We start from the raw sequence: 72,089 nt of genomic DNA on the forward strand, positions 1-72,089 counted from the left end.
AGTTCAATGACGTGACACATGAGTCTGGCGTGGAAGTGAGGCTTGGTACTCAGGTCATCCCAAAGAAAAGAAGTTTCAAATATCTCGGGTTTATTATACAAGAAAATGGGAATATTGATGACGATGTCTCACATCGTATTGGCGCAGGGTGGATGAAATGGAGGCTTGCTTCAGGAGTGTTGTGTGATAAGAAGGTTCCACTAAAACTTAAAGGCAGGTTCTACAAAGTGGTTGTGAGACCGACCTTGTTGTACGGGGCCGAGTGTTGGGCAATCAAGAGCTCTCATGTCCAAAAGATGAAAGTTGCGGAAATGAGAATGCTGCGATGGATGTGTGGGCACACCAGGCAAGATAGGATTAGGAATGAAGATATCTGGGATAAGGTTAGAGTAGCATCAGTGGAGGACAAGATGAGAGAAGCGAGGCTGAGATGGTTTGAGTATGTGAGGAGGAGAGGCAGAGACGCTCCAGTGCGGAGGTGTGAGAGGTTAGCTATGGATGGTTTCAGACTAGGTCGGGGTAGGCCGAAAAAGTATTGGGGAGAGGTGCTGAGACAGGACATGGCGCAGGTTCAGCTTACCGAGGACATGACCCTAGATAGGAGGTTTTGGAGGACTCAGCTTAGGGTAGAAGGCTAGTAGGTAGTCGTTGTTTCGATCTATAGTCTATTGCCTTTTGTTTCTTGCTACTATATGTGGTTTCTTGTACTTCGATTATCTTATTTATCTGTGGTAGCTACTGTTCCCTTTTTTTCCAGACTGCTTTATTCTGACTTATTCGCCTTCTTTAGTTTCATTTGCATTCTGCTTTGAACTGTTTGTGCTTATCTAACCTTTCTCGTTGTGATTTCTCTTGAGCCGAGGGTCTTTCGGAAACAGCCTCCCTGTCTTCCGAGATAGGGGTATGGTCTGCGTACACTTTACCCTCCCCAGACTTCACATTGTGGGATTTCACTGGGTATGTTGTTGTTGTTGTTGTTGTTGTACACTTGTTACATGATGAGGATTGAGGATCCTCAACTGATGTCCGATAAGCATGACTTCGATTCGTTTCTTTTGCGTGTGTATTCCAGTCAAAATTGTTAAGTTAATTTGTGGATGGACATTAACTTGCATACATAACAAATTTGTTAAGTTATTTAATGAAACTTTGATAGTAAGCATATGCATATATATATATGCATGGTTCTGTGGATATGTTCATCAATGTGAATCATCAAATTCGTGCATTTATTGATCGTTATATGCATAGCCCACATGTGGATGTTGCTGAAATAGCTTATATTCCCTCCATTTCAATTTTTTTTTACTTTCTATTTTGGTCTGTTTTTTAAAAAATTCTTAATTTGACAATTCTTTAATATCAACATTTACGTGGCATATTTAAGGCTACAAAATTAAATAGGATTTTGGTACATTTTATAAATCATTAATGTAAGACCATAAAATTTAAAAGTGTATTTTATTAAATTCCGTGTCTAGTCACGTTAACAAATAAATTGAAACTGAGTGAGTACTACTTACTACGTACCCAATTGTTAATTAAATGATAAAAGAATTTAACTCACAGTTCCACACTCTTTAATTAGCAATTCCAACTCGCAACTTATAATCCTATCCAATCGATCTTTTACTAATTTCTCATTCAAAGTTCTGCAGCCTACATTAAACTTCTTAGTTACACAACATATAGAAGATAAAGCCTACACCCTATGCACCATTCAACATCACATCTATATATTACTTCTTTGTTTTTGAGATATACCAATGGGAATCAACGAACAACAGCTAAAGGATAAAAGATCAATTAAACTAGGATTTAATTAGTCGGTTAGGAATATATTTGAAAGAATAATGTATCTTCCCCGCTAATTGCTTTAATGCACGTTAAAAGGAAGCTTTTAACAACTCCCTAAACCATGGCCAATGAGCCGACAGATTTTCACTAAAGTTGGTTGTAGCTTCCAACAAGTTTGTATAGTCTGAAAAGGACATTAGAGTTAGTTAAGCAATTCATAAACTGATATAATAAAATAATTTTACAGGTTAATTGAGTAATTCCATATAATTGTTCATAATTAATGAAATTAATAACCTAGAAAACAGGATAGATCAGATAATTGTTGATTCTCTCACATCAGTTATGGGATGGGTGTTTGACTTCTTATAAGGACTTCGGCAATTCCTCTACCCATGAGCTAGCTTTTGGGGTTGTTAGGCCCACGGTCCATTTTTTTTTATAATATGATATCAAAGTCAGGCTCATCTCAATTCATAGTTCACCCAATGTTGGGCCCCATCTTATATCATCCATGCTCCAGATATCCAGTCCCAGGTGCGCGCACATGTGTGTGTGTGTGTGTGTGTGGGGGGGGGGGGGGGGGGGGGGGTTTGATTCTCCCACATCGGTTGTGAGAAGGGTGTTTGAGACTTCTTATATGAACTTGGGCAATTCTCCCCTCATTAGCAACCCAGTTGCTCATGTTATATGTGTATTGAATACAACACGCGAACGATTTTTTTTTTTTTACAACGCGTAATTCTATTTGATAGTATGATCTTTTTTTACACTGTCAGTGTATTTAAGGAGTGTTAGTTGGTATATGACGTAAGCCATTTCCAAAAAATGTTTAAATGATCACAAAAAAAGGTCATTTTCTAATGTTGATTATCGAACACATTTTCCATCAAAAGTGGAAAATGATAAACTTCTCTCCCTTATGGGTGAAAGTCATTGTCCTTAAGAAAATATAAACTTTTAACCTTATATTATTTGTTATAATTAACATTTAGATACTATTATTATTCTTTAGAACTCAAAATTTTCATGAAAGCACTCTTTGATTTGAAATATTATTATTAACTTTTAATATATATTTTCCCCAAGAAAATATTTTGCCACTCATCAATAAATTAAAATACCGGAAAGATAATTTTTAGGGAAAATTATTATTATGATATTTATTAGACAAGATCCGAATCTCCCGCTCTTAATTCAACTTAGAGCGAAAGTTGAATCTATCAGTGCAAGTTACTTTATTCTTTCTTATCCATCAGGTTTAGACTGATATCACGGCAACTATTGGTGAATCAACAGTTATATATGTAACCATTATTGTGTATCCTTGATATTCTTTTTATTTTATTGTCTCTGAAGCGTATTTTATTTTCTGTACGTTGTTAGACTAGGTCATGGATAGAACTTTAATGTTCTAGATAAAGTATAGTAGTAAAAATCATTAACTTATGAAGCAGCTGCTGTTTAGTTATAACGGATTTGAAAAAGAATTTTGATATTATTCAAGATAATCTTAATTAAGAACAAATATATACACCTAATTAAGGAAAGAGTGAGGAACCTGTAGCCATATGACATGAGTGGTCGAACATCTGCAAGATTTTGTGGAAGTGGCCAATTAAGAGGTAAAAGTTGCTGTATTTCCTCTAGGCCGACAAACTCATCAAATTATTCATTAACAAAAATCAAAAGGTCAAAGCCAGAGTTTATATTTAAGAACATTTGAAAAATATTGAGTTATAATTCAATAAGGTTTAATTAATATATTGTTCTACCAGCTTCTCCGCTAAACCTTATCGTAATTTTAATATTGCTTTGTAAAATGTCAAAGATAGTGAATAAACATGGTTCAATCTGAAAAATTGACAGTCATGAAAATGGGGAATTGACCTCTAAGAAATCTCTTTTAGAAAGGGAAAAGCCCTTATCCCCTGAAATTAAATCAATAGTTAGGTAGTAAATTCCAACCAAAAACTTTGGATTCATGTATTTCGAATGCTATCCATGGCATAAATTTTCACACATTGATGTACTTTTTTTACGCTTTCCTTACACGGTTAGATTTGTATTTAAATTAAATGAAATAAAGAAAAAGAGAAGAATTCCCACCTTATTCCTAACACCCTCATTGACTAACAAACCAGATATGATGTCAACGTACTTTATAATTTCAAACCATTATTTAACTTGTTGTTACTTGTAATTCAAATTCTTTTTACTTGCCCCCTAAGAACTTATGTGTCAATATTATTTATCTCCATAAGAAACATATAGCATCGCCAGTGTTTGGTCAAACTTAGCAAAAGCCTAGCATTTCAATTACATATAGAACATTTTCAGGGACTCTGATAACAAATTAAAGTGCATATTTCAGCAAAATTAATTGTCAAGTATATATCACACAAGAGGATAAAGTTAGAGAATGTCACTTGACCTAGTTTGGTCATATCCTACATATTTGTAAACCTCCAGATGCACAAATCTGCAGGTGTGAAACCATAGTGATTGATTGAATATACGTGCTAAATTAATTAAAAGAGGTCGAGGAAAATCTAAATTACAATAAATAACGTGTCCCGGAGAGCTAGAATCTTTTGACACTCATGCAGAGCTTAGTGAAATATAGAGCAAATTAAAAAGAAAAAAGATCCATATCTATTGGCTATACCAACTAGTTAGAATGAATGCTTAGTCATGTGGTACGCTCTCTTACATTAGGTCAAATATGTCTACCATAAGAATGTCGAATACTAATTGTAGTGTTAGAAAGAATCCAAATTATGAAGAGAACTAATAGAATGGCATGAATAGCTAAGATTCATATAATCGATCCAAATCAAGAAGCTTGGAATTGAGATAATAGTATAATTGTTTAATTGGTGAATTGTTACATAAATAGATGGTACGGATCAACCATGAATCACGTTTCTCTCAACTTTTCTATGATATGTACGTGACTTCCATTTTTGTACATGTTCCTATTAAATATTGCATTAGGATTGACGAAGAAGACATAAAAGAATATATTCAAAGCTCTTAATAGTGGAGAGGGTGATGAACTATCCAAGAGCCACATTCAAAGTACAGGTTATAACCTTAGAGACACTTTCAACATTTGAAAGAAAATAGTGTCGAAGCTCGCTAGATATGATAAGGTATACAAAGTGACAAAAATAGTGACAATTTCGATGATGCTTTTGAGAGGATTAAAATATATATATAACTATCGCAATCAAAGAATTGAAAGTAGCCAATAGAGACCTAATCATTGACAATATTTGGTTCAAACAAATACTACAACTTTAGTCATTTGAGAATTAATTATCGCTGAAATATAAATAATTTTGATTAATTTTGAGTACATTTCAACAATTTCATTGATGCAGCAAAATGTTCAACCCGTACTTCACCTGCTTCCCATTCATTTTGAGTATATTGAACAGAAAAAAATGACTCATGACATTCAACTAGCTTCCCCAAAGCTTTCTTCATCACCAGATAGTCATTGACGCAATAAGGCCTGAAAACCTCTTCTACCTAATCAGTTGAACCATCAGATGAAATTTCGAATTTAACTTATATTCATTGGCTTTTTTTTTAACTCTATTAGTGGTATTTAACTTTTTATATTACCTTATTTCAGATAGCCAGTTTCGTGTATTGTGAATAATTATATTTAAATGACCTATAATTTTTATATATTAAGCTCTTAAATCTTTGTAGTTAACAATAGGGGAAGTGATTTGTTGCAATATGTATGTTTTGCAAGATAAATTCAAAAAGTTCAACATGTCTCCTGGATGAGTCTCATCAGTGTATCAGTTTAGAGGATCAAGGAGCATTTACTTGGATAAATTGATCAGAAAAGACAGGTAGGTAAATGATCCAGTGGCATGAAACTCAAGAGAAAGGAACATAAGTGTTTTGTTTGCATATGATTTATTAATGCTCAAAGAACTTTTATTTATTTCTGTCTTCTGGAATTAGTAATAATTGGTAATGTGGGGTAACCAAAAGCACAAATAGTACTGATTGACTTCTGCAACTAAGATCCAAAATCAGCCACCATTTCTTGGAGCAACATACTTAATTATGTTATGCAAATAATAATTAAACGAACCAAGTAATCAGTTAGATGAAGAAAAAAACCTGAAAAATACTGCTTCCTCTCCTAAAATATTTCACACTTTTTACTTCTCGTGATTCTAACTAAAACTCAACTGGAAATCGGTACAGATTGATCCTTGAAAAGGGAAAATTGTTGTCCAATAATGAATGACATATTCAGAATTTAAATTTGATAGGTTCAATATTTAGATTCTTACCACCAAGCCTGTTATGATTTTTAAATTATGGGTTCAAATTTAAAATATTTTTTGAGATTGTAGTAATTTTTCATTTATGCGAATTGCCCTTCTTTGGGGTGGTCTTTAAATTTTGCCCCTCATATTTGTGGTCTTTAAATTTTGCTCTTCGGCTAAAACCCATGGATTCCTGGTTCGAACCCCTGCTCAGTCAAAAAAAAAATTAAAAAAATTCGCAAGGCAGAGTTTGAATTACGCTATGCCCCCACTGGTAGACTTTTAATTATGTTTAACTAAAAGTCTGCCGGAGAGGGCAGACTTTGCCTTGAGGCATATATATATATATATATATATATATATATATATATATTATATATTTTTTTTGTTACTTTTCAAGGTAAATTTTTAGTTATGCCTTAACTAAAAGTGTGCCCCATAAGACATAACTAAAAGTATACCCCATAAGGCGGAACTTTTCCTTAAGGCATAACTAAAAGTTTGCCTTATAAGACAAAGTCTATGCCTTAAGGAAAAGTTCTTGCCTTATGGGGTATACTTTTGGTTATGCCTTAATAAAAGTCTTCCCCATAAGGCATAACTAAACAATGCTTTAAGGAAAAGTTCTGCCTTATGGGGCAAACTTTTAGTTATGCCGGATCCGGCATAACTTTAGTTTTTCTTTAAGGATTGTATGCCGGATTCGGCATACACGCCCCCAGCCCTGCCTTGCGAAGTTATTTTTTTATTTTACGCCTGAGCGGGAGTTCGAACTCAGAACCTCAAGTCTTCGCCCACCTTTCCAAGCGAAGGGCAAAATTTAAAGACCACAAATATGAGGGGCAAAATTTAAAGACCACAAATTTGAGGGGCAAAATTTAAAGACCACCCCAAAAGAAGGGCAATCCGCGCAAAAAAATGATATATATACACACTAGTGACATTTGGTCTGTGCTAAGCCGGGCCCAAACCAATATTAAGAGTTAAATTTGCAATCTTTTTCAGTCCGTTCTTTTTGGCATTAAGCTATTGAAAAAATAGTTCAACAGTTTCTGCAAATTCTTAAAAATAAAATCATAATTTGAGAGTTAAAGAAGAACAATTTTCTTATTCTAGAGTTTCTTTTTGTTTTTCAAATAAATGTGTGATATAAAAATACCTCTTCTTTTTATTTTAATGAAATTTTTTTAGAGTATACATTTCAATATCTCAAATTGAGTTTGACTATATGTAGGATTACCTTTCCTTAATCTTTGTGAATTAAATCAATAGATATTGACCAACCAACTTATCATAGAAAGATATTTTGATATTCAAGAAATGCTAACATAATTTTCAACATCCCATAAGTAAGGATACTATGATTTGTTAATAGCGGAGAAGTGATAGACATATACATGCAAAATGTGCAACAAAATGATACATCAGTTAGCAGGAGTCTACAGATGAAGCTTATCATTTATTTACAAATTCTCTTCTTTATTTTTCTTTAATGTTTTGGGTATTTCAACCTTTGTTGCAATTATATTTTAACTAACTTTGAAGCTCAAAACAAAGTATCTTGGTTCATTCTCTTGTTTAGACATTCCTAGAAGAAAAATAAACGCAAGCGTCAATTTTAAGCTGAAAGTAATAACTAACAGAAAACTACTATCCTCAAACCATTATTGATAGCAAGCTCATCATATAAGAATTCGATTGATTGGTCATGAGAATGCCTAAGTCCAAAACCTCTCGAGGAATGTCATAATCAATGGTAGTACTGGAATCTATACTTTTTTATTCAGCAAATAACATTCCAAATTTCTATTTTAATTAACCCATTCCATAAGACGGATTCATCAAACACTGAATATGTGCAATGTCAAATGTGTTTTAATCTCTTAATACATTTATATCATAGTGCAATATGTGGAAGTCCAAGAAAAATAAAAAGCTTATAAGTCTCATACTCTTTTGTTTAACTTGAAAAAGTAAACCTATACTGAATGCAATTCCATAACGTTTACTGTAACTTAATATTTACAAATAGTTATTCTCAATTATTATAAATATAATAACACGTTTTCACAATACAACGCGAAATCATGTATCCAGGAAAAGTGGAACTTATCTAATAACTATTAGTTTTTAATATTGATATTATTTTCTGTATAAAAAAATATTTGGCTTTTATTAGTGGGATCATCAGAAATAGAGTAAAAGTTGTGATGGCTCTTTTAATAATTTTTCAAAAGATATTAAGTAAGATTTTAGATTAATATACAGTTTCGGTTTGATTAAATTACCCAAAAAATCTCATATATGATGCAACGTACTTTTTTTGTCTCAATTTATATGGTACTTTTCGTTTTTCAAGATTTAAACTATGTGAACTTTGACCAACATTTTAAAACGTATTTATTGATGATATTGATATAATAAGAGTTGCAACTTGTTGTATTTAATTCAATTTAACTTAAAATAAAATCAAATTGACTCTCGATAAATAAAAAGTATCACATAAATTGAGGTAAAGTTATCACGTGACATTATTGAGAAAAACTTTAAAAAGAAATAAGTAGCATAAGAGGAGTTGGAGATTGTGATGAGCCTTACAAAATGTAATTTACTCAAGGGCAAAATAAAATGGGACAATAAATTTAAAAGTTGTACAACACATGTCAAGCTTTCGATGGGGGATGCAAGTTTGTGAGGATGACAAAACTTGGAGTGAAGTAAAACATAATCAACCAAAAAGAACTATAATCCAAAAGAAATTATCTTGGTGGCTTACCAACACGTTTTTTAAGATATGTTGACAGAAAAATCTCACTCTGCTTGTGAAATTGACAGTAGCAATATTACCTAATTCTTATTAGTTTAATACAATTTGATGACCTCGATCATCTTTTGCCGTGTTGCCTGAAGCTTTGTTGTGTAATATAAAATGAAGAAATTAGTTGACTTCTTGCTATAGTATACAAACTGACTTCCATGCAATTATATAAACCGTCACAATTCTCTCCATTTTTTCCCAAAATTGTACCTTTTCCGATCTTCTCATCAGTCCTTCAGAAAAATCTTTAACTTTGTAAGTACTTTTTCATTCTTTCATTTGAAAATGGGGAGATATCCGCCGTCTGGCAAATTAGACAATGATTTGAAGAAAGGCCCATGGACAACTGAAGAAGATGAAAAGCTAATGGAATATATTCAAGAACATGGCCATGGAAATTGGCAATTAGTCCCCAAGAGAGCAGGCTTAAACAGATGTGGCAAAAGTTGTAGATTAAGGTGGACAAATTATCTAAGGCCTGATATTAAAAGAGGGGGTTTTTCAGAAGAAGAAGAGGAAATGATCATCAACCTTCATTCTGTTCTTGGAAACAAGTAAGACCACTCAATATCTTCCTTTTTTCTTGATATTTTCATGTTCTTAATCCATTGTTAAAAAAGAAAATCCATTGTTCCATTTTAGAGGTTAATTTCCATTGGTTGACAATATAAAATAATTCTTATACCATCAGGTCACCTAAAAGATAACTTCGGGTAAATATATAAATAAGTGGGATTAGACAACATAATTTTTTTACCATATTTCACTTGGTTCTTGATATTTTCATGATTTTAACCCATTGATGGTACCCTTTTAAAGTTTAACTAACCTCCATATATAATGACGGTACAAAAATTAAAAAATTTTGCACTATTTAGTTACCTTTCGAATAATATCACCTACCTACTATGAGTCTACGACATGTTAGAATACACTTGATAGTGTAAAAATTCTTCACATGTCAATATATATAAGTTAAAACTCACATTTTATAGTGGATGTAAACTATAGTACAAGTTACGGGTTCTATGCAACATGTTAAATAGTATTGCTATAGCGTAATAATTTTTTAAATTGTCGGTTGATATAAGTTAAATCCCCTTTTATATTAGTAGATTTCCGGTTTTTATTTTTGCATTAACATTATTATATATCTTCTTGTAGATGGTCAAGAATTGCAGCTCATCTTCCAGGAAGGACTGATAATGAAATCAAGAATTTGTGGAACACCCATATCAAGAAAAAGCTTCTTAAGTCTGGGATTGATCCAGTAACACATCAACCAATAACTGATCCAAATTTGCTTCTTAGCCTTTCTAATTTGATGAATCCTTTTGAATCTGCTCTTATGTTACAAGCGGAATTGACTGAAATGGCCAAAATCCATCTTATTCAAAACATAATTCAAGTCCTAAATTCTCCTCCATTAATTCCATCTTTAGTACAAGAAAATTTTCCCATGCAACAATTGTACAATAATTCTGCCCCATATGATCAAATCCTTACTAACGTGACAAATACAAATGAACCCTCTCCAATTTCGAATAATTCATCGGACAGTATGGTCCTAAATCGGAATATTTTGGAGAATAACATGATTATTAATGGATTTACTAAAGTGTCTAATGTTGATAATTCAGAATATTCACTTCCAGCACTAGTTGAGCAGATTGAAATTCCAAGTTATGATATCTCAGAATGCAAGGGATTTGATGCATGGGAAAAAAGTCTGGATGATGAAGCAAATAACTCCTTCTGGCAAGATATTATTTAATTTGTGTAGGTATAGACACATCATGATTGAGCTTCTATGTTAATTTGTGTAGCTTCCTAATTTTCTCAACACTCTTATCTTGTATACGTTTTAATCGACATTTTAATTTTTCTTAATTGTTGAGGATTTTACTTTTTTGTTCCCCTTATTAATTTGGTAGGGAGCGTATAATAAGGGACAAAAAGGGACGCAGCCATGGTGGTAATAATTTTGTAGTTTTGTTTTCAATTTGTGTTCATAGTTAGTGTTGAAACTCAAAAGGCTTTACTTTTTGTATATTCCGACCAGTGTAAATTTGTAAAAGCATAATGTCTCAAAATATTATCTTGAAAAGAATGATTAAAAAGGTAGAACTGGGACTAAGAATTTTCAAGGGGCTAATGCTTCATTTGTTGGGGGTAAATTTATAAATAATCACTTTTCAGCTTATGCAATTGAAAAATAGTCATTGTCATAGAATTTTAAATTCCGCAGGTGAAATTATTTGAAACTCCAAGACGATGTCATTGAGTTTCATCTACGAAATTTGGGACTCCATAATAGTAGATATTTTTCAAATATATGGCCGAAAAAGTGACTAGTAATTGCTATTTCTACAGTTAGTTGGGGACTATCTAGCCTTCTACATGAATTATTCAAGGGTTTAAAGCAAAAGGATTACATATATGTTTGATATTTTAAAAAATTAAATACTAGTAATTTAGATGGTTAAGTCTATTTTATATTTTCTTGTTTTCTTATTTGACACGTAAATGACAAATCTCATGATGCCTCCAAAGCCATTGACAGAAGCAACAGTTGAACATCTACTAGTACTAATTAACAACTATTTGTTGACTACAAAGCCAAGAGTTTAATAAAACGCACAAGTAATACTCTCCTCATCCATCGTTAACTAGTCAAATAAATTAAGTTTAACAAGTTGTAATGACCGACTGTCAAATCTCAGAAAGGATGAATAGAGAAAAAGTATAACACCGAAAATTGAAGGGCATATGAGAAAAAGCAACAAGAAATAGAAAAGTGTTATAAAATGAAAACTATAAAATAAATACACGGAAAAAATATGTAGAGAGAATATGTAGAGAGATATCAGATTATATTCTCTTTCTTTCAATTCTACATATGGCCTCTATTTATAGAGGAAAATAAGTAGCTTAATGGCTAAGTAACTTAATGGCTAAGTAGCTTAATGGACAAACATACTCATAATACTCCCCCTTGGATGTCCATTAATTAGATGATGTGCCTCGTTAAAACCTTATTAGGAAAAACCCTGTGGGAAAAAGTCCTAATGAAGGAAAAAGAGTGCACATATCTAGTAATACGCTTTGAGAGCTGCCTCATTAAAAACCTTACCAAGAAAACCCAATGGGACAAAACTTGGTTAAGGAAAAAAGAGTACAACGCGTATTTCACTCCCCCTGACGAAGACCAAGATTCAGATGTCGGAGCCTTCGCATTCCAATCTTGAATATCATCTTCTCAAGAGTTGAAGTTGGTAAAGATTTGGTGAACAAATCTGCAGGATTGTCACATGAACGGATTTGTTGCACATCAATATCACCATTCTTCTGGAGATCATGTGTGAAAAATAACTTTGGTGAAATGTGCTTCGTTCTATCCCCTTTTATAAAACCTCCTTTTAATTGAGCTATGCATGCAGCATTATCTTCATATAATACTGTGGGTATTTTTGTATCACACTTCAAGCCACATCTTTCTCTGATGAAATGTATCACTTATCTCAACCACACACATTCTCTACTTGCTTCATGAATAGCGATTATCTCAGCATGATTTGAAGAAGTAGCAACAATGGACTGCTTTGTCGATCGCCATGATATAGCAGTACCTCCGCATGTAAACAGATAGCCTGTTTGAGATCGAGCATTATGTGGATCAGATAAATAACCTGCATCTGCATAACCAATAAGATCTGTACTACCTTTATTAGTATAAAACAGACCCATATCGCTAGTTCCCTTCAGATATCGCAATATATGCTTAACTCCGTTCCAATGTCTTCGTGTAGGAGAAGAGCTATATCTTGCTAGCAAATTAACAGAGAACGCTATGTCAGGTCTTGTAGCGTTAGCAAGATACATAAGTGCACCAATTGCACTAAGATATGGTACTTCAGGACCAAGAAGCTCTTCATTCTCTTCTTGAGGTCGGAACGGATCTTTACTCACTTCAAGTGAGCGAACAACCATTGGAGTACTTAAAGGATGCGCATCGTCCATGTAAAATCGTTTTAAAACTTTCTCAGTATAGGCAGATTGATGGATAAAGATCCCTTTTGCGAAATGTTCAATTTGCAGACCAAGACAGAGTTTTATCTTTCCGAGATCTTTCATCTCAAATCCTTCCTTCAAATATTCAATCACCTTTTGGAGCTCTTCTGGAGTTCCAATGAGATTTATGTCATCAACATAAACAGCTAGTATAATGAACCCTGATTTTGTTTTCTTAATAAAAACACATGGACAAATGGCATCATTTATATATCCTTCATTTATCAAGTACTCACTTAGGCGATTATACCACATGCGCCCTGATTGTTTTAAACCATATAATGATCTTTGTAATCTGATTGAATACATTTCTCGAGACTTTAAACCAAATGCTTCAGGCATTTTATATCCTTCAGGAATTTTCATATAAATTTCATTATCAAGTGAGCCATAAAGATAAGCTGTAACCACATCCATCAGATGTATTTCAAGGGTTTCATAGACAGCTAAACCCATGAGGTATCGAAATGTTATAGCATCCATAACTGGTGAATATGTTTCTTCATAGTCGACGTCGGGTCTTTGAGAGAATCCTTGTGCAACAAGGCGTGCTTTGTATCGCACAATTTCATTTCTCTCATTTCTTTTCCGTACAAAAACCCATTTGTGATCAACTGGTTTTACACCATTAGGCGTTTGGAATACAGGTCCAAAAACCTCACGTTTAGCAAGTGAATTCAATTCTGATTGAATTGCTTCTTGCCATTTTGGCCAATCATATCTTCGTCGACATTCTTCGACAGATTGAGGTTCCTGATCCTCACTGCCTTTCATAATATTTAGTGCAACATTATATGCAAAAACACTATTCACCACAATTTTCGAACGATTCAAGTTGCCCTCATCACCAGTAAAACTTAATGATAGTTCTTTACTCACTAGAGTCTCGGGTTTGCTGATTTCTTCAGGAATATCAGAATTAATCAGATCTTGTATCTCTTCATAAGATCCTTTGATAGTGTCATTCTGATCATTGTTTGTATTTCTTTTTCTAGGATTTTTATCCTTGGAGCCCAATGGCCTACCACGCTTCAGGCGTGGATGAGATTCAGAGGCTATGACACTAGTAGATTGTCCCTTTGGAACATCAATTCGAATAGGCACATTCTCTGCAGGGATATGCAACTTAGTTATTCTTTTCAAATCAGTAAATCCATCTGGCATTTGATTTGCTATTTTCTGTAAGTGGGTGATCTTCTGGATCTCCTGCTCACATATAGGGGTACGTGGATCAAAATAAGATAGTGATGGAACTCTCCACGCAATTTCTCTTTTGATTTCTTTTCTCTCTCCCCCTAATTGGGGAAAATTTGTTTCATCAAATCGACAATCTGCAAATCGGGCAGTGAATAAATCTCCCGTCAATGGCTCAAGATAGCGAATAATGGAGGGTGATTCAAACCCAACATATATTCCTAACCTTCTTTGGGGGCCCATCTTAGTGCGCTGTGGTGGTGCTACAGGCACATATACGGCACAACCAAAGATTCGGAGATGAGAAATATTTGGTTCATGACCAAATACTAATTGTGACGGGGAGTATTTATTATAATGAGTCGGTCTGAGACGAATAAGAGATGTTGCATGTAAGATAGCATGACCCCAGACGGTTGTAGGCAACCGTGTTTTCATAAGTAATGGTCTTGCTATCAATTGAACACGCTTAATAAATGACTCAGCAAGGCCATTTGGGTATGAACATGTGCTACAGGATGTTCAACCTTTATCCCAACTGATAAACAATAATCATCAAAAGCTTGGGATGTAAATTCTCCAGCATTATCAAGACGTATAGCCTTTATAGGATAATCTGGGAACTGTGCCGTTAAGCGTATTATTTGTGCCAATAATTTCGCAAACGCTAGGTTGCGAGACGATATGAGGCACACATGAGACCATCTCGAAGACGCATCTATTAGAACCATAAAATATCTGAATGACCCACAAGATGGGTGAATAGGTCCACATATATCCCCATGTATACGATCTAGAAAAGCAGGGGATTCAATGTCAACTTTCATTGATGATGGCTTGGTTATCAATTTTCCCTGATGACAAGCGACACATGAAAATTCACTACTTTCAAGAATCTTCAGGTTCTTAAGTGGATGCCCATTTGAATTTTCAATAATTCGTCTCATCATTATTGATCCAGGATGACCCATTCAGTCATGCCAAAGCACAAAAGTTCCTGAATCGTTAAACTTCTGGTTTACGATTGAGTGCGCTTCAATTGTACTAATTTCTGCATAGTACAGGCCAGAAGACAAAGTTGGTAATTTCTCCAAAACATATTTCTGGCCGGAGACATTCTTTGTCATAATGAGATATTCATCATTTGTTTCATTTAATGTCTCGACATGATACCCATTACGGCGGATATCTTTGAAACTCAACAAGTTTCTTGGGGATCTAGAAGAGAATAATGCATCTTCTATAACAAGTTTCGTCCCTTTAGGTAAAAATATAGTAGCTCTTCCGGAGCCTTCAATTAATTTCGAATTGCCAGAAATTGTATTAATATTTCCCCTTTTTCTACGCAAGTAAGAAAAGTATTTCTCATCTTTGAATATAGCATGCGTTGTTCCACTATCAATCACACAAATATCTTCATGATTGGTCATTGATCCAAATAATATTTGAGGATTTTCCATATATTCTTCAAAACGAAAGAATAGGCAAAGTAAACATCGAAGTAGATATTATGATTAGACAAAGTATTACACACACTTTATTTCATCTATTACTATGGAAACATAACCACATTAGCTAATACAAACGACATGTATGAAATATCTAAGTTAATACAGATCCATCACCGATCAGATGATCTATTTTCCCTTCAGGGAGTTCAAAGAAATCTGTCACATCTAGATGCATGGGCTCAACATTATCTTCAGAAATAAAATTTGCTTCGGCATCATTTTCTGCCTTTTTGAGGGAGGCTTGATATAGCTCAACTAGGTGCTTTGGCGTACGACAGGTACGTGACCAGTGCCCTTTTCCTCCACATCGGAAGCATTTATTTTCTGAATTTTTCTTTTGCACAACTTCATGCTTTTCATCCTTCCTTTTACACTGCTGGTGGTGAAGGGTATTATTTGGTGCAAGACGAGAATCATGATTAAAGTTCCTTCCTCGACCACGACCATGACCACGACTGGGGCCACGACCTCTTCCACGCCTAGAATGGCGAAAATTTGCCTCATTCACTTCAGGGAATGGGGCAGTACCAGTGGGTCGGCTTTCATGATTTTTTATTAATAATTCATTATGTTGTTCAGCCACCAGAAGATGTGAGATTAGATCATCATATTTCTTGAACTTCATCTCTCGATATTGCTGCTGCAGGAGCATACTCGAGGCAGGAAAAGTAGAGAATGTTTTCTCCAGCATATCATTATCAGTAATATTTTCACCACATAATTTCAATTGAGAAATAATTTTAAACATTGCAGAATTATATGCCTTAACAGATTTAAAATCTTGGAACCTTAAATGGAGCCAATCAAAACGTGCTTGTGGAAGTATGACCATCTTCAGGTGATCATATCTATCTTTCAGATCATTCCACAGCGTAAGAGGATCTTTAACCGTGAGATATTCCATTTTCAAATTCTCATCAACATGACGGCGGAGGAATATCATTGCCTTAGCACGATTTTGGTGTGATGCCTCATTTTTATCTTTGATGGTGTCTTCCAGACCCATCGCATTAAGGTGAATCTCGGCATCAAGAATCCAAGACATATAGCTATTGCCGGATATATCTAAGGCTACAAATTCACATTTAGTAAGATTTGCCATTAGTAAAGGGAAATAGAAAGTCAATACCTTTGAGACTTTTTGAAGTATTTGCTCGAGATGACAGAGTCTCGTGCTGATAACGTGTTATAAAATGAAAAATATAAAGTAAATACACGGAAGAAATATGTAGAGAGAATATGTAGAGAGATATCAGATTATATTCTCCTTCTTTCAATTCTACATATGGCCTCTATTTATAGAGGAAAATAAGTAGTTTAATGGCTAAGTAACTTAATGGCTAAGTAGCTTAATGGACAAACATACTCATAATAAAAAGCATTTTTAAGAGGGATTTTTTCACATTTGGCCGGTGGGTCCATCTTACTGCCTAATGGCCATAAAATTTTATTTCACCGTGTGGTCATTTACCTATTTCATCTGATAAGAACCCTTCTGGCAGAAAAATAAAAAAAGCTGCGCCACATTTTGCAGAAAACAAAAAAGAAATTATCATAAATAAATCAGAGAAGGGTGGCATAATATCATAAATTTCATGAAAGGCACAGATTACGAAGCCAAACCTGTAAGGAGGTCTCTAGATTATTCCTTTTATTTCTATAACTTTAAGTCAGTATGCAATGTGTAATCGATCTATAAGATGTGTCTAATCAATATGTGTACTTATTAGACACTGCGTACAGCGTACATAACGGCTACAAACTATTACGACTAGGTGTATGTTTGGTATGAAGAAAAACATTTTCTGAAAATTATTTTTCAGTTTTCTCATATTTGGTTAGTAAGATATTTTGAAAAACACTTTTTTTGGGAAAACATGTTCTTTAAGAGTAACAAAAATGACTTTTCTAGTGGGAGTAGGAAAAACAAGTTTCATAAGTGGCCTTACAAGCTCATTGTCTCCTCACCATCTCCCAACGGCCCCCAACCCCACCCTTGACTATCCCACCCCAAACTGCCACTCCCCACCACATCCTAGCCTCGTAGTGTTTGTCCAGATTGCATATAAATGCTCTTGGGATAATAACTTTTTGTATACATACCAAACACTAGAAAAAAGTAAGGAACTCACTTATTTTTCATGAAAAAAATTTCCATCATACCAAACACATTCTCGGTGTTTTTGAAACTTTGTAAAGCCAGCGAGCTAACAGTGTCAGATTTGTACGTAAATCCAGAAATGAGGCCCAACAATACAGGCCCAAAGTCAAGTACTACATGGACTACTTGGGCTAGTTTCAAATTTTTGGACCAGGAATGGTCCCTATTTTGTGCTGGTTTCATTTGTGTCCCTCAATAAAAATAACTTTTTCATGAGACATAAATTCATAATTTCGCATCATACTATCTTTCAAGTTATGACTTTGAAACCTTAAAGAACTTATGCCTAGCTTATACCTCGCTAGGCATAAGTTCAATTTTGAAGGGCAAAAACTAAAGACCAGTCCATTTGAAAGGTAGAATTTAAAGACCAAACCATTTGAACGTACAATTTCTTCGAATGGGTTTGGTTGTTTTTTTTGTTGGTGGGGGGGTGTATACGCGATGAACAAAGACCGAGGGCAAATTCATTCTTTTTAACTCAAAAGAAAAGAATGTATGTGACTGACTTTTATTCTCTAATATATGAAAAGCAGTAACCTAGTTCTTACTTACTGCCAAGTTGTTTTAGAATATTATATTTAGCATGTTTCTTAGTTCTCCTTTTAAATCTTGTCCTAAAGGGCAGTGGCGGCTAAGAGAATAAGTATAATTTCAACATACAACATGCTTTTGATCAATTTCCCTTTGATCATCCACGTTGTATGTTGTACAAGATAAAATTTATCACTCACCTCTCCAGTCAATTTTTTTGTTTAAACACAACCGTTATCAAATGATGTCCATTATGTACTCTAACCAATTGAGCTCGATATTTTGGCCTTAAGTAACTTCTTCTATTATTAGTTTAAATGTGATTCATCAAATATCATTGACGGTTTGGCCGAGTGGTCTAAGGCGCCAGATTTAGGCTCTGGTCCGAAAGGGCGTGGGTTCAAATCCCACAGCCGTCAATTTCCTTTTTTTTTGTTTTTTCTTATATTTATTTCTGAATAAAATCATGAATTGTTCAAATGATTTGGAGTCTCCATACATGTGTGTTGGTTTCAGTTCAATTCAAAACTACTAGGAATAGACAGTTCATCACAAAGTCTGGTCATGGGTTTAAATACATTAGTTAGATGGAGGATAGAAAATGTAAATAAATCCATTGACAAACAAACATTTTCCACTAATTGTGATAATCTGATTCAAGTATTCTTGTGAACTCTTAACGCAATCATACCAATCCAAGACATGTCAAGCTTCAAGAAAAGCAATCCCAAAAAGATCATCCAAATAATGTACTAAAACACAAAGCCTAAATCATGAACTCCACATTCAAATTAACAAATTACAATCTGTTGTAACGAATGGGCTTGCAGAGGGTTTAAGAGGGTAAAAACATGGCACGCATGTATTGGCTAAGTGTAAACACTCCGGTGCGGGTAAGTTTTTGCAGTTTAAGAGGTTAGCGTTCCTTAACAGTTCCAGCTTCTTTTAAACCCAAAGATGCAAGCACAGTGCCTAAAACCTCATTGCATGTTTTTTGAGTCGACAATTCATTGTTGCACAACCTTAAGCATACTGCTTTCCGCAAGTGGAAATGCACAAGGGCATAAAAATAACAAGATACTCATATTCAATGTCGTAACACAAGTATATCCTGTAACACGCAACAAATAAGTTGACTACGGCAGAGCACACAAAAATGTTCAATTTGGTTTGCTTTCACAGCAAGAAAAAGGTCCAGAGATAACATTCAAATCCTTACCAGCTCTGGTGGATGAACCATGGCGAAATGACCAGAAGAAAAAGGAAAAAAGAAGAAATCTTTACCAACACTGCCTCATCCCAAAGCTTTCTGGTAGGCAAAATAAGGTGCAGACACCAGGAATGATACTACATGTCAAAGCATGCAGATAAAGAAAGATATCAGGAAAGTCAGGACTCCGTAACAAGTTACTTCATAGTTTACTAGGCAGCTATTTTAGATGGTTGGTGAAAGTCCAGATCTGTTTGTTTTTCATCACGATTTGAAGGTGAGTAAAAACCTACCTATTATTATATATTTCCACTCATTACATCTATGGCTCAAGACAGCCTTTCAACCAATAATAGGATGTCAACACGTCAAATCCGCTCCTTTTCGGGCTTCATCTACTCGCCATAACAATAGTTGGAACTTCAACAATTCAAATCACAATGCAGAAAACGACAGAATCAAGAAACTGAACCGAACCTAACCTAACATGGTCTCCCATGCACTGTTAAGAGTATTTTCACTTTTACTCGTTCCTTTTTAGACAAGCATTCTTGTTATCTTTTCTTTACTCCGTGACATGACTTTATTCAGTATCCTACTAGCTATACTTTACAAAATTATTCCTAAAAGGAGAACCTGAACTTCCGAAACATATACTTTACAAGTTAGCCCAGGAAGAAAGCTGATTATCAACTAAAGGCACTTGTTGCTAAAACTGAAAGGACAAATGCATTACCAAACTTGGGTTCGAGACTTGAACTTCTTAAAAGGTTTTGCATCAGTGTTATTAATTAAAGCAATTTTTTAACCCTTCAACCTGAAACTTTTTGCAATAGCCAAAATGACAATACAAAAAAGTTGATGGACATTGACACCACACATAGGTCCTTAGTCCAGCACTTGCTACTTTAACTTTCCAGTAATATACATAGAGCAAGTCAAACGATCCTCACTCTTTGAGGCCAAGCTGCGGGACAAAATCAGCAACCTAATTCCAAGTTGTTATTTGGTTTAATGGGGTGTACCAACTTAACAAAATTTCCAATAACGAATCCTCCAAGCCACCACTACAACACAACCTGTTTAATTTTTACATGTTACGGATATTTCAGGAAAACTATTTGCACCGAAACAAATCACAAACATAGTGCAAGATTATGATACTACACAGATGCATGCAATGCATGAGGAGATGGGACGGTACACTGGAATGAGGAAAGGAGACGATTAAAGGTACTGGCGCAGCAAACATTCTCGTACTTACACCTGATTAGTTGTCAGCACTCGGGTTACTGCCAATATGATCCATGCAACTCATGTGAACTCGTATCATCCTTATGTATTTGAAGTCAAGCAACTAAGTTATACCATCCGAACCTGGCACAGGTGCAACTAAACATGAAAATGCAATGATAAATGAAAAAGATGCAACAATCTACATAACAATGCTAGCATTTATTTTACTATCCAAATAAGAACAAAACACATAAAAGTTAAATCAAAGAACTACCACAAGTTTCTCATGGCAAATCACACTAAATAATGCATGTCATATTGACTAACTTTCCATCAGTGTAAGATATTAAGCTCTAAAATATCTAATTAATAAATCATAACTCACATTTGCTTTTTTGGGGTCCTGATCCTGATATGTAGCGCAAAATATCATGTATCTGACTAAAACTTCAAATAAACAAGTCAGCAGGACAATTCATGCAACATTCTGATACAAGACTAAAGCTTTTAGTCTAAAATATTAACCAATACAAGCCTTTACATCAAAGTAAAAATATCAATGTAAGATGTAACATAGCTCAAAATCACAAGATACTGATGATCTGAAGACAAAAATTCCCTATTTGTAAGTGGCAACTCTCATCTAAACCACTAAGAACTTGATACATAATACAGCAACCACAATAACTATGACTCAACCCCTAGCTAGTTGGGTCGACTATATTAATCCGAATTGTTCACGTCACTCCATTTAGACCCGTCCAGTGGCGGATCCAGGATTTACAGGTCATGGGTGCTTAAATAATTTACAGGTCATGGGTGCTTAAATAATTTTAGTATAAATTTCACATTTATACTGGGTGCTCATGGCCACATTATAGACCTTTTAAGTATTATCTATGCATACACATAGTGATTTGGCCAAAGTCAATGGGTGCTGAAGCACCCATATCCCCAAGTGTAGGTCTGCCACTGCCCGTCTCAATGCAGTATTAAGAAGTTTAAGTTCTTAGCACCAGAAGTTATCTACATTTTTTTTTTTTTTTTTTGATGACATGGGAACCTGCAGCCGCTACCCTTCGGGTGCGCACAGGGGAACTTCTTAGCACCAGAAGTTATCTACATTCTCTACTGGCATACAAATATCTAGAAGATAAAGACTCATTTCAAACCTTTGGTCATGAACATTCTTCACCTCACATCAACTGACTGCTCCTAACCACAGTTGGAAGATGCTCCTACCCGAGAATAAAACCCCTATACTAGGCAAATGCATCATCATAAGTTTGCCAATCATTACTTCTAGAAATGTCTGTGCATATATAAAGTTGATTCCGTTTAGGATCTAATCTATGCCTCTGGCTGCAAGAAACTCGCAAAAGATCCGACATAATTGCTCACATGGGTCCAAAACTGTCACTCCGGAAAACTGGATCATAATTTTGTTTTTAGTTCTCTCTAGCAAAGTTGATTCCCTTCTCAATGGAGGAGAGTAGCCCCAGCTTAAGAGCTTCAAGTTCTTTCTCCTCCTAGTCTGAAAGTGGGCAAGCCCTAGTACTTCCTCACTCCATTTTCCCCAAGTCTCACCTTTGATGCAAAGAAGGGAAAGCTCAGTGACATTGGACTACACAAAAGACATTTCAAATAATGAACCTAAAGTAATGTACCAACATGGTTAAACCTTCATCCCAATTAATTGGTATCACCTTAAGGACCTTTTTCTTCCATTATTACCTATTTTTCGTTAACTCTATATGGATTTCAAGAGATTAAACATATTTTATGACAATTTCCTTCCATGTAATGTTAAGGTCTACCTTATCTCCTTTTTAACACCTACAATCACCATAGTCACCTACTGCCTAGGGAGGTCAACGTACATGACCAAACTGTCTCAAAAGACAGTCTCTCTCGACTTTATCTTCTATATGTGCTACTTGCACCTTTTGTTAGATGTAATCTGATCTTATATGCTGCACAACCATCTTAACATCCACATTTCTATGACACTCATCTTGTAGATATGTTGGATGTTAGATGCCCAATATTCACCACCATGTAACCTTGTCAGTCTTACAACCGTGCATCACAAGAATAAATTTCATGCAGAATTAATATCCTAATATTGTAAAACTCGCGCTCACTAAGCAATCTTCAAAAAGCCCGCCAACTAATGCAATCTATTGAATAATGGCTCCTTAACACAAACAACTCGGCGGCAAATTATTAGGATAAAAAAAAAAAAAAAAAAGTCAATGCTAATAGTTTTATGTTCTTCAGACGAGTCGTGATCATGGTGCCTAAATAGCAGAAGTGCAGAAATTAACCCTAGAGCAGCAAGAGAATTCAGCTTCTACTGTCAAGTGTCAAATGGATAAGATGTAGTAAAAACTAAACTAAAAATAAACATTTACATTAGTGCATGCCGAGCCTTACCTATTAGCGAATCTAGTTAAAAGATTTAGTGATTTACCCACATTATGTGAACATAAAACATGCAAAAAGGAACCCTCAGGGGTTGGCCTGGTGGTAATTGGCTTGAGCCTTGGGGTGCTCCCTTTCAAGGTCTCAAGTTCGAAACCCACTGGGTGCAAACAATTTCCGAGGGCCATCGGACTGGGGTAAAACCCTGAATTACCCGTGGTGCACTTGCGGGAAACTCCTTGCCGAGGGCCTGTGCACCCCCGGGATTAGTCGGGGCTCAAAGAGACCCGGACACCCGGTGCTTAATCAAAAAAAAAAACATGCAAAAAGGGGTTTCCTAGTGGGTCATGATGAACTAAATTTGCCGCTGACAAGAGTATATAGCGTAAGATACAATCAGCTGACTTTCCTGACATTAATAAAATTATTTACCTTATTAAGAAAAGATACTGATATTCAACACTAGCTAGTCATAAAGCTACCAAATTAAGATTTGAACTATGGTTCAGAAAAGGAATATTCCTGTAGAGACAATCTCATAGAAACTTCCACACGAGAGACAATCAAATAAAATATCCATCATGCTGATGCCAAAAAGATAAATCTCTCAGGAATCCGGTTCCTCTTATAAGAATAAATAACATAAACAGTAAGTGGCATCATCTCAAAATGCACACTTCATCTGCAATAAGACTACCCTATATAGCAGCATAATGGGGAAAATACTTAAAAGAATAACCATCGAGAAAACAGCAAAATTCATTTATCAAAGTTGTCAAAGGCGCACATTAAGATATTTTGAGCCAGGAATTACAATTGCCTTGAAGGAAAAACTTAGTTTTCCTGATAAAGAGTATCTGCAAAAGTACCTATCTTACTGCAAAGATAGAATATACAAGTTGAACAAAGATTACCATCTAATGCTTTCATAGAAGACATATCAAAGTAAAGAACCTACTTATTCACTGCTATACCAACTCCCTACCTAAAATAAGTCCCTGCACCTTGGTTTAAACCAAAATACCAGTTTGAGTTCCGCACTTCACATTTCACACCTGAATAGGTTTCTCGTTTTCTTCCATCTTCAGAGGTGAAACAGGCAATGCTCCTTCATCCTCACCACACCCGTTATTCCCGATCAAAACCCTAACTTCCTTTTCGCAATTAACCTTCTTTAAACTCTCCAACCCCTTATCATTCCGATTCAATACATCCCAAAAAAAGTCGGTTAACACCCTCTCATAATTCGGCATCTTTGCGTACCCAGGGAAATAGTTAATATCAATGACAAGATACCTATTTCCAACTCTATTATCCCTAATCACATCAAAGTTAAAAAGATGCAATTTTGTCGCACGCCCAATTCCTCTAGCTATATCAGCAAGAAAACTCAAAGGGGGCAATTCTACATCTTCCAAGTTCATCAACTTATAGTATTTATCATCTTTCTTTTCACAAGTATTCAAATTCGAAACTTGCGAAAACGACAAGTAACTATCCAATCCCCCTAAACTATCCTCATTCACATCGGGTAACGACTTCCTTTTAACACATTTCACATAATCACCAACAACATAAACCTTAAAAATCACAGCCCCGTGATTAACAAACTCTTGTAACACAATAGGTGGTTTCAATTTCCTCAAACCATCTTTATTAAACACAAGCAACATTTTATGCGATTTCGCACTACCATCAGCTACTAACGGTTTCGCAATCACAGGAAATCTCAAACCTTCATTTTCAAGACATAAATTCGACACCATTTTCGCGTCGTAAATTACCGTTTGCTTAGGTATTCCAAACGACGCCGTTTGAGCCTCGATTTCCAGCTCGGTTACAACCTGAAGCATTGAAATCCTGTTATGTAAACGTTCAATTGCTTCGATCGAATCGATAATAAGGGTTTCAGGGTTTTTGGTACCGTATTCATTTAATTGACGTTGCCAATCCTCACCGTAGAGTTTATGAAGCACACAATCGAACGGTCCTTGATCAATTAACGGCTTATCTGTATCGATTTTGATTAAATCGATTCCTTTTTCCTTTGCCAGATTCACTAGAGAAGCTTGTATGAAACTAGCTTGCTTTTTCGGTGCTAAAGCGTATCCAACACCGTATCTCCTCATTCGCACCTCCGACATTTTAACGGGTGACCCGACCCGACCCGGATATATAAACGAGGTACTTCTTTCTTCTTCTTCTTTTTTTTTTTTTTTTTTTCAAAACAGTTTAATTTAGGAGCAAGGGAAGGGCATTTACGTGAATAATTTAGCTAGGGTTTAGGTGAATTTAGAGGATTTGATTCTGGAAACATCGATTTTAGGATATGAACGTACATACTCTCTGTGTGTGTGAGAGAGAGAGAGAGAGTGTGTAAAAAAGTATATAGTACAGATTTGAGGGAAAGGGAAAGAAGGGAGAAGAGACATGTGGCAATGGCTGTTATATATATATAGAGGTCGGACTGAGGGATTCATAAATATAAATTTTCACTTTTACTTGTCTACGTTTAATATATCAAAAAAAGACAAACTTTATTTTTCTTCTTTTACCTTTAACATTAATTATTCATTTCAAAATCATTCTTCAAATTCAATAACACTATATATCAATTAATATGGATATTATAATAAAATACATACTTTATTTATTAATTCTTAAGGGGATATGTAAATTTAAAAATGAACAAATAAATATAAACGGAGGGAATAACTTAAAACTTCTTTTTTTATACTTAATGAAATGATTTACAGTCACACTAATATTTATGACTTGTTTTAGATCACAAACTCTAAAAAAAAAATCTTTCTTAAACTTTGTGTTTAGTCAAATTATATCACATAAATTGAAATAGAATAAGTATTAAATTTGAAATTAAATGTATATTGTATTAATTTAACGGTATAAATTTATCCTGATTTTAATCTTAAATTTAATTCTGGAATATCCCATCTGCGTATCAAACGACCTCAATGGTTCAATAAAGTTACGAGCGTTGAGGTTTGTGACCGACACGTGGCACAATTTGACGGGAAAATGTTGATTCTCACCGCATCGGACGTAGATGGTGAGCTGGCTAAGAGGATAGTCCTATCCGCGGTGACAGAGGTCAACTGTAATGGTGAAAAACTAATGAGGTCAACTTTAATGATCATTTTTAATTTTGACTAAGGTCTTGCAAGTGGAGCCGTTATTTTTCCACCAATATTTTTTTTGGTTGAAATATGGTCCTTGATCTATTTGTTTTACCCGGTGCCCGATATCTGTTTTAGGTTCGATTAACATGAATTTATGCTGAAATATTTAAATTATGAGATTAAAACATTTCCTATCGAAGGCGATTTCGTATTAAAAATGAGTGAGTAAATCCTTATTACTCTCTTTATTCCAAAGGAACTAGTAATAAATACAGTAGTTAATGTATAAAAATTTCAATATAGATTTTTAAAATTTTTAAATGAAGTTTATAAATATAAAAGAGTTACTAAATGGCCACACCAATTTGACCCAAATTTAGCCACACTTATGTAATAATTATCATAACTTCTATTGTACAATTTTAAATTAAGATAAACTTTGAGAAAAAAATATAAAAATGACATTAAATAAGCATAAATTATTAAATTTATCCTAAATAATCATATAAATTTACCTCATTTGGGTCATTATAGCCAAAATAGTATGGCCAAAAGACCTTTTCGTTTAAAACATTACATAAAATCTAAATAATTATAGTTGGAATTTTTAAAATGCTAAAATATTATTAAAATCATAACAAATTGATTTGACTTTTGAATTATAAGATGTGATTGTTTAGGACAGACATAGTTATAAATGAGTTTAACAAATGAAACTATTCTACAAAATTGAAGACTGCACCATTACAAACATATATGTTTTAAATCATTTTTACTATTTATTTGTCAATATGTTACTTTATTCCAACAGAACTGAATATGTCAGCTTGTAAATTAAAGGGACTGTGGATGACTCAACCCTTCAATCATTTGCCCTAGTTAGACAGATCGATATTCTAGTTGTCTATCTACTCAGAGTTGGATTCTTTTAAGATAGAGTAAAAATGGAATATGATAAAATACTGCTCAACTGGTTATCACTACTACAAAGAATACTCTATGGATTGTGACCTAATTGGACTGAATAGAAGTTGTGGGGTTGGGTTAGCAATTTGAGTGTACTTGCGTGGTTCAAAAGATTACAAAAAGGCTTATGTTTTAGTGGAAAAGAGAATAGGAATAAATTTAAATTGGCAAAGATTAATTAGGTCATGCAATTGGTGCATTGAGCTTTTCCTTTTATAAATGCTTTTCCCGAATAGAGAATTGTAAACCTAACTTTGGATGGCATAGTAATTCATGGTCCATGCATGATGATGTCTTAATTTGGATGGCATCACAATTACACTTTTTTAAAATATTATTCGTTAATAAATCTTATCCATGATCGCGACATGTACTGCTCTAACATTTTTTTATGATTGTAAATATCTGCTCAACATTATGATCTTCATATTGAGCAAATTTAAAACTATATATAAGAGCAGTACAGGGAGCTGAACAAGATGATGATCAACGTAACTAGCAAAATGTAGAATACTACCTCTGTTGTTTGTCTTAGATGTTTCGAAGGTAAACAAATTAGAAACTCCTTACAGTAGAAGCATTACTATATGTGTAACGATCATATAGAGTGATAAATAGGAAGAAATTAAATGGATTAGATTTGGTATACAATTGAGAAGCTTTTTCTGGATTCGGATACTTAGGAATAAACTTGAGGAATATTATCAAAGATGCTGAAAAAGAAAAATCTTTAAAAAGAACAACAACTTTTATTAAGAGATACGTGATTGGTGCTTGCCTGCTTGGTGACAAATTCCTTGATTTACCGAAATAGATGGCCACAAAAAGGATGTGTTACATCAACAAGTTGGGGTGTTTGACTATTTGAGCAACGATTAATTATGGATAGGGTCACGTAAACTAGTTAGGGATATATATTGGTAGAAACAATTTTGGACGATTAGGAATGACATTCTGCTAATAACTCTCTTTGTTGCTCTGTAGATGTATAATAGATACTATAAATTACAACGTGTTAGTTATTTCAGTTTCAAATAGCACTTAAAATTGACGCTAATCAGAATCTCGTTTTCTAAATTAATTCATTGTCAAAAATTCTCCCTATTCCAAATGTATTCAAGCTTGGAAACTTTATCAATTAAGCCAATGTGCAACCCCATTAATAAATTTCACACATTCAAAACCACCTATAGAAATTGTTTGCACTGAGCATGAGAATAATAACATAGATAAGGGGAAAGGGATGATAAATTTAAGTTGATCTCTCGTTACGATAATGTAAATATAGATTAATGAATTCTCGTGATAGGATTGGATGAGATGAGATGGGATGTATATTATATATTGAACTAGAAAATGTACTTGGGCTTCTAAAAATCATATGATAACCAAATGTTTGAGTTAACGTGAGACCATGCCAAGTTCCATAAAAATTCAACGGGGCTCCTATTATAAAACGAACTTTGCCTTGAAAAAATTCGATTACGAGAATTTCTAAACTTCAGACAGGTGTCGTAGGATAGTCTTGGCCACGAGCAAATCACTATATTCAACGAAAAATAACATGTTTTATTGAGAGTTCAAGCCATGTTTATTTACTGAAATTAATTAAAAATAAAGTCAGACCAAGCAGTACGTACTTATAAGTGGGAAAATGAAATGAAAAGAGAAGAGATCAATTGCAAAAGAGAATTTATCTTCCATCATATTCATTCACTAAAAAGAGGGAATACCACACTTTAATATAATGTTCTCGCAACTTGAGTGGAATCTGGTCCACTTCATAATTTTTTACAGGTGAAAATTTTGAAAAAGAGTAGCGAATTAATTATATTCTCGTGCAAGTGAAAATTGTTGAACAAGTGACCTACAAAATTGAAAAACTGGTCCAACGAGAGTTGTGTTTTGTTGCCCATGCCGAAAGTTGTTCCAAAATTATCCAAAAAGGGGGGGAAAGAGTGAGAATTTTGCTAAAATATCTATGAATACCCAATATATAAATATTTAAAGAATTAAGTTTTAGAATTATTCAAATGTTATATTCAAAAAAAAATAGTGAGATTTGTCACAAGAAAATAAGCAGGAAAATTACTTGATTTCCAAAAACTCGTTTTCTATAAAAACATTTCCCATCATACCAAACGCACCCATAGAATTTCCATTAAGGAATATACATAAAAAAATGATTGACCTTATATACATGTTTCACCAAAAAGGTTTAGATGAATATCTTTCCGTCCCTATTTGTAGTGTGTGTATATATATAACACTGTAGGTGATCGTACTTATACACATTATCACATCACTTGTTGTAGTACGTGATGAATTCAAAATTTAGATTCCGAGCATTTTAGGTCAAGAGTATGAATCCAAAATTCCTTGGGTATGTTGTTGCAGTATGTATCCAAAATTGTAAATTTTACTGAATCCTCTAGTCCTCTCTACTCTCTAATTAGAGGCAGAATAAGGATTTAAAATTTACGGGTTCGAAATTCTAGTATTTTTTTTAAATTATTGAGTTCTAAATTAACAATTTGTACATATTCAATGAATTTATACAAATATAAAATTTACACCATAATTATTGAGCTCGACCGACTTGTCGCACCCCATTTTAACCGGAGTCAAATTTAGGGAGTATGACGTATTGGTGATTCTTGTTTATTTTGTTTTAAGGAGTCGCCACCTAATTAATTTAACGGTGAATTAGGACACCTAAATATTAACTAAGGTAAAGTTAAAACTAAACCTCCGTTAATGGTCTGCTTAACCAGTGTGATTCTAGGTAAGGGCTCTATATTATCCTAAAGGGAAGGGGTTAGGCATCCTTTAGAATCCGTTAACTTACGGTTATCCGACCAAACTTAGGTTAATTAATTTAGATTAAATGCGAAAATAATATTTAAGGAAATAATTTGTAAATTATTACTAAGGTTTTTAAAAGGATACAAATATAATAATGCTATTTAAAATAATGCTTATAGATATTACTAATGTTTTAAATGAGAAATATTAGCTAGCATAAGACGAATAGAAAATATGATAATTTATATAGAAAGAAAATTTTAAATGCCGTTTAGCAAAGAAGGTTTGAAATGCTGAGTAATACTTGAAAATATGTTGATATAATTTTAAATACTAATACTATTTTAAAAATAAAACTTGTAAAAGATAATTTACATATGAGTAATAGTTTTAATAGAAGATTTCGCAAATTGGAACTTTGAATAAAATAGTGTGATATGAATATGACTATGTAGAAAATCTAGACTATTCTTTAAATATAAAAGCAAAAGGACAGTGAGTTTTCTTTTAAATATTTTTTTATTGACTATGTTTAATTAAATGCATGATTGATTCGAACTTGGAGGGTTATCTATAAATTATACTTATAATTGCGTATTAGTGGCGTTTTGAAACATTTTATGATAAAATGTGACTCCTTTTACTTAAAATATATAGTCATGTCATTTTTGCAAATTGATTATTTCAAATAAAAGCATGAAGAGAAGAGAATAATTTATGAAATTAATTGTTAGTTCTCTCTTAAGTTAACTACCCATAACTAAGACTAATCCACTAAACTTGCTAAGGTTCACCTAAATTAAGAAAATAAAACAAAATATAAAGTTAGTCACATAATACAAGTTAAAGGCATAAAAAAATATATAAAAAGGGCCAACTAATATCAAATGGGCCTGCCCGTTTTGGGCCACTGTGATCCACAACTGCAGTTGGGCTCAGCCCATTTGTACACTGTCGCGCACTGTTCCTGCTTGTTGGGCCTTTGGCCCAGCATTTGTGTTTTCTATTTATTTTTTTGCTGTAGATTGGGCTGGGCAGAGAGTTGACTCGAGAGCTGAGTTGTGTTGGGCTTTTAGCCCAACCAAATGTGGAGGAAAACGAGTCCCTCGGACTCGTATACGATGATCATGCATAAAACAAATAAAAGGAAAAGGATTAGCATCTAATCGATGTATAAAGTTAAAACATGTGAAAATATAAATTCAAAAAAAAAAACATATTGTATATATGCTGTGTGTAATTTATGTATATCTCACACATACACATTCACAACTGATCGGAACTCACACCAATATAAAATGATCGTAATGAGCATGACATTCTCAAGATTTCAAGGAAATTTACAATGACACTTTAACTAAAAGGAAAACCAACTTATCTGAATATCCCCTCTAAGCTATCATGCAGAAATTCATGATTTTAATTTCCCAGAAGAACATATAAGCAACGTTAAGTAAGCATCCATTACTAAGGAATCTAACTCCGTGGTTTTAAAACTAAGTTCTTCCAAATACTTGTCCAAACTAACTGGATACAGATTTGCTATGAAAAAGATATACTTCATATATATACTAAATATACAAGCTTGTGTATATGTGTGGCATATAGAGCTCTGAATATATTTGGTATATTTTGACAATATCCCCTGCACACTTACAATCAGACCGACTGCCATGTATACTTTACTGACGACTCAGCCTATCATGTCACATTAACAGAGAGTTCAAAGCTATTCATAGGGCATCCTTCCAGTGGTATACTTCTCATATATTTGAATATGGATAGACTTAGGCTAGGATAACACAAACATATTTTGACTATGCTAAGTTAAACAAACATTCAACCATACTTCACTGTAAAACTAACTCATCCCAAAAAAAACTTCATTGGACTAACTTTAAGTAGGCTAGGAAATTCAATCTCTTAGCAATCCGGGAGGGTCTTTCTGCTTCAACTATGATCACAATTTCAAATTGAGCAACAAACTGGGCCACTTTGCGTGTAATTTTTTTATGCTGATTCAACACTAAGCAGAACAGACTCAATAAATAAACATGACTTCATACCAGTTACCATACTAAGCAAACAAACTAAAAGGGCTAAGTATAGCTTTTACCAACTGACATACTAAACAAAAACAACCTAAATAACTGAATACAAGTTTCTTACCACCTGCAACGTTAAGCAACAAACTAAGTAGCTAATCCAGAACAAACTACTCACGATGGCATAAGAACCAAAATCAAAATAACAAGGGAATGGGCCAGATCTGCTCGATTTTAGCCACTTGAGGGATGAGGGGTACATGAGTATATGCTTGAAACATAAAAGGACAATCTTGGATTAAGAACACATTACCATAATAAACATCAACTTCTATACTTCATCACACCAATCACAGCATTACATCCACTATAATAATAGACTAACAGAACCATTACTCAAGCAAACAATAGCTTAAACTAAAACCACCACATACTGGTAATCAGATCCAAATTAATATATATCTGAATTCTACTTTAGATCATTCAATAACACAGGATATATGCTTAACAGGGACAAATTACACAATGCATTCGTATATATTTAAACCAACAGGATGGCTATAAGCATAAAGTAAACTACACATTAATCAAGAGCATCCAAACATGTCTTAAACTGAACTAACACATAATGCAGGCAAGTCGACAACAAACAACTAAGCAGGACAGTGAAAACTACATTTTACACGCATTTAAACACACCTTAGGGATATGTTGAGCTAAACAGCAAGTTAAGCATGGAAACAGACTACATATCAGGACTGGAAGATAAAGAATATGAAGTTTACTGACCTTGAACTAAAGCAAACATCATTCTAAACCAGCAAAGCTAACCATATATACTTATATTAACATAAAAAACATTTAACTATACCAACAGATGAATGTGCTTGCATTAATATTCAGCTAAACAGGCTCATGATTAACTGAACTAAGGGGGAAATCATACAAATACAGGGGATAGCTAAAAGTAAAGGAGTTTCACATAGGTGCCAATGACTCAAGCCACTACTAATCAAACTATTTTGCAGGTTAAAATGACCATTACACATGATTTAAATTTATGGAGTAAGGATACATGACTAAGATGAATTAAACATAAACACCATTCAAATAGGATACTACACAGCATCCAAACTTACATAAGAGTCAATAACATACTTAAGGACTAATCACAACGACAAAACTAACACCAAAACTGAAAACTGGACTATGTTAAAATAATAATGCAGTAAGCAGCTAAGCAAACGACATTACATTAAACTAAACGGAAACAGACTTATGATGCTAAGACTGCATAACAACACTGAACTAACCATTAATTTTAACCATCGATCCCAAATATTAACAAACACATAACAAACAGCAAATAAAATCAGTACCCAAACAAAACTAAAACGAGCTCCTCTAAAACACCAAACAGAGTAGGCATATATGGAGACCTGACTGTAAACAAAATGGCTTAAGGAGAAGAAGTTACCTTCTTCGGGTGCAGCGAAGTGGGGCTTCGAATCTTCGATCTACACTCGAACACTACCAAATTTGATGTTGCGAGACTCGAATTCGCGATATACTCAGATTCACAGCAACAACAAGGCAAACGAATATAAATTGAGATCTAGTATTTCGACCCGATTAAATAAAATTACGATTTGCTAAAGAAACTGGTTTTTATGGAGATTTTGAGGCGATTCAAGAGCTTGTTTTTGCAAGGCAATTTTGGGGGTTCTAAAACCTCTCTTTAGAACCTTAATTTTTCAGGGGATTCTGTGATTAAAAAAAAAAGGCTACAAAATAGGGGCGGTTCTTCGGGTCCTCAAAACCTGTCCTTAAATGATTCAACGCGCCACCATTTATAGGGTTTTGGCTCTTTTGAGTTGAAGAAAAAGGAGAGTGGAGCGGGGGAAAAGGAAGAGGAGCGGGGGAGCGTGTGTGGGGGTGAGGAGAAGATGATGAAGAAGAGAAGGGAGTGGGGGAAAGGGAACGGCGTGGTGGGGAAAAGGGAAGAGGAGCGGCGGTGGTGGGGTTGGATGAAAAGAGGGGGGGTGAGCGAGAAGAGGAGAGAGGCGGAGAGAAAAGAAAGGGAAAAGAAAAGTGAAGGGAAACCCTTTAGGGTTCCCTTATTCTGAAACGGTAATGGGCTGGACCCAGTCCATTTGTGGACTGGGTCAAATTTTGGACCGGGTATTAAAAGAATGGGCTAATGAATTAAAACCTGGACTGGTCTAAAAATTGGGATCAAAATATGGGCTAGTCAAAAACATTTATGAGTTGATTGGACTTTGATTCGGGGTCCGATAAATCAGAAATACGGACTGAGTGCACGAAATAACTTGTGTTAAAATATTGCTCAATATGAGATTATGCTCATTAATGCTCAGATAAAAATTGGCGTTGTAATAGCCGTGCAATAATATTTCGAAAATCCACAGTAAAATAAATACTATTATTTAATTATGCAAAGATAAATGCGATGTGTGTGCGTAAGCTGGTAAAATGTCGAAATGATAAAAAATTTGTGAATTATAGTACTAATAATAATTATAATAATAATAATAATAATAATAATAATGATAGTAATCGTAATAGAATAATGAAGTGCCGGTATTGATAAGAGGCTAATAATTTAGTAAAAAATAAATATATATATTTTTTAATTTTCTAAAAATATTAGAAGCGTAAATAGGTATTTTGAAGGAGAGGCGGGACAAAATTGGGTGTCAACATGACTCATAACCTAAACTCTAATTCCGCCACTGCTTCTAGTTTTTTCACTATATTTATTTGAGTAGGAAAACGGAGAAGGCGATATGCCGATATACGTCTCTTTTGTGTCTTGCATGAGGTAATTAATAATTTTTGCTTTATCTTTCTGAATAAAATAAGGTTGAGATATTTAAATTAACTCATTTTTAATGCATTTCATTTCTATCCCATGAACTCTGTAATTTCATCTTCTATCTAAGCATATTATATATTTTGAAAGGAATAATTAATAAATACAATTAAATTACAGGTTCAGAGATCCGATATCACAAAAAGCTTAAAACTTCTGTTTTAGCTAGATTCCCTTCCCTTTAGAATTTTTTATGATCATTATATTTTAGTTTAATAAGTTGATTAAAGAAATTCTCCATAATCACGTGGGAATTAGGTCCGCTTGATATTGACAATAGTACTAACCCACTTCAAATTTAAGGCTGTCATCCATTTAGGATAATGCTCCCAAATTATTTTGTATAAAGTTCTCTAAAAACAAACATGTTCTGTAAAGTCCTTCCTCTTTGTCCATAGACCATATGTAATATATTGTCAATTCTACCTTTATGCGGAAAAGTTTAATTACAATATCTGCTACTGGTCTAAAGAATTTTACATTAATAAGTTATATATTGATCTGTTAAGTAATTTATCTTATTTACAAAACTAATTATAGTTTCTTAAAAGAATTATTTTTAAATATACTTTGAATGATTATAACGTAAAAAAATTATTTACTACTTCGGTAATAACTTCAATTTGCACAAGCAACGCTAGAAATAAGGGTAGAAAATTCGGCGAGTAAGCAAGATATAATTAGTACACTGAACATGTGACAATTTATTTTTTAAGATTCGATTGGTGTTTCAACAATCTTAAAGTAGCGAACTTTTCGTTGATTTTTTTTGTTTTTCTCTATTTAATTTTATGGGTGCTCCAATTGAAAATTAATTTCTATTCAATTTTCTTAAGTTTCATCTTAGGGTCTGAGTGAGTACGGTTTTTTTTTAGTGTATGCTTCAGAAGGATATGATTTGAAAGGGTATATAAAGATATTGAATTGAGTTGTACATCCTTTTTAATTATGTATATTGCACTTTTTTATATCCAAATTTGTTATACACTAATTTTGCCTTTGTAAATACTAAATAGCACATAGATTTGTGTTATTTAGGTACATATCTTAGTAGCAAATTTTATTAGAATATTTATTTTCTTCTTTAACGCTTTTCATTATTTAAGTAGTAGTAGTACTTTAACCGTTGCAAAATGATGTTATATCTAGGAAAAGAAAATCATACAATTAGAGAAAAGTCATGCAACTTATTGCTATTTGCTACTTCCGAATTTTTTATTTTTTTTTTCAAAAACAATAAAGAGAAAAAACTGACATTAAAGTGAACAAACAAAATGAGGGAACTAAAGTGTCCAAAAGATTTTGACTTTTCAGTTCATACATCAAACTGTCAATTATAACAAACCAACCCTCAAAGATTTCACTCGTTAACGAATAACGGCAGACTTCGTGTAAAGGACCAAAATCATACATTATTGGGTTTGGATCAAAATCATGCATATTCTTTTACATGGAGCACTAATAGTACATTATGTTTGCATAAGTGGTGCACTTTTAGTCAAACTCCCAAATATTTTTTTAGAAATTTAACGGAAAAGAACAAAAATGCCCCTGAACTTTTAGAAAAGGTATAAAAATACCCTTTATTCATCTATTTTGCTAAAACTACCCCTCAATTCAACTTTTTGGCTCATTTATTCCCCATTGACTAACGGACAACACTAATTTTAAAAAAAAAAAAAAAAAAAATTGCACATGACATTTTATTACTAAAAAATTGATTTATTCTTTTAAAAAGAAATCTGAAAAATTGTTATTTGTAGAATAAGGAAAAATAATTTTTCAACACCCGTTTCTTTAAAAAACAAATGTAGTAAGCCTTTTATATATATATATATATAAAAAAATGGATTTTCATTAAAACATGTGGAATTTTTTTTAATTTGGAAAAAAGAAAATTAACGAGTAAAACCTTGACTAACGGACAACACTAATTTTTTTTTTATTTTCAAAATGTGAAAAATTGGATTTTTATAAAAATCTGAAAAAATTAAATTTTTTATGGAAAAACTGTGTTTAAAAAAAAAAAACCAGAAAACTATCTTTTTTTAAATCTAGAAGAAAATTATGGAGTATTAGTTTTGCACATTTTAATTAAAAAAACAATCAGTTTTTCAGATTTAAAAATTGAATTTTCTAAAAAAAAAAAAATGGGGTTTCCACCCGTTAAAAAAAGTTTTCCAAATTTAAAAAAACTCCACATGTTTTAATGAAAATCCAATTCTGTTTTTTTATATATATATATATATAAAAGGCTTACTACATTTGTATTTTAAAGAAACAGATGTTGAAAAATTATTTTTCCTTATTCTAGAATAACGATTTTTCAGATTTCTTTTTAAAAGAATAAATCAATTTTTCAATAATAAAATGTCATGTGCAATTTAATTTAATTTTTTTTTTTAAAATATATAGTGTTGTCCGTTAGTCAAGGGGAATAAATGAGCCAAAAAGTTGAATTGAGGGGTAGTTTTAGCAAAATAGATGAATAAAGGGTATTTTTATATCTTTTCTAAAAGTTCAGGGGCATTTTTGTTCTTTTCCGTTAAATTTCTAAAAAAATATTTGGGAGTTTGACTAAAAGTGCAACACTTATGCAAACATAATGTACTATTAATGCTCCATGTGAAGATTGAGTTGGGAAGATTCAAAGAGTTGGATATTGGAAAATGTTTTCAAAATCAACACTTTTTGAAGTTTATCAATCCAAATGCTAAGGTAAGTATAATGGTTGCTTCTACTACTATGTTATCAATCCTTTTCGGCATTTCTTGGTTTTGAATATAAACTATCGAGCAGAATGGTTAAAAATGATTCATATAACTGAATTGTGTTTTTATGTGCTAAGTGCCAATATAATCTCCAAAGCTAGCTGTGGTGATGTGGATTACACTTTCTGTTGCAATCGGTGTTGCTTTCCTAGGCTCAAGGATTTTATAGGCTTGAAAAGTAGTGTACTTCTTTTTGGTTTTGAAATAATAGAAATAAAAAATTAATTAAAAATCAAAAGAAATTAAAATAATAGAAATTAAAAATTAATTAAAAATAAACGGAAATTAAAATAAACAAAAAGGAAACAAACTAAAAAAGTAACCTTGTAATTACACAATTACACTCAATTCTCAACCCCCTTGAGAATTGAAGAGTGTAATTACACCCTCTCAATTACACCAAATTCTCACCTAACTGTGTAATTACTTGATCAAAACAAACATGCCAAAATGTATAATTACACCCGATTATACCCAATTCCAATTACATGGGTGGCTTTCCAAACAGGCCCTAAAGAGAAAAAGCTGACATTAAAGTGAACAACAAAATGAGGGAACTAAAGTGTCCAAAAGATTTTGACTTTTCAATTCATACATCAAACTTTCAATTATAACAAACCAACCCCCAAAGATAACGGTAGACTTCACCACAACAGTATTCCTTAAACCAAGTAGCCTCTTCTTTTCCTCCATAAAGAATCTCCAAAAGAATAGTCATTCAGATTATAAAAAAAAAAAAAAAAAAAAAAAGATAAAAGATAACTTTGAAATACTAACAACTCGACTAGGCACTGAAAACCCACAAAATTAAGGCCTAAAATCTTTAAGATTTAGATTTGGGTTTTCAATTTGGATTGAGTAAGGAAGATTCAAAGAGTAACTAATTCAGCCCAATTTTTCAACGTCAGATATTAGTAATATCCACCAGAAAAAGATATACACTCTGAATCTCCCCATAAAGCCTAATACACGGAATAACGCTTGAAAGCCTACAAACTACACACAACAGTCGAGCAATATCATGTCAATAAATGTGGTTCTTTCTCTGTCCCTCTTTACGCACAAGTTTAACTTTCTGAGGTCAAAATTACCAAAATCATTCATTTCATGGTGTATACACACCGTGCGGGAAAGTTTTTACCGGGAATGGAATAATCCAATGGTTCCACCCCACCACCACCCAAAAAAAGAATGAAAAAAAAAGACAATGTTGTAAAAAGCAAGATTGTGGAAAAAAAAACAATAATAAAAATGAAGGGATTTTACAGGACAGTCATCATCTTTACATCTCATAGAAGGGAATCAAATCATCAATTTTACAGCACTTCGGGAGCCGAAAGGAATAAGACATTTTTACACCTAGCCCAAACTCAATACTGGTAAATGACAAAAGGGCAGGGATCTTAAGTCCATACTTAGCCAAAAGATTACAACTCACATGTAGGATTCTACCAGAATGACACAAAAGCACTACATTGTTAAGGAGAGGAATGTCAAAATAATTTAAATCATTTTACCATCAAGACTGCATTATCAAGGAGTTTGGTTCACGGCCATGCAACCTCAATCTATAGATGCATGTGTTGTGGCTTTCCATGGTTGGATGTGAAATCAAACCTGATTGTGTCGATGAGACTAGAGCCTGCAGACTCTAAAACATCGAAAGTCTGAGCATTGCCCTTGTCCAGATCATGTATGAATTCCGTCAAAAGGAACATCTTCTCACTACTGGCTGCTTGATCAGTCTCATCATGAAGCCATCCTGATATCCTGCAGTTCTTCGGAGCACTGGACCTATCGTAAGCAACACTCTGTTCAAAAAATTTGGAGTTAGTAACTTGGTGCTTAAGAAGCATAACCACATAGAACCAGCAATCCTTTTTTGATAAGGGTGGCGTTCAAGCAATCTTATGCGCCAGAAATCATTCAACATAAAGCAGGTTAACAACATAAATTGTTCAGAAAGTACATTCTGTCATTAAGTGATGCAAATTCACTAGCAATGTAGTGCTAATCACAGGGGGACTGCTAAACCGTGGGTAGACAAATCTAAACGTTTGGTGTTCCATAAATAATCAAAGTAAAATGTGGGGAAGAGGAGAAGTATTGACAGAATAGACTAGCAAGAGCATCCATTCAAGCTTTATATACTTTCTTTTCTCAAGTAAAATGATTTATCCTGTTGATTTCTTCATTCTAAGTGTTTGGGAAATATGCTTCTCCAACGGACTCAAATTGTTCGATGTTTTCATACCATGTTTAGTGAAAATACACTTCCCAAATGCAATAGTTTGTTCGCATGCTTTCATCACACTAGCCATTAGGACCACTCACTAAAATATCTCCAAATATGTAACTTGAGGGCCCTCAGTTGTTCAGCAAGGTAAACATGCATGTTACAGCGTGCCACACTTCTGCTTATAAATATTTTTCTAATGTCCTTTGGTTAAAATCATTAACAGCTCAAACGCAGTACAGCAGTACATTGATCAGATCATATGAACTCCTAACCTTCTATAGAATCCAGCAGCATAAGAAATCCTGCTCAAGGTATGAATATAGTTCTAAGAGGACAAGCACTAAGAACACCGTAAATGCTAGAGCTCAAGTCTCAAAGTATGAAGCATCGAAAAAGTAGTTACTCAAAGAAACTCAAAAAGTTCACATACCAAATATAAAATTAGCACTTCAAATAAAAAATCAGTATCAAGGTGTTTATCCATAATTATGCCAAAAAAAAAAAAATCATCGCTCAAAAACTAATGTGTAAAGGTGCAGTTTAGACAAGATTCTAAGGCTAAGGAAGCACTGCCCTTCATCCTAGCCTCTGAACAACCCAGCTTAAATGAGAAATGGTGCAACTCGCACTATTGGAAACTCAAGTTTTGCTGGCAACAAGCAAGTTCATCTAAGTTATACTTCTTGTTTCATACAACTGGAAAATGTTTTTTTCTGACTGAGAAATTCATATGGGCCAACCCTGAGAACCAACCGCAGCCTTCCAAACTTGGGGATAATGGGCCCAACTCTCTACCCTTCTCCACTTAAATACCAAGCTTTCTGCATTGCAAGGCTAGAACATGTGACCTAAATCACAAGTCCCTCAACCTTTCCCACTTGAACTAAGATCTGGGGCACAATTGGAAAATGTTTTAATTGATGTATCACCAGCAAAAATAAACCCTAAAGTTCATTAAAATGAGCTGTACGCCCAAGTAACAGCATGTGATCACGTAATGCTCTCTAAGCATATTCTATCAACAACATTCAATTAAGCATGAGTGCTCACTTATCCAAAAAGTTCAGGTTATCCACCTATGTGAAGAGGATTGTAAAGATATGGCTTGAATACTTTTCTCAACAGAAAGGTGCACCCCCCAAAAAAAGTAGAAACTAAACTAGGCTGATTAGGCAATTCAACATGAGAAAGTAGAAAGATTCAAGAAGGCATCTTGGACAGTTACACCGCTAGAGTACTAGTTTAAAAAGGCAGTTTGTAATCAGTGGTTTCTATTGTGATGCTACTGATCATTAAACGAGGGAAGTCTAAATATACATTCAAACAAAATAAACTACCAAGTATCGTTTAAAAGGCAGAAGAGAATACATCTTGGTCTGAGTGGTTTTGTCCCTTGTCTGGAAAACAACCTAACCAGACAATTCTCAGCAATCGATATAAATAATGTTCCTTAGGTTAGGATACAAGCAGAATCAGTCATGTGTCCGGACCAAGATTAGAGCAGTTCTTTGCTTTTGTTAGTAGATTAAAGGTTACCATGGCTCTAGAAGCTAAAAAGACTCTGGCATCTAGAAATAACACAAAGAGACACAAATTTACAAAGATAAACACATCAATACCCATATGCACCTGTCACAAACATAAGCAAACAACTATATAGCGGAGAAAGTTTGCCAGAATAAGCACACTTGTGGATGCAAAAGCAGTGTTTATAGTAGTTCAGACTTCAGATGATGATAGTTATGGAAGAACAAATAGAGAGGGATAGGAAATTCAGGTATGTATGTGAAGATAAAGGTGAAAGGCTAAGAGAGATGTAATGAAGACAAATGAGGAATTAACAAAGAAGAGAAAGATAAATAAGAACTCTCAACTACTACATGTGTAGCTAAAGCAGAATAGTTGATAGTGCCAAAATGATTGATTAGTATGAATGCCACTCACTTGACTTTTATCACTTATCTCCAATTAATTTCCAGACGACAATTTCCTAGTTTGGGGCCCAAGCCATCAGTTCTGGATCTCAGTCCAATCAGTTATCCATACTACCTCCGAATAGAAGCAACATATACAAGCATTAATTCAATGGATCTCCACAGAAAGCTCCTCTTATTAAGATGCAAGGCATGTCAATTGTAGAATATATCCCTCGATCACTAAGAACACAAATATGAGGTGGACGGGTTTGCATCTTCTAGTTAAAGATTCTCACCCAATAATTAACATCTTACTAACCCTCAGGGGTTGGCCTGGTGGCAATTGACTTGAGCCTTGGGGTGCTCCCTTTCAAGGTCTCAAGTTCGAAACCCACTGGGTGCAAACAATTTCTGAGGGCCATCGGACTGGGGAAACCCTGAATTACCCGTGGTGCACTTGCGGGAAACTCCTTGCCGAGGGCCTGTGCACCCCCGGGATTAGTCGGGGCTCAAAGAGACTCGGACACCCGACGCTAATCAAAAAAAAAAAAAAAAACCATCTTACTAAGAAGGAGAAGACCCAATTTGGCCTAGCCCAAACCTGCACTTTCTAATTTTGAGTCCATACACTTAACTTACGCATTAATCAGTGTTATCGAAGGCGAAAAGCGCATAAAAACTCTAGGGTACGTTGGGGCTTTAGGCGCAAAGGACTAATATAGCGTGGGCTTTTATGAAGAAAGGTGCAGATGGAGAAAAAATACAAATATGTATGTTTAGTCCAAGACTAATAATAATAAGCAATGAATAACATATATACTATATGGACAGATTTAGGAGAATGCTCATTAGTAAGGAAAAGTATATGTTGGAGCCTTGATGACGACATTTAAGCGTCCGCTAAGGAAAGCGCTCACAACATGCTTCAGGCCTTAAGTGCACTATAGCCCTTTGACAACACTAGCATTAATTGGAGCCCTAGGTGAATTTGTGAAGCACACAAAGCAGTACGCAACCCTAGATGGAATATACTTTCATTCTGGTAAAATACTTTTAATTCTGGTACACATTTATATGAAAGCACTTGTGCTTCTTTTGATATTCACAATTTCCATAGACAAATTCTGATATGTTGTCTATACATAAAACGGCTTAATTCATGCTGACCCTCCTAGGCTCAGACTGACCAATTTCAATCAAAATCTAAATGCCAGACTCGAACTAAATTGTGCTCATAATGACTAAAGGCTCGGTTGTATAACATTCACAAAATGGCCAAACATTAGAAGTTATCACAAGCTTGATCATCACATTATGAGTTAGTCACATTGTAAGGGTGAAGCTCAAATAAATGCAAGGTACTAAAGAATCAGTGTCAGCACATTCAACTCCTCCCTCACATTCTTAATCCCCGAATCAATTTTCGAATCAATTTGAACTTGCATCATTTTTGTCGTTTTCTTAACAAACGACTCCATTTCCGCAAAACCATCAGAATCATCCTCCTTATATACATTCCCAATAACTCTACGAACAATCTGAATTAAACCAAGTACCACAAGAACCAACAACAAATTCTTAGTTAATACACTAACCACAGTTAACCACCTCCGTTTAGGCGGTTTAGAGTGTTTCTTAGGAGCCGAGCCGGTAGTGCGCCGGGTAGATGATATCGGAACATTAGTATTGGGCAAGGGTTTCTTAACCACTTGAATCGCATCTCGACCGTCGGTTCTGATTGGATCAACGGCGGCGGCGGCTAAGTTGGAGTCGGTTAAATCTAGGTTAGGTTGTTTTTTCTCGACGGGTCGGACCCGAGGCTGGATTGGCTGATATGGAGACTGTGGATGTTGACATTTGTGCAAGAACCCCTAGAGATTGAGAGGGAATTTTTTGGGGAGAAGGAAATATGGAGGGACGTGATAAGTTGAAAGTGTGGGAGTTAAAATTGAAATTCGAATGAACCGGTTCGAAAGGACAAAAATGGTCCCTTAACTATGATAGTAGGTTCAAAATAATCCCTTAACTATGCACTTAAAGGTTTTAGTCCTTTAAATTTGTTACAAAATAACAAAAATGGTCCCTTAACTATGAGAGTATGTTCAAAATAGTCCCTTAACTATGCACTTAACGGTTTTGGTCCTTTAAGTTTACCATAAGTTGACAAAACGGTCCCTTAACTATGAGGGTTGGTTAAAAATAGTTCCCTAAGTATGCACTTAACGGTTTTGTTCCTTAAGTTCACCAAAAGTTAACAGTTTTAGTCTCTGACAAACTATTCATCGAACTCTGTTCGTTAGATTTGACTAGAACTGTAAAAAAAAAAGAGAAAAATTAGCGAGAACTCACATCTAGAGGTACACATTATTAAAGAATGGTCAAATACCTCGGGACAAAATTGACGGACGTCAGTCGGTTATAGGAAAAAACCTACAGACTTGATAATGTCAGAAAATGGTGTCTCGAAACACAAAGACCGACGGACTTTATCGATTAAAACTGAGGGAATCCATCGACTAAATAAAATACACTAGACTTTAGAAATAAATTAGAAATAGCAAAAACTAAAAAAGTTGTCACTACCAAAAACAAGCGAAAAAAATGATGGACGGAAACCGATGGATAAAATCGAGGGACACTATTTTTTAAAAAAAAATTTATTGTTTTTTACGAAAACCAACGGAAATCCATCGGTTATTTTTTAGGAAAAATGCGCGGAAACTATTTAAAAAAAATCACTACACTGGAAGTATTTAGTTTTCTCTAGTTTTCAGTAAAAACGAATCTAGTGTATTTTACTTAGCGAATGGACTCCCTCGATTTTAATCGACAGAATCCGCCGGTCTTTGTGCTCCGAGACACTATTTTTTGACATTATCAAGTGTGTAGGTTTTTCCTCAGTTTTTTCCTATAACCGACTAACGTCCGTCAGTTTTGTTGTCACGGCCCGTCTAGGGGCCGTGACGAGTACCCGATACTTGTACCGAGCACCCCCTGTCTATCGTTTTACCTTTACCTCTTAGCAAGCCATGTAAACAGAGCCATTTTTTTTTTTTGAACATTAACATTAGCGGCGTCATTCTGAACATAGACTAATAAACTTCGTTATCACTTATACATCAACATTAGCATGCCAAAACACCATATACCTAACTATACTTAACTGACTGCACATATCTGTCTACGAGCCTCTAGACATAGTACGTTTATACATAGAAAGGGCTGAGTACTGTCGTGCCCGAATATATATACACAAAATAGTACCAAGGAAGTGAGGCTCCGGAATAACTGGAGCACTGTCAACACTGCTGGTAGAGCTTCTAAGTATCAAATCCGCCTGTCTGCTGACCTGCGCGGCATGAAACGCAGCGTCCACAAGAAGGGACGTCAGTACGAATAGTGTACCGAGTATGTAAGGCATGAATAGTAGCATACGGAAAGCATAAAACGGAAATAACGACATAAGAGAATAATAGCACATGTCCTGAGGTAGAAACATAACCTGTATATATATATATACCCTTGGCAGGTGCTATGCGTACTTAGCTTTCCTTTAAGAATCTTTCCTTGTTCATATACATATACATATAAAATAGGACATCTCATATTGCCGAGGCGTCGGCAGCCGATCCATTTAACCATAAATATACACATCCCGTGTCCGGGCATCCCGCGTCCGGGACGATATCATATCATGTAATGCCAACTGATCAGGTGGATATGCGTTCATTACGCTCTGCCCTTACCTCCATTTCCCCCGTATACATATGCATATATCATGTACATATATCAACGTCTATAGCTCTCTAGCTCTTTTATCATATACATATACGTGTGTCATGTAGGTACATCAGCGTCTATAGCGCTCTGATGCTTTTATCATATACATATACGTGTGTCATGTAGGTACATCAGCGTCTATAGCGCTCTAGCTCTTTCGTCATGTGCATATTTTAAAAATATATACGCATATCCTACATACATTTACATGTCTTATATGTATTTACGTATCCTATAAACATATATCTCATATGCACGCAGGAGAGCCCAAAGAAGCATCATGTAGTCATCGGAGTGACGTAAAGTCGGTAACCTCCGATTACATTATAGAATACTCGTGATCGCTTTGTCTCACCTTGAAGGAACGAGTATTTTAAGGTGAGACTATCAACGGGGAATAATATTAAAGTAAACGTAGAATGAAATCGGGGCATCATAGATGACAGTTCATAGACTTTGAAATCTTTTAGAAAATAAAGTCATAGCTAGGAAATATAAATAATATTCAAAAATTAGTTTTATCATTTTCATGTTTACATAAGATACTTAGCTTAGTCATCTTAGTCATAGAGTCGTTCCGGTAGTACGTATCATAGGCATATTCTCTTATCTAACATCATTGTTATCATTATCGTCATGGAAGTGCCCTCGTTAGAGGAGTCACAGTACTTATCATTTGGTAACGAAATCGGGATAAAAGTTCCCTTTGGATTCACTTTAAGTAAGTCAAGCAAGACTGTAAGGAAAAATCCGAGAGTAGCGGGCCCACCTCGGGCCGGATGGGGTGACGTATATGATTTACATATATTACGTGTCATGTCATTACTTGTGAGGGTCCTAGGGTAATCGGGTCCCACTTATGCAAGTTCTAAGGGTTTAAGAGGTCTTTCCATCATTTGCACACTTTCTAGTTCAATTCTATTGAACAAAAAGTGGAAAGCTTTAGGTGCGGATTCCGGGGGCTAGGGTTGTCCCGAGGCTCGTACCCGACTTATTACATCTAAGACATGCCATAGAAAGAAGAGTGAAGCCTTACATACCTCTTTCCGCTTCTTTTGCTATTCCGAATTCACGTTGCAATCTCGTCAAAATCTGCAAATTGGTCACATTTACCCAAACTTTCATTAGGGTACTTAGAGTTAGAATCTTAAGGAACCACTTGGCTACCGAAATTTCGGCAGCACCTCCTCTGTAAATATACCATCCTCAACATTCAACATAGCCAAATTCTCATCAATCACAATCCGGGAATTCAAACCCGGCCAAACTATTAACATAATTCAACAATCACACTAAAAATTCACATATTCCATTCAAGGTGCATTCCAACACTTCAATTAACATTCTACCTCCTTCAATACTCTCCAATTCCAATGAAACAACAATAACCTTATAATACATATATTCCAACAACATCATAGTAATACCATTACATGTCTTCCATACAAAAACATTATTTTCAATTTACACAAACTTCCAATTGCCAATACTTCACCAAACTTATCAAGTCTTTATTTGCGATATAACATCTACAACACAACGATTAAGATATTAATTACAACTCGCTCATTATTCTTTCACAACTCACCAATATACACGACTATACATCAAGTATACACGGCCACATATACCATGCACACTCACACGGCTCCAACATGTATACACCACTACAATCTCTCCAAACTCAATCAACTTCCATTTTCCACATATCATTCACAACAATAACAACTAAACACTAATTAAAATAATTGAAGCATGACTCCTACACACACATATATATACACGCCCATATACTATATTTCTCTCCTTCATGAATTTCATCCATTTTAGCATACTACAACACATATAAACCATATATAACACATAAAACAAGATCAAAACTCACCTTTCTTCTTCAACTTCTCACTTGACTACAACTTGACAACTTGTATGATTTTGAATTTTTCTTGCTCCAATAACAACTCCACCTTGTTAATCACCCTTTACTTGGTAGAAAATGATTTTTGGAGAATTTTTGCAAATTTTTCTTGTGAAAATTGCTCTTGGGCGAAATCTTAAGTTTTTCTCCTCTCTCTCTTGTTCTTGCTTTTCTTGAAATTTCTAGAACATTATGTGGAATAAGATGACTTAGTCATCTTATTTATTGACCAAATTTTATTTAATATGGGCTTGGGCCATAACCATGGCCGGTTGGGCCTCACAAATTTGGGCCTTATTATTTTTTTTGATTTTTTTGGGCCAACTCGGTTTGGTCCCGAGTTGGGCCTAGCCCACTGACCTTTCGACCTTAAAACGTTCATATCTCCTTGTACCGACGTCACCTGGGGACCCACGACCTATGGTTGGAAATATAATTCAATTATCTACAACTTCTAGTTCTTGGTACTTTTCCAAATTCCAAACTTATAATACCGTTTTTGCCCCTTGAAGTCAGATCACCCGAAAATGTTTTCTTAAAATATTCGTTTAGAGGACTTCCACTTTGATTTGGCCCAAGGGTCCTTCTTGAGTTGTGTTTAACTTCTCATATGTGATTCATATGAATTTTCAGATGTCCCAAAAAAAATCTCGATGTGTGGGTCCCACCTCAGCAATTAATCTGACGTTCAAAAATACGGGATATAACATTTGTCCCGAGTTATTTGACCGATCTAGAGTTCTCACTAATTTTTCCCTTTTTTTCATAGTTCTCGTCAAATCTAACAAATAGAGTTCGATGAATATTTTGTCGTGACTAAAACTGTCAACTTATGGCAAACTTAAAGGACCAAAACCGTTAAGTGCATAGTTAAGGGACTATTTTGAACCTACTCTCATAGTTAAGGGACTGTTTTTGTTAACTCGTAACAAACTTAAAGGACTAAAACCGTTAAGTGCATAGTTAAGGGACTATTTTGAACCTACTATCATAGTTAAGGGACCATTTTTGTCTTTTGACTTTTGAAGGTTGTTTTTAAGTTCAAATTTTGAATTGGATACCTTTTTTGTATTTTTTTTTTAATTAAAACCCTATGGGGTTATTTTGTATTAACAAAGAACGAAAGGGTCCAATCAGCCAAAGTAAAAAAAGCAAGAGGCGGAAAGCGTAAAAAACAAAAAGCGAAGTATAAGCTTTGCAGAATCCCCTCTTCATTTGTTTTTATTAAGATTAAGACGTTTGAATCTAAATGTGCATCTGAATCATTAAGATGTTGTCTCTAGGTCTGAACACTGAATGATTAAGACTGTTTGTTTTTCAATATCTGAATGTGCATAATGTGTTTATTTAAACATAATAAATATACAATTCAAATTAAAAAGTAACTAAATAGTAGAAAATAAATACAAATTTAATTAAAAAATATTATTTGATTAAAAAAAAAGAAACATTTATGTTCACTAGTAATGGTGGATGGTGAGTGGGGGTGGAGGGGTGAGTGGGTGGTTGGGGTGAGGGGTGGGAGATTGTGGGGTTAGGGTTGGCGGGGAGTGGGGGTGGGGTTGGTAAATCAGGAACATTGCCAAGGAGGAAAAGAAATTTTACCTTTAATTTCCTGATTTTCTTTTAGTGAGCTAAAACCCTTTAATTGATCAAAAGACATTAAAAAGGAGGAAAAGAAATTTTACCTTGGCCTCATATCGGGGAAGATGCTGGAAAACAAATGGAAACCATGGAAGCTTTAAAAAAGTTGAAACCGACTTTATTTTTGATGACTCATCACAGCAAAGGACAATGCGTGCAATGCATTTATTGAATAAGAAAAAAAAGTGAAATTACAAATGTAACCCTGTGAGGACTACAAAAAAGTTCTGATGTATATAAATTGAAGGGGTTTGGTTTAATAAATTGTATGTGAAACATAGATTACTCTTAAGAATTAATTATTTATATTTTACTATAATTATTAACTTTTATTAATACCGGGATTTCATTATCCTGTTATTTTTCTTTTATTACCGTTACTATTATTATTATTATTATTATTATTATTATTATTATTATTATTATTATTATTTTGCTACCATTATTATTATAATTCACATTTTTTATCATTTCAACATTTTTTTTACCAGCTTACGCACACGCATCGCATAATTAAATAATAGTGTTTATTTACTGTGGACTTTCGAAATATTATTGCACGGCTATTACGACGACATATAATTTTATTATCTGAGTACTAATAAATACATACTTTTATATTAAGTAATATTTTAGCACACACTGTTATATCATTAATTGATGGTCTTTTACTCAAATTTATAAAACCCCATATTTTAAATACATCAGCCAAATTGTGGATTCATCCGTTCCAATTAATCCACAAACCTTCTTGGACCAGTCCATTAATGACCAGCCATATTTTAATTCATCAACCCAATTTTCGGACCAATACACATTTTAATACCCAGCCCAAAAGAAAATTGACCCAGTCCATTAACCCACGACCCGACCGGCCCATTTCCTTTTAACAAAAGATGAAACCCTTCTCTTTCATCTCCTCAGCCGCCCCCCCCCCCCCAGCTCTCTTCTCTCCCTCTTTCATCGTCATCTCCTCTCCACCACGCCGCTCCTCTCTACCCCACTCTCCCCCGCTCCCCCCGCTCCAGTTCAGTAGTTAAATCTGTTTATGTCTCAATTCAATCCAGTTAATTTCAGTATTTATGTGTTCGTAAGAGTTTATCCGAAGATGATTATACCAATTAGTGATAGCATGTGATAAGTTAAATTGCAGCACGATCCTGTGTGCTTAAATATCAATTTAAAGCAAGATCCAAGTTATCTAGATTGGGTCTGATAGCAAGATTGAGCCTCGCACTCCTTTCTTCCCCATTTTCCCCGTGCATCCAAAACCCTGTTCCGTCAAAAACCCGACCCGTAAGTCCCCTCAACCCTAAAACAACCCTTTCTCAATCATTTTTTTAACATTAATCTCCCAATCGCGAGCCACACAGAATTAAAATCCACTAGTTTTCAGCTAAATTCACTATTGACCTATTGGTTTCTCTTTACAATTACGACTCTTTATTTTTTGCAGAGTGTTTAGAATGGAAAGTAGTAGCAGCAAAGCATCAGTTCAGCAACTCACGCCTGAGGAAGCTGCACAGCTACAACAAGGCATTGGGTTGGTGCTGTGTAGATGGACCGCCTTGCAAATGGCTATCGAAAACGAGTGGGGTGGTCGAGGCACTCGTGAAAAATCTAATCAGCTCAATCTTGACATTTTTAACGCTTTCACACAATCCAAAGGTACTTCTTGCTGTTTAATACTCCTTCTATTTTAATTTTATGCGTTTTAGTTTTACTAGACTCTTAGTTCTAGAATATAACATGTTAAGTGGGCGTTCGGACATAAAAAATGTGAAATTTGAGAAAAAGTTGAAAAATGTTATTTGGAAATTGGAGTTTTGTTTGGACAAATGTTGATTTTTTATGAGTGATTTGGACTGAAAACAGGTGTTTGGAGTTTTTGCAACTTTGTAACAATTCTATGTCCAAACATGATTCCAGGATACAATCCCGGAAAAAGTGAAAATTATCCATGGCCAAACGGGCCCTAAAGATAACCTTTGAGTCTTCTGGTGTTAAACATGATTAAAATGGAAATATTGAAAATTGAAGTAAGTATAAAAGAAGGCATTTTTTCTAAAGGAAATTAACAGATATTGAAAAGGATGGAGTAGCACATTAGAGGCGTTTAAAACTGCTAATATATCCTTGTTTCCTCCCTTCTATTGTTTGGTTAAAGTATTTGTTTTTCATTTATTATTGTGGGTTCCTTCCTATGCAGAAAAAGTATATATGGATGATATAGAGGATATTCTAGATGAGTTCATGATATCTCTAAATACTGAAGTCAGTGATGGCAGCCTTGAGGAGGTAGAGTGCTAACTCCTTGTCAGTGTAATTTGTATTATCTCTGTTGGCTTTTTGGCTGTTAGCGTAACCTGGAAAATATATTTGGGAATGATTTCTTGTAGACAATGAAATTAAGTGGGGCAGTTTTTCATACACGAGTAGTTGTTTTCATGAATACTATGAATTCCTGTGTTTGAACTTGGATATTTCATCTTTTTGCTTATTTTAATTATAAATTATTTGCAGTCGGAAATTTGAACAATAGAAGAGAAGGAATGTATTGGAGTTCTGCCTATCCTTGTTGAGTATTGTAACCCTTTGAAAAAATATGTGCTCATTCAATGAGGAACTTTGGATTACTGGAGTTTTGCTTTGTAGGTTAGAATACTGAAGCTCCAATCTTCCTCTCTCAAGAAAAAAAGAAAAGAAAAGAAAAGATTGAGGCTTTAAAAACGTAGGCAGGTCTCCCTCTTCAAGCGGCTTTCTATGGTTGAATTCCTCATAAGGAGCAATCTGTAGATATTAAAGTAATCATTCAAGCAGTCAAAGTTCTAGATGATGCTTGTTGGGTTATAAGGTCCATTTGCCGTTTTAGAAATTTGTGGGTATCAAGGATTTCTTGGTGCTGCACATTGTCGCTTTTAGAGTCTTGGTTATGACAGACAGGTGATGTTAGAAGGGCCAAGACCTTTTTGTTCCAAATCAATCAATAAATTAATTATGCCTCTATGTTGGACAGAATTGGGGTCAGTTATATGAATCATTTGGAACCGCACTGGTCTATTCAGATCGAAATCATCAAATACTAGCTTGCTTGGAGATTTGTTTGTTCAGTGTGATCATGCATTTCTGTAAGGTTGTGGAGTATGCTTCCATAACAAAGCAACATTTGTGATCTCTATCAGGTAGCAGAAAAATTGATGTATATGCATGAAGAGTGTCTGGAAGGGAACTTCAATTCAATCAAAGTGCTAAGAGAAACAAATGTTGGGAGGAGACCTGCTACTTATGTCAGACAAGTAAGCATCCTTTTTTATAGGCAGCATATTTATTCTGTCTGTGATTGGTAGAAAAGTTTCTCTGTTGATGGTCTACTTATTTCGCTATATCCTATCATTTTTGATAAGGTTGGCTGTATCCTATCACATGCATAACAAACAGTAATAAAGAAATAACTAGTATGTTGAATGAGTTATTTATGTAGAAGGAATATAGGCCTTAATTCACATATCAAGTATTTGTGAAAATTTAACCGTATGAGATGAAGGTAATTGTGGGTTTTGCACTTGTGTTGCTTGTTCTTAGGAAATAGGAACTTGAGAAGAATTAAAAAAGACCTTACAAGATATGCAACCATTCTGTAACATGACAAGCACAATGCTGGATTACTCATTCTCACATCTGAAAATGGTTGCTAGGATTTGCATGCTACCTAACATGGTAGTATATCAATCAATCACCTACTCTTCGATCCCAAATTAGGTAGGGTTCACATATGAATTCTATCTGATAAGTCAGGTAATCATTTTATTAATGTAAACCAACAGTAGGAAATGCTGAATATGTACATTGCAAAAGAGGCAAAAAATTCAACTCCATATGTAATTCCAGTAAGGATCTGAGAAACACTAACAGCGCATCTAGAACATATTCATCAGCCTTGTGCACCACAGATATAGCAAAACCAAACATTTATATTTCAGGTAAGGACAGTCTCCTTTTTCCCACCTAGGTATCCTTGGTTTCTTTCACTACACACCAGCCACCAGATACAGCAAGCGAGCTCTCTGGCAATGTAGTTGTTCTTGGCATACACCATTTCATCTCAAACAAATTCCAAATCAAGTCCCAGAGCTGGTTGGTAATCTTGCAGTGAATTAGCACTGATTCATATCTGTGCATACAAGTTTGAATAAGAAATATCTGTGCAAGTGTGCATACAAAAAGTTTTTTTTTTTTTTTTAAATGGTAACAAATACAAGTAACATTGTTAGTGTTACTTCTTGCAATTTCTTTAGTTCCCTGAACTTTTCAGAGGAAATATAGGAGGATTTTGTACTCTATGTTGGAGAAGGTAAGGTATATTTTATAAAAAATACTGTAAGAAGGGTGTTCTGTTAAAGCTGTACAAAATCAGCAAAGGAGCACCAACAAACAAAAGTCAGCCTCAGGTAGTCCTGTAGTGATTCTGGTACCTGTAGCACTATTTCAACCTCATTTACCTATTACTGTCCATACCAAAAGCAAAACAAAAATATACAATTAGCCTTTATCGTTGTCAACATCTTCATTCCATTCCCTTGTATACGGTCAGTTTGGCCATATTTATGAATGAAAATACTTTTACTTGATTTAAAAAAAAAAAAAAACATCTTCATTCCATCTTCTATTTATATCATTTTATTTAGTCCACCACATGCAAGTGGTAATGCGGTATATACAGTGTTCCACCAGAGAAGCTTCGCCTTTCTAGCTCCCTATCTATACATCTCAAAAGGTTCCCTGTTGTACTTGGCATGACCTATTGCCACCCAATCATATTCAAAAAGATATGCCACAATCGTGCAGATGCAGTAACATGACAGTGCAAAAACAAATGACTATTGTTTTAGGACAATCCCTCCCCCCCTGATTAAAAATAAATAAATGACGATCCCTCTCTTTTGTAGATTCTCATGTGTAAGACAAGCTTATTGCTCACTATCCATGTGAAACATGCAACCTTGACGGGCACCTTGGGCCTTCATTTTTTTTTTCCGGCCAAGGCTTTGCTAGATTATTAACCGTTACAAGATCCATGTAGCAAGAATTCACAGAGAGCATTACTTTTTTTGTGGGGTTTCCATGTAATGATCCTCTAAATCTGACAGCAGCGGATTCACGCTCAGCAGATTAAAAAGTTCAGAGTCCTAGTTACCCCCCAATCATTAAAATTTCCTCTGAAGTTGATATTTCACACCCATTGGTTCTAAGTCAGCCAGTGAGGAAGTGTTGTTTACTGCTAAGGTAAATAATCCAGGGAATAAGTCCATCAAAAAGCCTTGACCAGTCCAAGCATCCATTCAACAAACAATTATTCTGCTATTACCAACTTTGAATCCAACTTTAGCCTTAAAGCAGCAAGGTCAAAGTTATTTGATGCCATTCCAAGCAGAAACACCGACGAGTGTTCTAACATCACTGGAACACCAGTATCCTTCAAAACCATACTCGTTTTTAATGACACATACACAATGAGTACAACTAATGTTAAACCTCTATAGCCACTTCATTAGCAAGTCTTTAGTGGACAGAGTTACCGGTATGTTGGTGGGAGGTAGCAGGTACCTGAATCAGTGAATCTGCGAGAAATTTGTCCTCCTTTCAACCCACTCATACCATGCATCTGAATCTGTAATAAATTCTGGAAGATCGTGATTTTTTCCCGGATGCGAAGTAAATTTTCCTACCCATAATTGTTGTATGCTGTTATTTTATTGAAATGACACTTTTCTCTCCGGGGATGGGAACGTTATTCTAATACTTCCACTTGCTATTAATTAGTTGGGAGTTTTTCCAAAATGGCAATGTTCCTGATTTCCTTTTAGCCCCAAAAGTGATGCTAGAAGTTCTATGAAATGTCTTGAACTTTCTCCAGCCGTCTCCTCTTATATTATTTTTAGCAGCCTCAAAATAAATTCCCATCTCAGTATGATTCTGATGATATCTTGACCAATATCATTCCCAAGTGAAAAAGTGCATTGTACTGAAACTATTGCTCTCTTGAATATTGCCCTTGTAATGCATCTTTTTTCCCCTAGTTATTTGCAGGCAAAATGCTTTAAATAATCTCTACAATAAAAGCTCAATAATTTTATGGATTTAAGTGAACGATGATTGATTTTATTGCTTCCCTTTTCCAAAACTTTCCAGGATGCTAGTGACGACGACGATAGTAGTAATGATGGCGGTGACAGAAATGAGAACTTGGGCAACAATGCATCAGATATGGCAATTGATTCTATGGAAACACAGTCAAGTTTGGGCCAGGATATGATAGTTGAACCTGTGATAAAGCAGCAAACTGAAGTGGACGAGGATGGTTGGACAACGGTACCTACGAGGCGTAATAAAGGTAGAAGGAACTAAAGCACTACTACAGACCCATGGGGTAAAAAGGAGTTAAACCCAACTGCAGTTGTATACATTTTTGGTCTATAATCTTAAAAATGAAGGAAGCTTGCAATATTAGTGACATATTATTGTAGTAGTCGTAATCATGGTGATTGTAATTTGGTTTTCTCGTTCATCGATGAATTATCTCGGAAGACATGATTATCTGCTAGTGTAACCATGAATTTTGTAGTTGAGTGTTACAGGGGCTTCATCTATGTTGCTTAATGCTATTGGTATTCCAATTGTTTCCCTGGCCAGTGTTGATGAACCTGCTACTTCATCTTAATTTTATTTGGACTATCGAATCTCTTTTCGTTTCCAATTATAAATTATGGATTCTTCTTATAAATGCAATAATAATCAATCCTTTTGAAGTAACGATTTGTTATTAATACGGTGTTAATGGTAAAGTAATATCTTATACCATAATCAAAACACTTTTGTGATTAATGAAACCAATGTAAGCTGAAAAAACTGTTTAATTGGGAAAACTAGATAAACTAACCAGGTCGTTCTAAACCGTACTCAAGATTAAAATTATTTCCATTCTTAACACCATATGCACCAGCTACGCAGCCAACTTAACCATATTTACAGATGCAAAATGCCAATTTTAGTGACTTTCAGCAGTGCCCAGGTGCTTGAGAATGGAGATTTTGCACTCATGATAATTTCTCTATCAGTCGTCAGATATTCATTTTTCTGTCAACAAAGATGGATGTTGTTGATATATATATATGTGTGTCTGGTACTAATTCCTTACCCAAAAAATATACTAGTAGGAATTGCAGTCAGTAGTCAGTTTTGACCTTACTATTTAAGCTATATTCAGATTTCTCAAATTATTTAACGGCTTCTCAAATTATTTTGTAGCCGAGACAAAATCCCGTCTACTCCACCTCCCCTCTTGGTTGCTAACTTCAGACATTAGTTGTATTGACCCTCGAAATTCCTTAAACATTATCACATTAACTTCTCAACATCCCTCGTCATGATTGTATACGGTGAATACCGGATACGAGACAAACCGGGGGAACGAAGCCGGAGCAAGGAATTGGAATGGGGTGGCGATATCGTTCACCCTAGACCGGGGTAATGCTTGAACCGGAGCTGGGCATGAGCACCGACAGGTTTGCCTTCGACATCCTTAGAACTTCCAAGCCCGATGACCCGAGCATTCGTGACCGTTAGTCCGAGTAGCCGTTGGTCCGTGTGATCGGTGTGTACGGGCTACGCGCCAGTAGCGTCCTGCAATAGTCAAACTACCTACCTTGCGTGTGTCAGGCGGCGCCGTCAGTCCAATCCCACCAAATCCGTGCAGAACAGTCCTTGTTGTCATTATTTTATTAACCCATGGGTGTGTTACTATAAATAGGGCATATCCCCCTCCTTTGGGGGGGTTGGCTCTTCCATTTTTCCAAGAACACTTGTAATAAAATAGTTCATATAAACAATCTCTCTTTCAATACTTGATTCGGCCGAGGCTATTTGTCTACATTTATATTGTGTTTATTCCATTAAGTATCTCACATTGTTTACGGCATCAGTGTCAATAGCGAATCGCCACCATTAACCATCCTATTGAGGAACTCCCACATGTACATTTCCTCTATCTAGCATACATCAAGATCCGAGCACATATCCTATACCCACTTACAAATTTAATTGATTATCCGATTTCGGGGTAAACAGTTTGGCGCCCACCGTGGGGCTAGGATAATAGTGGTCTTTGGCCTTGATTTCTACCATATTCATCGAAACCGAAAGCGTCCCTACCCATCTCTGTGAAAACGGTCCGAATGGCTGACGTCGAACAATCCGGTCATGTCAATAATACCGAGATCGTGGCAGAAAACGAAGGGAGCGGACTGCGGGCATTGCCGAACCCCGCTGATCCGAACCCCGTTGATTCAGGGGAAGGACTCAACCGGCAAAATACCGTAGATCAGGAGAACGCCGCCCTACCGGCCACCGATCATCTCAACACTCACCATTCTGTTACGATATCCCGGGATAGGGGTCGGAGAGAACCGGACGCGCTAAACGACGGCATTAACTTACGTTTAATTTTTGAAATGCTGCAGGAGCAGAGGGCGACAATTGCCGAGCAAGGGTTAGAAATTGCCCAACTGCAGAGCGGAAAGGGTGAAGCAGGGCCGGTAAAGGCAAAGGGTACAATCGGAACCGGAAGAAACGAAGTACGAATGGTCGAGAGCGACGGCTCCGGAGCCGGCTCCTCGACAGAGGTCCTAAAGATGCTCGAGACTTTGGCGAAACGGGTGGATTCGACCGAAAAGAGGGTCGAGACATACAATTCTCGGGTGGACCAGATACCGGGGGCTCCACCTTTACTGAAGGGGCCGAATTCGAAAAGGTACATCCAAAGGCCTTTTCCACCGAGTGCGGCCCCGAAACTGATCCCGAAGAGGTTCAAAATGCCCGACATACAGAAGTATGACGGCACCACGGACCCGCACGAGCACGTGACCTCATATACTTGTGCCATAAAAGGCAATGATATGGAAGAAGATGAGATCGAGTCGGTATTGCTGAAAAAATTTGGGGAAACTCTGTCGAAGGGAGCGTTGACGTGGTATGACCATCTACCCGAGCACTCGAACACTTCTTTCGAAATGCTCGTCGATGCCTTCGTAAAGGCACATGCCGGTGCCATAAAGGTGCAGGCCCGCAAAGCCGATATATTCCGGATAACTCAAAGGGACGATGAGCTACTACGGGAGTTCGTCACCCAGTTCCAGAGGGAATGGATGGAACTACCCCCGGTGCCAGAAGAATGGGCCGCACAAGCCTTCACAAAAGGGCTCAACATGCTAAGTTCAGTTGCCTCGGCCAAGTTGAAGGAAAATTTGCTGGAATACGAGGACGTGACATGGGCCGATGTCCACAATCGGTATGAATCGAAGATTCGGGTAGAGGATGATCAATTCAAGCTCTCCCCGGTAAAGTTAAAAGTGGATAGAGGTTTCGAGAAGTCGAGGAAGGGTTATGAGATGAAGTCTGAATCATCAAAAGAAAGGTTTCGGCCATACTCCCACCCGGGGAGACCAAACTCCAGGTCGGACGGGTCAAAGGAGAGCCCAAACCACCTCTCCGGTCGAGGTAGCAAGCAGGTCGAGCGCCCGTCAAACAGCCGGGGACTCTCGTTCAGGAGCGACGCCGGAAGTTCCGTCAACCATAGGGGTCCGCTGAAGATTTCGGAGTACAACTTCAACGTCAATACCTCGAGCCTTGTATCGGCTATCGACCGAGTACCGGATGTGCGATGGCCGAAACCACTGAGGTCAGACCCGGGACAGCGGGATCCTAGCATGGTGTGTGAGTATCACGGAACCCATGGTCACAAAACTGAGGATTGCCGCCAGTTGAGAGAAGAGGTAGCCCAGTTATTAAAAAACGGCCACCTTCGAGATCTATTGAGCGAGCGAGCCAAAAGTCACTACAAAGAGCGGGAAGCTCATCGAAGGGTCGAACCGGTCGAACACCAGCATACGATCAACATGATAGTTGGGGGTATTGACGTCCCTCGGGAACCGGTAATGAAACGGACCAAGGTCTCAATTGTTCATGAAAAACGCATCCGAGACCATTCGACCAGGGGCTCTATTGTCTTCGATGACGAAGACGCGGAAGGCATCGTTCAGCCGCACAACGATGCATTGGTAATTTCTGTACTTGTCTTTAAAATAAGGTTAAACGAATATTGGTTGACCCAGGTAGCTCGGCCAACATCATCTGATGGGGAGTGGTCGAACAGCTAGGGTTGCTCGATAGGATTGTGCCGGTAGTTCGGGTACTCAGCGGGTTCAACATGGCTAGCGAAACCACGAAGGGAGAGATCTCATTGCCCGTAAACGTGGATGACACCATTCAGCAAACAATGTTCTATGTGATCGAAAGGGACATGAAATATAATGCGTTATTGGGCAGACCTTGGATACATAGCATGAAGGCAGTTCCCTCAACACTGCATCAGTTACTGAAATTCCCCACTCCGGAGGGGGTGAAAACCGTCCGGGGCGAGCATCCCGCAGCAAAGGAAATGTTCGTAGTAGACGAGAAGCCGGCTCAGGAAGATAAGGGTACAACCGGAGGGCAGGTCCCCCAATAGCAATTAAAGTGCACTGGACCGGATCCAGTACATGAAGAGGATGACTTCGGGACGCCTAGATCCTTCGTCATGCCGGATGACTCGGACGCGACCAAGTCAACCGGGGAGGAGCTGGAGCAGATCATTTTTTTCGAGTTCTTACCGGACAGGAAGGTATACCTGGGCACGGGGCTTACCCCGGAGCTCAGGCGTAAATTAATTGAATTTCTTCAAGCTAACGCCGATTGCTTTGCATGGTCGCATATAGACATGACAGGTATATCACCGGAAATAGCGTCCCACAAACTCAGCTTGGACGGAAAATTTCAACCGGTGAAGCAAAAAAGAAGGCCCATGTCAAAGCAAAAACACGCCTTCGTGAAAGACGAGGTAACAAAGCTTTTGAATATAGGCTCCATCCGGGAGGTGAAATACCCGGATTGGCTTGCTAACGTGGTGGTGGTGCCCAAAAAAGGTAATAAACTTCGAATGTGTGTCGATTATAAGGATTTAAACAAGGCATGCCCGAAGGATTCATTTCCATTGCCTCACATCGACAGAATGATTGATGCGACGGTCGGGCATGAAATGTTAAGTTTTCTCGATGCTTACTCCGGGTACAACCAAATATGGATGCACCCGGAGGATCAAGAGAAAACATCCTTCATCACCCGTTATGGGACTTACTGTTATAACATCATGCCTTTCGGATTAAAAAATGCCGGTGCAACTTACCAACGCCTAGTTAATGGGATGTTCGAAGAACAAATAGGGAAAACAATGGAGGTTTATGTTGACGATATGGTTGTTAAGTCCCTGGAAACAGAGGACCATTTAAAGCATTTGCAGGAAACCTTCGATGTACTCCGCAGATACAACATGAAACTAAACTCGGAGAAGTGTGCCTTCGGCGTAAGGTCCGGTAAATTTTTGGGGTTCATGGTGTCAAACCGGGGAATTGAAATCAACCCGGACAAGATCAAGGCCATCGAGGAAATCGAGGTCGTGAACAACATAAAGGGGGTACAGAAGCTCACCGGGCGGATAGCAGCGCTGAGTCACTTCATTTCGAGGTCCTCGGACAAGAGTCACCGTTTCTTCTCTTTGCTCAGAAAGAAGAACGACTTCGATTGGACACCGGAATGCCAAGAAGCCCTAAGGGAGTTGAAGAAGTATTTGTCCAGCCCCCCGTTACTGCACTCACCGAAGGACGATGAGCCGCTTTTTCTCTACCTAGCAGTCTCCGAAATGGCGGTAAGAGGCGTTTTGGTCCGAGAAGAATTAGGTACGCAATTCCCTATCTATTATGTAAGTAGAACTTTGGGGGATGCAGAGACCCGTTATCCCCATTTGGAAAAGCTAGCATTAGCATTGGTAAGCGCTTCCAGAAAGCTCAAACCTTATTTTCAATGCCACCCCATATGTGTAATAACCACTTACCCTTTAAAAAATATCATGCATAAACCCGAGTTATCGGGTAGATTAACAAAATGGGCTGTAGAAATTAGCGGTTACGATATCGAGTACAAACCTCGAACAGCCATCAAATCTCAAATCTTGGCCGATTTTGTGGCAGACTTTACCCCGGCCATGGTCCCCGAGGTCGAGAAGGAACTTTTGCTGACCTCAGGAAAGATCACGGGCGTTTGGTCTCTACATACGGATGGGGCCTCGAATCCTAGAGGTTTCGGACTCGGGATTGTCCTTAGGACCCCGGCCGGGGAGGTCATCCAACAGTCCGTTAGAACTGCTAGACTGACTAACAATGAAGCCGAGTATGAGGCTATGATTGCAGGTTTGGAATTAGCTCGGAGCTTGGGAGCTGAAACAATCGAAGCAAAGTGCGACTCGCTTTTGGTCGTGAACCAGGTGAACGGAGTATTCGAGGTAAAGGATGAACGGATGCAGCGATACCTCGAAAAAACCCAAGTGGTACTTCATCAATCAAAGAATGGATCATGCAGCATGTACCAAGGGATCAGAACAGCGAAGCCGATGCATTAGCGAACTTGGGATCCTCGGTCGAGGGGGAGGAAATCGACCTCGGGGAAACGGTGCACTTATCGAACACGGCCATAGAAACCGGGCACGCTGAAATATACACAATAGGCTTGACCTGGGATTGGCGCAACAAGTACATCGACTACTTGCGTGATGGTAAGCTCCCAAATGACCCGAAGGAGTCACGATTGCTACGGACCAAGGCTGCCCGTTTTTGCTTGGTGGACGGCCAATTGTATCGACGCTCTTTCCTCGGTCCTCTGGCCAAGTGTTTGGGCCCCGATGAAACGGAGTACGTGATAAGAGAGGTACACGAGGGAACCTGCGGCAACCACTCCGGTGCAGAGGCTTTGGTTCGAAAAATTGTCAGGGCCGGTTATTACTGGAGTCGGATGGACGAGGATACGAAAAGTTTTGTCCGAAAATGTGACGTGTGTCAGAAACATGCTCCGATGATTCACCAGCCCGGGGAGTTGCTGCATTCGGTCATCTCACCTTGGCCTTTCATGAAGTGGGGAATGGACATTGTGGGTCCGTTACCTCGGGCACCAGGTAAGGCCCGTTTCATTTTGTTTATGACTGACTATTTTTCTAAGTGGGTTGAAGCGCAGGCCTTCGAAAAGATAAGGGAGAAGGAGGTCATCGACTTCATATGGGACCACATCATCTGCCGTTTCGGCGTTCCCTCCGAGATAACCTGTGATAATGGCCCCCAGTTCGTGGGTAGCAAGGTCAACAATTTCCTCGAGAGGTTGAAGGGCAAAAAAATCGTGTCAACCCCGTATCACCCGTGTGCAAATGGACATGCAGAATCAACGAACAAAACAATAATCCAAAATCTGAGGAAAAGAATTGAAGCATCGAAACATCATTGGACGGAGATACTCCCGGAGGTGTTGTGGGCTTACAGAACCACATCCAAGTCGAGCACGGGGGAAACACCGTTCTCATTGGTTTACGGAGCCGAAGCCCTCATCCCCGTGGAGGTTGGCGAATCGACCCTCCGTTTCAGGTATACCACCGAAGATTCAAACGGGGAGGCCATGGTCGTGAAGCTCGACCTCGCGGATGAACTGCGTGAAAGAGCGTCGGTCCGCATAGCGGCCCAAAAACAGAGGATGGAGAGATATTACAACCGAAGAGCCAACTTTCGGCATTTCCAAGTTGGGGATTTAGTACTTCGAAAGGTTACCTTGCACACCAAGAACCCCAACGAGGGAAAGCTGGCTCCGAACTGGGAAGGCCCGTACAAGATAACCGGTATAACGGGCAAAGGGTCGTATCAGTTGGATTCCATGGACGGGCAGCGTCTTCGTAATAACTGGAATGTGGCCCACCTAAAGAGATACTACTGCTAAGGTACGGTCCCCTCGTATTCTCTCGTTAACTTTTTTTTTTTTTTTCAGGAAGGCAGGAGTGGGACAAAATTAGAACCCAGATCTGAAAACACGTGTTGCACTCTTTTCCTTAGTACGGTTTTGTCCCAAAACGGGTTTTCCGACAAGGTTTTTAACGAGGCAACAAGTACAACGTGTTACTTAACGAATATGAAGGGCAAGTACCCGAATACCCGGTGTCGCACCCTCCGATTGGGGACATAATAACACTCACCCGACCTTGGAGATCGGATAAGTGCTAACGGTGTACTATGCCACACCAAAGATGACACCGATTACAACAAACGGAGAAACTCAGCATTTGTTACGGCAAAACTAAGGCCCGGCCACAGCCTCCGATGTAAGGACCAAACGATCATAATGAATCGTGTCCCATTCAACTTTTGTTACGGCAAAACTAAGGCCCGGCCACCGGCCATAGCCTCCGATGTAAGGACCAAACGATCATAATGAATCGTGTCCCATTCAACTTTTGCTACGGCAAAACTAAGGCCCGGCCACATCCTCCGATGTAAGGACCAAACGATCACAATGAATCGTGTCCCATTTTACGTTTGCTACGGCTAAGCAAGAAAGAGTTAAAATTCTTATATATGCAAACATTTTTGCAAATACAAGTTACCAAAAGTTGGGAAAACAGCTCTCGGTTAAATATACTTTGCCCAGTCGATAACCGTCGTATCTCGACGCTGCCTCATTCGCATACCCTACGCCGGGTACCTTGGTCGAAATTCGACAAAGGCAACGAGATCACTATGATCCAAGCCAAAATTTGGCAAGCCACCGGCCCCAAAATATCGGATAAAACCGGCGGGCACAATGAATTAACGACTATGAGTCGACCGGTCCTAGAACAGATCAACAGCTATAGCAAAAGCAGTAAACAAACATTCAAACGAAGAGGCAAGAAAAATGCACTTTGTATTTATACAACAGATGTCCCTTACATCAAAAGAAAAACAAAGTCCTACAAAGGCAAAAAGCAAAAAGCAAGGCACCAGCCCCATACTATCCGGCATGACTAGAGGTGGTTGAATGCTCGGACTCAGTTCGCTCGGAGTCGTCTGACTCGGACCCGAGGGCACGATCGGCTTCTTCCTCCATCTTCTTGGCCTTGAGTATCAGGGCCGGGAGATCCGAGAGACCACGCTCGGCTTGCTCGAGGATGATCCGCCGAGACTTCCACTTCTCATACTCGGCAACAATAGCAGTATGAGCCTCGGCCGCCTCAACGCTTCTTCATGTTTCTTCCAAGTCGGTATCAGCCTTGGCCAGTTTTGCTCCCAGATCAGCCCGATCCCCCTCAAGGACACTTATCCTACCAATGGCTGCATCCATCTCGGCCTTAAGGGCATCGTTGGCAATAGCCGCCTCCTCGAGCTCGGTTCTTAGGCCTTGGCATATCCGAGATCGCTCATCGGCTTTCTCTTCAAACACCCTCCTGCGCTCGTCGGACAAAGCAGCCTCGGACTCAAGCCGCCGGTTCTTCTCAGCCAGGGTTGTTGCATCAGCATTCACCGAGTCCAGCTCCCCCCGGAGTCGGGAAACCGTGGTCTCCAGCTCATCTAGCCTCGAAGAAAATTGGGCTTTATCCCGGCTAAGGCTGATCTTTACAGCCTCAAGGCTCCTGTTATAATCGGTCATAGCGGCCAGCTCGCTCTTCAAACGACGGTTTTCATCCTTAGCCGCATCGAGCTCTGGACGAAGGTTGGCCAGCACGGCTGCCCGATTGAACTCTTCCTCCTTCTCCTGAAGGAGATGCCGGTATTTCTCCGTTTCTCGGCCTTGGGCATCCAGTTGGCCTCGAAGATCATCTATCTCATGTTGGGCACGGATGAAGGCTTCGTTAACCAACACCACACTCTACAGGTAAAACAAGTCAGAAGACTTAGGCAAAGTGAGGATAAAATCCATAGATAAACTGTACAAGGATGGCAGAAGAGCTTACCCGGTTACTTGCATGCATACCCTCGTTAATGAGGCACTGCCAAGTGAGCCCGGTCATTTTGCACTTGTCCGAGTCAGAAATAAGGGGCCGTAAATAGCTCGCTACGCCCACCGGGCGCGACAGAAAGCTGCAGTCCTCGGGCACGGTGATTACGACCGATCTGGTTCTCCTTGGCTCCACGCTCAGGGCCGGGAAAATGTTTACCAAGCTATCCCTGGCCCCTGACTCAGAGATCCGGTTGGCCGAACTTGTGGCCCGAGGAATAGGGAGATGACCAAAGCATGCTGCTTCTCCGGAAGCGGCGGGGGGGGGGGGGGTTCTCGAGAACATATCATCAAAGTCATCCACCCGCGTAGCCGGGGTAGATGAACTTGGAGCAGCCTCAATAAATTCGGCAAAGGCCGAGGGCTCCACAGTTGCAGCAGGCTCGTGCTCGGGAGATGGACGCGCGCCTGTGGGGGCTTCGCTCTCCGGTGCTGGTTCGGTCCTTTTATCGGCTTCAACAGCAACCGCTTCCCCGGATCTTTTTCTTTGAAGGGGAGCATCTTCCGAAGAAGTTTCACCTGAAATGTCGACAAAGTCAATCGACCGAAGAGGAGCTGGTGAAAGTATTTCTTCCGCACCTGGATGTGGAGCAGGAACCAAGAGGCCTGCGCCAATGGAAGGAAGGGGCGGAACGGAGACCGCCTCCTCCGGTGTTGGAGCCACGGTGGGAATGGAGCCGACTCTCCGAAAAATGATATCGGGCTCTGCCTCTTCCTTCGAAGGGCGGGCAACACTCCTTGCCTTCTTCCCTTTCGGCGTCTGCCCCTTTTCGGAGGGCCGCTTTCTTTTTGCAGCATCGGAGAGGACGCGGGAAGAACCCGCTGTGTCAAATTCGAGCGCCGATGCTGGAGGGGCGGTCCCTGATTCCGACCTGGGGGCTACCGAGCCCTTAGGCAAACCTGAAAAGACAAGATGTTAGCAGAAATCAGAGGACGAAACGAGTAAAGGAGAATGCGGCAGAATAAGAATAGAGGGCTACCGTGATTTTGGGCGATCCATCGGCCACAGGACAAGTGGGCCCATGTCCGGTCGTCATAGGAATGCTGGGCGAGAAGCACTGTGACCCAGTCATTCAGATTCTGGATGACCGGAGGAACGTACCCATTGGCTGGCAAAAGTAAAGGAGAAACAGTGTGAAGAAAGAATCAAAATTTGACAAAGCAATACCAAGGCAATTATTCGAGGCTTGGGACTTACGCTTGTTATTCCATTTCTCCGGGAAAGGCATATGCTCGGCTGGAATTATGTCCTCGGTCTTCACCCAGACGAATCGCTCCAACCATCCCCGGTCTCTGTCTTCGTCCATTTTCGCAAAGAACGGATTCCGGCTGCGCTTGGCCAGTTTCATTACGCCACCCCGGAATAGCCTCGGGGAGTATAGGCGTATCAGATGGGCTAATGTGAACTCCTTCTCGGCGTTATTGGCCAATGACCGGAGGCACGCTACGACCCTCCAAACATTTGGGCCAATTTGGGCCAGCGTAACGCCGTAGATGCGGCACATATCGAGAATGACCGGATCCATCGGAGGGTCGAGCTTGAGAGTGAAGGGGTATGTGTAAACGTACAAAAACCCTTCACGGTGGTCGGTAACGGATTCACCAGGTCCGGGGGCGAAGACCCGAACAGGACGAGTGTCCCACCCGCAATCGGCCCGGACTATGTCAAGCTTCTCCTTGGTGATGGATGAGGGATTCCGCCTCACGTCGAATCCACTGTCTGAAACGGAGGAAGGCTTTTCGACCTCAAGGTCTTTGTTGAAATTAAATTTGGCCGGTATAATATCCGATGCCGTGGGCTCGAATTTAATCGAGGACGCAGGCTCGACTCCCGGGGACGATATCAATGGGGCATCATGGGAAGTTGATTCGGACATCCTGAAGATATGAAAGAAAGAAGGCCGAAGAGAGGAATTTAAGGAGAACGGAGGAACTGATGGTTCAATAAAAGGCAAAGTTGAAACAGCAACGCTCGAACAAAGGATACTCGACAGCAGCAGTGACAAGGTTGACTCTTGTGCACACAGTATGAAGCAACAGATCAATAGGGAGACCAGATATGAAGTTGGTTGTGTGTGGAGCAAGTAGAAAAAACGCAGAATTGCAGTAGGATTGAAGAGGATGCAAAATGTGAAAATGGTAAAGTGAAGGGGTAGGAGGCCTTATATAGGCATGTTGGGAGAGAAACGGTTACCGAGGATGACCAATCAGATGGCGCCACGTGCCCCACCATTAATTTGAAGCGACTCGAAACGACGAGAAAAAGGCGGTTGACAGAAGTGGACCACCAGGGTTGAGACACGTGGCCGATAAAGGGCATGCGCTACGCGCTCGTTCCCGTCAAAATGCGAAGGTAAGGTCGGGATGAGAGAGCTACCAGTTTAGGAACTTATCCACTCCCCGTTACTCCGATAGATCGGAAATCCGGGGAGTGTGGGGGCTATCTGTATACGGTGAATACCGGATACGAGACAAACAGGGGGAACGAAGCCGGAGCAAGGAATTGGAATGGAGTGGCGATATCGTTCACCCTAGACCGGGGTAATGCTTGAACCGGAGCTGGGCATGAGCACCGACAGGTCTGCCTTCGACATCCTTAGAACTTCCAAGCCCGATGACCCGAGCATTCGTGGCCGTTAGTCCGAGTAGCCGTTGGTCCGTGTGATCGGTGTGTACGGGCTACGCGCCAGTAGCGTCCTGCAATAGTCAAACTACCTACCTTGCGTGTGTCGGGCGGCGCCGTCAGTCCAATCCCACAAAATCCGTGCAGAACAGTCCTTGTTGTCGTTATTTTATTAACCTATATTGTAGGAGAACCATGGGTGTGTTACTATAAATAGGGAATATCCCCCTCCTTTGGGGGGGGGGGGGGTTGGCTCTTCCATTTTTCCAAGAACACTTGTAATAAAATAGTTCATATAAACAATCTCTCTTTCAATACTTGATTCGGCCGAGGCTATTTGTCTACATTTATATTGTGTTTATTCCATTAAGTATCTCACATTGTTTACGGCATCAGTGTCAATAGCGAATCGCTACCATTAACCATCCTATTGAGGAACTCCCACATGTACATTTCCTCTATCTAGCATACATCAAGATCCGAGCACATATCCTATACCCACTTACAAATTTAATTGATTATCCGATTTCGGGATAAACAATGATTCCAAATAATAAGATCAAGAATGTTTGCAACTCAAACTGGAGCCATATTCACAAAACTCTTTTAACTTGAATAGCCTCATATTAATTTTATAGGAGGAACTTCTTCCCTGGTATAGGATATTGTCGATTCTCTCCAATCAAATGAGTGATTTTCTAAATAAAATGATTGAATAATCAATTCTTTTGTCTTAACCATTTGTTATCAACAGTAAAATATTTTTTTATAAACTTGAGGCTGACAATAAACACCAGGGATGAACTAAGAAAAAAAGAGGAAAAGCATTAAGTTAGCAAAGACAATTGGGATAAGCACCTAATTAGACCTGTCTCATAAAGGGCCACCAAAACTCGTCATATAGATTAATGTTTTGCAGAAAGGTCTAGATAGCAAAGCTAGAGTTCCCTCAAACCACTCTATCATATAAACAAAGCCAATGTAATGGTTTATGCAAGAGACACAACAGCAGAAGGACTATAATTTACTGACTCCTGGCATTCATCATAACATAACCAGAAATAACAGTAAGTTTGTTTTTTCCACCAACAGTGGCTTAGAGAAATGTTGAAAAAAAGCCTTGAGACCACCAGCGATAATATTGAGTTCTAAGATTCACCATTACAGAACCAGAAATTTCCCCTAAGAGTAGTTTTTCTCTTCAAATCTTTTTTCACAGGTGTATCTCCATTAATGGGGGTAAGACCAATAGTTTTAGCTTGTATGAAGTGTTGGTAACCTCTATATAGTGGCTGGCAGTTCCCGTTGTGGTGGTTAACATGGCGTATGCAGTTGCCAGAGGAATGGTTGGCGACATACCTGTAAGTTTGGGTAATTTTGGCAATGATAGTGGTGGTAATGACTAATGAGCGTGGTTCTGGACAAAGTGATGGTGAAAATCAAATATTCACAAAAATCTTTAACTTGAATAGCCTCTTATTAATTTTAAGAGAAACTCATTCCGTGGAACAGGACAATACTGTAATGGATTGTCGAATCTCTCCCTGATTTTCCAAATAAAATGATGAAATAATCAATTTTTTTGTCTTAACCATTTGCTATCAACAGTACAAAGAATTTCTATAAACTTGTGGCTGACAATAAAAACCAGAGATGAACGAAGGAAAAAAGGAAAAGCATTAAGTTAGCAAAGACAACAGAATATGCACGTAAGTAGACCTGTCTCATATCAAATCTCAAGGGGCACCAAATTTCTTGTCATATAGTTTTAAGTAATATTTTGCAGAAAGGTTAATAGCAAAACTAGAGTTTCTAAAACCTCTTTCACATAAACAAGCCAATGCAATGGCACAAGGACTATAATTTACTTATTTCTGGCATTCATCGCAACATAACCAGAAATTAGCATAAGAGAGTTTTCTCCACCAACAGTGGTTTAGATAAATGTTGACAAAAAATACCAGACTTCCAGTGATAATACTGAGTTCTAAGACTCATCATTACAGAACCCAGAAATTTCCCCTAAGAGTAGGTTTTTTCTCCAAATCTATTTTCCAGGTGTAGGACTCAGCAGAAGAACATCGAACTGCGCACATTCTTGTGAAGTCGAGGCAATGCAGGGACCGGAACAACACCAGCTGTCGTAACTCCACCATGGCTCGAGGATGTCTCTGACAGTTCATCAAACTTTATAAACTGCGCCACCTGTGCTGCTGCCAAGTGGGCATAACATATAGGTGCAACTGCACGGAAAGAAAACGAAGTTCATCAGATCACCATAGGAGGAATAGTATGTGATCATATTCTATCGTTAACACCTTAAAAGCCAGTAAAGAATCATAATTTCAGAAAAAGCACTACTAGAAAAACATAATGATTATTCTTACCTACAGAGATGGCTGTGGTACTCCTCTGATACCTGCAGTCCAGTAGTAGAAAAGATAAATGAAACCTCTCAAGGAAGAATTTGAACAAGTAGTAGCATCCATTCATAGAAGGAGATTGCTTGCTTAAACGTAAGACAGAGAATAGACTAGCTCTTGCATGTCATCTGCTGAGAATCCAATTTCATCATGCAGAACATGGTAGTGTGTGGGTCGTGTTGTTCCCTGAATAGCACAAAGATGACAGAAACTCATCACGGGAAGCAATTAATAAGAATCGCGGAGCTGACTCAAAGAAGGGATTTACAAACTCACAATAGGCCCATTATGAGCACACATGTAGAAGTCATTGGTCTTTGGATGGCAGATGGCATTATCAATCACACTGGCATAGAAAGATATTTCAAGGAAGTTTCTACAGAACCAATCAATCAAAATATACTCCACTAATAATGCAAGCTAGGTAGCTAAAAGTACAAACCAGGAGGAACATTATCCGGTGAGTTGGTCCGGAAAAACTTTGTGTGGTGGTTCTTTTGTGCAACAATGACTGTGAACTTTGGAGACCAATTTTCCTCCAAATGATTGCAGGCCTAGAGAATACAGTCATATTTAGTGATCAGAAAGAGAACAGGTGCCATGGAAAAACTAAGCTGCTGTTACTGCACATTCAAACCTCGATAATTTGATTCAGCTCGATGTTTATGACTTGGTTGAACTGGGACTCACTAACTCCATCTCTGTACATCGATGGAAGCTTAATCATTAGTAATGATAAACTTTTAATGTGCAGGAATGAGAAGAACCATAAAATATACTTTGGTCTCGAGAGTAGTGCTGTGATGTAATAGTTTAAGTCTATCCTTAAGTTAGATGTTCCATAAAATCAATAACACTAAATTAGAGAACTTTAAAGCATAGTGCAGGTACACACAAGAATTAAAGCCCTCAGAAGTAATGTCTTCCATTGTTTTTATGTTTTTGCTTCAAGTCTACTCGAGAAGGGGAGAAAAGATTGTGACGAATAGGGGAAACTTTGGACAAAATGTAGATATGGGACAACAACATCTAGTTCCAGATTCACAGAACTACATTTGAGCAACTGTTTCAAGACTGAATCAGTTCGCTTAACTTGCTTTAGAAATTATACCTGAAAATAATGATATGTTCAGGTTTCACTTTGTTAGAACTTGTGTAGAAGTCCTTCAACAGCTCCCTGGAAACATGACAAACTTCTTAAGCAACAAAAATGGGGACATTCAATGTACTACATAGCATAGAGAGTATTCTAGTATCAATTATAATCAGCTCGACACAATAAATATAAACATTTAAAAACGAACAACGACATTGAGTCAGCAACTACCTGAAAAGGCCCTCATCTTCAGTATCTGATACTTTCTTGTACAAAGAATCTATCATCTCCAGCTTTGGTGACTGAGTACAAACAGCTGCTCGATAGCGTGAAATAAAGGGCCATTGTCTAGAACTAACCACCTGGTGATTTCAAATACAAAAATCAGTGTTATCTAAGACCAAGAGAAGTAAGCAGAGTATAAAACGAGCAATAATCTTTTACTACCGCTGCAATGGATGGAACATAGGTGAGCCATGAGAGACATCCATCCCAATAATGATAGTTGGGACTTTTGAAATCTGAGGTAATACAGGGTTAAGCTCCATAGTCAAAAAGGAATTCATGCCTCCCAGCTGCAAAGAAGCACCAGATATAGAAGAGATGTTTAATCAATCAGGAGTCGCTAATAATTGGTGTAAAA

The 72,089-nt window shown here is 37.2% G+C and overlaps 3 protein-coding genes, 1 non-coding gene and 2 pseudogenes across 5 annotated transcripts; 3 read left to right on the plus strand and 3 right to left on the minus strand.

Annotated features, from left to right (window-relative positions):
* Positions 1 to 9,079: 9,079 nt before the first annotated feature.
* On the plus strand, positions 9,080 to 10,879 carry LOC132635313 (transcription factor MYB53-like). The gene is made up of 2 exons (XM_060351642.1): positions 9,080 to 9,470; positions 10,081 to 10,879. The coding sequence occupies exons 1-2, from the start codon at positions 9,202 to 9,204 to the stop codon at positions 10,688 to 10,690; spliced, it is 879 nt and encodes a 292-aa protein (XP_060207625.1). The 5' UTR covers positions 9,080 to 9,201; the 3' UTR covers positions 10,691 to 10,879.
* Positions 10,880 to 18,726: 7,847 nt separating this feature from the next.
* On the plus strand, positions 18,727 to 18,806 carry TRNAL-UAG (transfer RNA leucine (anticodon UAG)). The gene has a single exon. It is a non-coding gene; the product is annotated as a tRNA-Leu (tRNA).
* Positions 18,807 to 23,998: 5,192 nt separating this feature from the next.
* Positions 23,999 to 25,693, minus strand: LOC132635314 (inositol-tetrakisphosphate 1-kinase 1-like). Its single transcript, XM_060351643.1, has one exon. The coding sequence runs from the start codon at positions 25,399 to 25,401 to the stop codon at positions 24,307 to 24,309; it is 1,095 nt and encodes a 364-aa protein (XP_060207626.1). The 5' UTR covers positions 25,402 to 25,693; the 3' UTR covers positions 23,999 to 24,306.
* Positions 25,694 to 39,125: 13,432 nt separating this feature from the next.
* On the minus strand, positions 39,126 to 50,139 carry LOC132637189 (SUN domain-containing protein 1-like; annotated as a pseudogene).
* Positions 50,140 to 50,309: 170 nt separating this feature from the next.
* LOC132635315 (uncharacterized) lies at positions 50,310 to 56,116 on the plus strand. 2 transcript variants are annotated; one of them, XM_060351645.1, is made up of 6 exons: positions 50,310 to 50,538; positions 50,572 to 50,670; positions 50,831 to 51,042; positions 51,584 to 51,672; positions 52,557 to 52,670; positions 55,564 to 56,116. In XM_060351645.1, the coding sequence occupies exons 3-6, from the start codon at positions 50,841 to 50,843 to the stop codon at positions 55,777 to 55,779; spliced, it is 621 nt and encodes a 206-aa protein (XP_060207628.1). In that variant the 5' UTR covers positions 50,310 to 50,538; positions 50,572 to 50,670; positions 50,831 to 50,840; the 3' UTR covers positions 55,780 to 56,116. The 2 variants fall into 2 exon arrangements, with proteins under 2 accessions (XP_060207628.1, XP_060207627.1); XM_060351644.1 differs by having other exon boundaries at positions 50,310 to 50,670.
* A 13,538-nt stretch (positions 56,117 to 69,654) lies between these two features.
* Positions 69,655 to 72,089, minus strand: part of LOC132635316 (protein argonaute 4A-like) — a 5,279-nt pseudogene continuing 2,844 nt past the window's right edge.

The sequence above is a fragment of the Lycium barbarum genome, chromosome 4 (assembly GCF_019175385.1).
Source record: "Lycium barbarum isolate Lr01 chromosome 4, ASM1917538v2, whole genome shotgun sequence".
In the NCBI taxonomy this organism is placed as follows: domain Eukaryota; kingdom Viridiplantae; phylum Streptophyta; class Magnoliopsida; order Solanales; family Solanaceae; genus Lycium; species Lycium barbarum.

Bases quoted from the DNA above. Each gene is read 5' to 3' on its own strand.
- LOC132635313 (XM_060351642.1), top strand. From the start codon at position 9,202: ATGGGGAGATATCCGCCGTCTGGCAAATTAGACAATGATTTGAAGAAA. The intron at 9,471-10,080 runs GTAAGACCACTC...ATCTTCTTGTAG, and splicing joins CATTCTGTTCTTGGAAACAA to ATGGTCAAGAATTGCAGCTC.
- LOC132635314 (XM_060351643.1), bottom strand. From the start codon at position 25,401: ATGTCGGAGGTGCGAATGAGGAGATACGGTGTTGGATACGCTTTAGCA.
- LOC132635315 (XM_060351644.1), top strand. From the start codon at position 50,841: ATGGAAAGTAGTAGCAGCAAAGCATCAGTTCAGCAACTCACGCCTGAG. The intron at 51,043-51,583 runs GTACTTCTTGCT...CTTCCTATGCAG, and splicing joins CGCTTTCACACAATCCAAAG to AAAAAGTATATATGGATGAT. The intron at 51,673-52,556 runs GTAGAGTGCTAA...GATCTCTATCAG, and splicing joins GTGATGGCAGCCTTGAGGAG to GTAGCAGAAAAATTGATGTA.